This window comes from Prorops nasuta, unplaced genomic scaffold, assembly GCF_024137725.1.
Source record: "Prorops nasuta isolate Cenicafe-Biocafe unplaced genomic scaffold, Cenicafe_Pnas_1.2 PNAS00042, whole genome shotgun sequence".
Lineage (NCBI taxonomy): Eukaryota > Metazoa > Arthropoda > Insecta > Hymenoptera > Bethylidae > Prorops > Prorops nasuta.
Window position 1 is genome coordinate 738,578 of NW_027116839.1, and position 72,089 is coordinate 810,666.

The window sequence follows — 72,089 nt, forward strand, 5'->3', positions numbered from 1 at the left end:
TACTTATATGGGACGAGGGTAACTGACACTGGATTAGGGAGTACTTATATGGGACGAGGGTAACTCACTTGGGGTCAGGGAGTACTTATATGGGACGAGGGTAACTCACACGGGGTCAGGGAGTACTTATATGGGACCAGGGTAACTCACTTGGGGATCATTGAGTACTTATATGGGACGAGGGTAACACACTTGGGGTCGGGGAGTACTTATATGGGACGAGGGTAACTCACTTGGGGTCAGTGAGTACTTATATGGGACGAGGGTAACTGACTTGGGGTCAGGGAGTACTTATATGGGACGAGTGTAACTCACTTGGGGGTCAGGGAGTACTTATATGGGACGAGGGTAACTCACTTGGGGATCAGTGAGTACTTATATGGGACTTGGGTAACTCACTCGGACTCAGGGAGTACTTATATGGGACGAGGGTAACACACTTGGAGTCGGGGAGTACTTATATGGGACGAGGGTAACTCACACGGACTCAGGGAGTAATTATATGGGACGAGGATAACACACTTAGAGTCGGGGAGTACTTATATGGGACGAGGGTAACTCACACGGGGTCAGGGAGTACTTATATGGGACATGGGTAACTCACACGGGGTCAGGGAGTACTTATATGGGAAGAGGGTAACTGACTTGGGGTCAGGGAGTACTTATTTGGGACGAGGTAACTCACTTGGTGTCAGGGAGTACTTATATGGGACTAGTGTAACTCACTTGGGGATCAGTGAGTACTTATATGGGACGAGGGTATCTCAATTAGGGTCAGGGAGTACTTATTTCGGACTAGGGTAATTCACACGGGGACAGGGAGTACTTATATGGGACGAGGGTAACTCACTTGGGGACCAGTGAATACTTATATGGGACGAGGGTAACTCACTTGGGGGTCAGGGAGCACTTATATGGGACGAGGGTAACTCACTTGGGGACAGGCAGTACTTACATGGGACGAGGGTAACTCACTTGGGGATCAGTGAGTACTTATATGGGACGAGGGTAACTCACTTGGGGTCAGGGAGTACTTATATGGGACGAGGGTAAATCACTTGGGGTCAGGGAGTACTTATATGGGACGAGGTAACTCACTTGGTGTCAGGGAGTACTTATATGGGACTAGTGTAACTCACTTGGGGATCAGTGAGTACTTATATGGGACGAGGGTATCTCAATTAGGGTCAGGGAGTACTTATTTCGGACTAGGGTAATTCACACGGGGACAGGGAGTACTTATATGGGACGAGGGTAACTCACTTGGGGATCAGTGAGTACTTATATGGGACGAGGGTAACTCACTTGGCGTCAGGGAGTACTTATATGGGACGAGGGTAACTCACTTGGGGATCAGTGAGTACTTATATGGGACGAGGGTAAATCACTTGGGGTCAGGGAGTACTTATATGGGACGAGGGTAACTGACTTGGAGTCGGGGAGTACTTATATGGGACGAGGGTAACTCACTCGGACTCAGGGAGTAATTATATGGGACGAGGATAACACACTTAGAGTCGGGGAGTACTTATATGGGTCGAGGGTAACTCACACGGGGTCAGGGTGTACTTATATGGGACGAGGGTAACTCACTTGGGGATCAGTGAATACTTATATGGGACGAGGGTAACTCACTTGGGGACAGGGAGTACTTATTTGGGACGAGGGTAACTCACTTGGGGTCAGGGAGTACTTATATGGGACAAGGGTAACTCACACGGGGTCAGAGAGTACTTATATGGGAAGAGGGTAACTGACTTGGGGTCAGGGAGTACTTATATGGGACGAGGTAACTCACTTGGTGTCAGGGAGTACTTATATGGGACTAGTGTAACTCACTTGGGGATCAGTGAGTACTTATATGGGACGAGGGTATCTCAATTAGGGTCAGGGAGTACTTATTTCGGACTAGGGTAATTCACACGGGGACAGGGAGTACTTATATGGGACGAGGGTAACTCACTTGGGGACCAGTGAATACTTATATGGGACGAGGGTAACTCACTTGGGGGTCAGGGAGCACTTATATGGGACGAGGGTAACTCACTTGGGGACAGGCAGTACTTATATGGGACGAGGGTATCTCACTTGGGGATCAGTGAGAACTTATATGGGACGAGGGTAACTCACTTGGGGTCAGTGAGTACTTATATGGGACGAGGGTAACTCACTTGGGGTCAGGGAGTACTTATATGGGACGAGGGTAACTGACACTGGGTCAGGGAGTACTTATATGGGACGAGGGTAAATGACTTGGGGTCAGGGAGTACTTATATGGGACGAGGTAACTCACTTGGTGTCAGGGAGTACTTATATGGGTCGAGGGTAACTCACGCGGGGTCAGGCAGTATTTATTAGGGACGAGGGTAAATCACTTGGGGATCAGTGAGTACTTATATGGGACGAGGGTAACTCACTTGAGGGTCAGGGAGTACTTATATGGGACGATGGTAACTCACTTGGGGTCAGGGAATACTTATATGGGACGAGGGTAACTCACTTAGGGTCAGGGATTACTTATATGGGACGAGGGTAACTCACACGGGGTCAGGGAATACTTATATGGGACGAGGGTAACTGACTTGGGGTCAGGGAGTACTTATATGGGACGAGGTTAACTGACTTGGGGTCAGGGAGTACTTATATGGGACGAGGGTAACTCACTTGGGGATCAGTGAGGACTTATATGGGGCGAGGGTAAATCACTTGGGGTCAGGGAGTACTTATATGGGACGAGGGTAACTCACTTGGTGATCAGTGAGTACTTATATGGGACGAGGGTAAATCACTTGGGGTCAGGGAGTACTTATATGTGTCGAGGGTAACTGACACTGGGTCAGGGAGTACTTATATGGGACGAGGGTAACTCACTTGGGGATCAGTGAGTACTTATATGGGACGAGGGTAAATCACTTGGGGTCAGGGAGTACTTATATGGGACGAGGGTAACTGACACTGGGTTAGGGAGTACTTATATGGGACGAGGGTAACTCACTTGGGGTCAGGGAGTACTTATATGGGACGAGGGTAACTCACACGGGGTCAGGGAGTACTTATATGGGACGAGGGTAACTCACTTGGGGATCAGTGAGTACTTATATGGGACGAGGGTAACCCACTTGGGGTCGGGGAGTACTTATATGGGACGAGGGTAACTCACTTGGGAATCAGTGAGTACTTATATGGGACGAGGGTAACTGACTTGGGGTCAGGGAGTACTTATATGGGACGAGGGTAACTCACTCGGACTCAGGGAGTAATTATATGGGACGAGGATAACACACTTAGAGTCAGGGAGTACTTATATGGGAAGAGGGTAACTGACTTGGGGTCAGGGAGTACTTATATGGGACGAGGTAACTCACTTGGTGTCAGGGAGTACTTATATGGGACTAGTGTAACTCACTTGGGGATCAGTGAGTACTTATATGGGACGAGGGTAACTGACTTGGGGTCAGGGAGTACTTATATGGGACGAGGGTAACTCACTCGGACTCAGGGAGTACTTATATGGGACGAGGGTAACTCACTTGGGGATCAGTGAGTACTTATATGGGACGAGGGTAACTCACTTGGCGTCAGGGAGTACTTATATGGGACGAGGGTAACTCACTTGGGGATCAGTGAGTACTTATATGGGACGAGGGTAACTCACTTGGGGACAGGCAGTACTTACATGGGACGAGGGTAACTCACTTGGGGATCAGTGAGTACTTATATGGGACAAGGGTAACTCACTTGGTGATCAGTGAGTACTTATATGGGACGAGGGTAAATCACTTGGGGTCAAGGAGTACTTATATGGGACGAGGGTAACTGACACTGGGTCAGGGAGTACTTATATGGGACGAGGGTAACTCACTTGGGGATCAGTGAGTACTTATATGGGACGAGGGTAAATCACTTGGGGTCAGGGAGTACTTATATGGGACGAGGGTAACTGACACTGGATTAGGGAGTACTTATATGGGACGAGGGTAACTCACTTGGGGTCAGGGAGTACTTATATGGGACGAGGGTAACTCACACGGGGTCAGGGAGTACTTATATGGGACCAGGGTAACTCACTTGGGGATCATTGAGTACTTATATGGGACGAGGGTAACACACTTGGGGTCGGGGAGTACTTATATGGGACGAGGGTAACTCACTTGGGGTCAGTGAGTACTTATATGGGACGAGGGTAACTGACTTGGGGTCAGGGAGTACTTATATGGGACGAGTGTAACTCACTTGGGGGTCAGGGAGTACTTATATGGGACGAGGGTAACTCACTTGGGGATCAGTGAGTACTTATATGGGACTTGGGTAACTCACTCGGACTCAGGGAGTACTTATATGGGACGAGGGTAACACACTTGGAGTCGGGGAGTACTTATATGGGACGAGGGTAACTCACACGGACTCAGGGAGTAATTATATGGGACGAGGATAACACACTTAGAGTCGGGGAGTACTTATATGGGACGAGGGTAACTCACACGGGGTCAGGGAGTACTTATATGGGACATGGGTAACTCACACGGGGTCAGGGAGTACTTATATGGGAAGAGGGTAACTGACTTGGGGTCAGGGAGTACTTATTTGGGACGAGGTAACTCACTTGGTGTCAGGGAGTACTTATATGGGACTAGTGTAACTCACTTGGGGATCAGTGAGTACTTATATGGGACGAGGGTATCTCAATTAGGGTCAGGGAGTACTTATTTCGGACTAGGGTAATTCACACGGGGACAGGGAGTACTTATATGGGACGAGGGTAACTCACTTGGGGACCAGTGAATACTTATATGGGACGAGGGTAACTCACTTGGGGGTCAGGGAGCACTTATATGGGACGAGGGTAACTCACTTGGGGACAGGCAGTACTTACATGGGACGAGGGTAACTCACTTGGGGATCAGTGAGTACTTATATGGGACGAGGGTAACTCACTTGGGGTCAGGGAGTACTTATATGGGACGAGGGTAAATCACTTGGGGTCAGGGAGTACTTATATGGGACGAGGTAACTCACTTGGTGTCAGGGAGTACTTATATGGGACTAGTGTAACTCACTTGGGGATCAGTGAGTACTTATATGGGACGAGGGTATCTCAATTAGGGTCAGGGAGTACTTATTTCGGACTAGGGTAATTCACACGGGGACAGGGAGTACTTATATGGGACGAGGGTAACTCACTTGGGGATCAGTGAGTACTTATATGGGACGAGGGTAACTCACTTGGCGTCAGGGAGTACTTATATGGGACGAGGGTAACTCACTTGGGGATCAGTGAGTACTTATATGGGACGAGGGTAAATCACTTGGGGTCAGGGAGTACTTATATGGGACGAGGGTAACTGACTTGGAGTCGGGGAGTACTTATATGGGACGAGGGTAACTCACTCGGACTCAGGGAGTAATTATATGGGACGAGGATAACACACTTAGAGTCGGGGAGTACTTATATGGGTCGAGGGTAACTCACACGGGGTCAGGGTGTACTTATATGGGACGAGGGTAACTCACTTGGGGATCAGTGAATACTTATATGGGACGAGGGTAACTCACTTGGGGACAGGGAGTACTTATTTGGGACGAGGGTAACTCACTTGGGGTCAGGGAGTACTTATATGGGACAAGGGTAACTCACACGGGGTCAGAGAGTACTTATATGGGAAGAGGGTAACTGACTTGGGGTCAGGGAGTACTTATATGGGACGAGGTAACTCACTTGGTGTCAGGGAGTACTTATATGGGACTAGTGTAACTCACTTGGGGATCAGTGAGTACTTATATGGGACGAGGGTATCTCAATTAGGGTCAGGGAGTACTTATTTCGGACTAGGGTAATTCACACGGGGACAGGGAGTACTTATATGGGACGAGGGTAACTCACTTGGGGACCAGTGAATACTTATATGGGACGAGGGTAACTCACTTGGGGGTCAGGGAGCACTTATATGGGACGAGGGTAACTCACTTGGGGACAGGCAGTACTTATATGGGACGAGGGTATCTCACTTGGGGATCAGTGAGAACTTATATGGGACGAGGGTAACTCACTTGGGGTCAGTGAGTACTTATATGGGACGAGGGTAACTCACTTGGGGTCAGGGAGTACTTATATGGGACGAGGGTAACTGACACTGGGTCAGGGAGTACTTATATGGGACGAGGGTAAATGACTTGGGGTCAGGGAGTACTTATATGGGACGAGGTAACTCACTTGGTGTCAGGGAGTACTTATATGGGACGAGGGTAACTCACGCGGGGTCAGGCAGTATTTATTAGGGACGAGGGTAAATCACTTGGGGATCAGTGAGTACTTATATGGGACGAGGGTAACTCACTTGAGGGTCAGGGAGTACTTATATGGGACGATGGTAACTCACTTGGGGTCAGGGAATACTTATATGGGACGAGGGTAACTCACTTAGGGTCAGGGATTACTTATATGGGACGAGGGTAACTCACACGGGGTCAGGGAATACTTATATGGGACGAGGGTAACTGACTTGGGGTCAGGGAGTACTTATATGGGACGAGGTTAACTGACTTGGGGTCAGGGAGTACTTATATGGGACGAGGGTAACTCACTTGGGGATCAGTGAGGACTTATATGGGGCGAGGGTAAATCACTTGGGGTCAGGGAGTACTTATATGGGACGAGGGTAACTCACTTGGTGATCAGTGAGTACTTATATGGGACGAGGGTAAATCACTTGGGGTCAGGGAGTACTTATATGTGTCGAGGGTAACTGACACTGGGTCAGGGAGTACTTATATGGGACGAGGGTAACTCACTTGGGGATCAGTGAGTACTTATATGGGACGAGGGTAAATCACTTGGGGTCAGGGAGTACTTATATGGGACGAGGGTAACTGACACTGGGTTAGGGAGTACTTATATGGGACGAGGGTAACTCACTTGGGGTCAGGGGGTACTTATATGGGACGAGGGTAACTCACACGGGGTCAGGGAGTACTTATATGGGACGAGGGTAACTCACTTGGGGATCAGTGAGTACTTATATGGGACGAGGGTAACCCACTTGGGGTCGGGGAGTACTTATATGGGACGAGGGTAACTCACTTGGGAATCAGTGAGTACTTATATGGGACGAGGGTAACTGACTTGGGGTCAGGGAGTACTTATATGGGACGAGGGTAACTCACTCGGACTCAGGGAGTAATTATATGGGACGAGGATAACACACTTAGAGTCAGGGAGTACTTATATGGGAAGAGGGTAACTGACTTGGGGTCAGGGAGTACTTATATGGGACGAGGTAACTCACTTGGTGTCAGGGAGTACTTATATGGGACTAGTGTAACTCACTTGGGGATCAGTGAGTACTTATATGGGACGAGGGTATCTCAATTAGGGTCAGGGAGTACTTATTTCGGACTAGGGTAATTCACACGGGGACAGGGAGTACTTATATGGGACGAGGGTAACTCACTTGGGGACCAGTGAATACTTATATGGGACGAGGGTAACTCACTTGGGGGTCAGGGAGCACTTATATGGGACGAGGGTAACTCACTTGGGGACAGGCAGTACTTACATGGGACGAGGCTAACTCACTTGGGTATCAGTGAGTACTTATATGGGAGGAGGGTAACTCACTTGGGGTCAGGGAGTACTTATATGGGACGAGGGTAACTCACTTGGGGATCAGTGAGTACTTATATGGGACGAGGGTAAATCACTTGGGGTCAGGGAGTACTTATATGGGACGAGGTAACTCACTTGGTGTCAGGGAGTACTTATATGGGACTAGTGTATTTCACTTGGGGATCAGTGAGTACTTATATGGGACGAGGGTATCTCAATTAGGGTCAGGGAGTACTTATTTCGGACTAGGGTAATTCACACGGGGACAGGGAGTACTTATATGGGACGAGGGTAACTCACTTGGGGACCAGTGAATACTTATATGGGACGAGGGTAACTCACTTGGGGGTCAGGGAGCACTTATATGGGACGAGGGTAACTCACTTGGGGACAGGCAGTACTTATATGGGACGAGGGTATCTCACTTGGGGATCAGTGAGAACTTATATGGGACGAGGGTAACTCACTTGGGGTCAGTGAGTACTTATATGGGACGAGGGTAACTCACTTGGGGTCAGGGAGTACTTATATGGGACGAGGGTAACTGACACTGGGTCAGGGAGTACTTATATGGGACGAGGGTAAATGACTTGGGGTCAGGGAGTACTTATATGGGACGAGGTAACTCACTTGGTGTCAGGGAGTACTTATATGGGACGAGGGTAACTCACGCGGGGTCAGGCAGTATTTATTAGGGACGAGGGTAAATCACTTGGGGATCAGTGAGTACTTATATGGGACGAGGGTAACTCACTTGAGGGTCAGGGAGTACTTATATGGGACGATGGTAACTCACTTGGGGTCAGGGAATACTTATATGGGACGAGGGTAACTCACTTAGGGTCAGGGATTACTTATATGGGACGAGGGTAACTCACACGGGGTCAGGGAATACTTATATGGGACGAGGGTAACTGACTTGGGGTCAGGGAGTACTTATATGGGACGAGGTTAACTGACTTGGGGTCAGGGAGTACTTATATGGGACGAGGGTAACTCACTTGGGGATCAGTGAGGACTTATATGGGGCGAGGGTAAATCACTTGGGGTCAGGGAGTACTTATATGGGACGAGGGTAACTCACTTGGTGATCAGTGAGTACTTATATGGGACGAGGGTAAATCACTTGGGGTCAGGGAGTACTTATATGTGTCGAGGGTAACTGACACTGGGTCAGGGAGTACTTATATGGGACGAGGGTAACTCACTTGGGGATCAGTGAGTACTTATATGGGACGAGGGTAAATCACTTGGGGTCAGGGAGTACTTATATGGGACGAGGGTAACTGACACTGGGTTAGGGAGTACTTATATGGGACGAGGGTAACTCACTTGGGGTCAGGGAGTACTTATATGGGACGAGGGTAACTCACACGGGGTCAGGGAGTACTTATATGGGACGAGGGTAACTCACTTGGGGATCAGTGAGTACTTATATGGGACGAGGGTAACCCACTTGGGGTCGGGGAGTACTTATATGGGACGAGGGTAACTCACTTGGGAATCAGTGAGTACTTATATGGGACGAGGGTAACTGACTTGGGGTCAGGGAGTACTTATATGGGACGAGGGTAACTCACTCGGACTCAGGGAGTAATTATATGGGACGAGGATAACACACTTAGAATCAGGGAGTACTTATATGGGAAGAGGGTAACTGACTTGGGGTCAGGGAGTACTTATATGGGACGAGGTAACTCACTTGGTGTCAGGGAGTACTTATATGGGACTAGTGTAACTCACTTGGGGATCAGTGAGTACTTATATGGGACGAGGGTATCTCAATTAGGGTCAGGGAGTACTTATTTCGGACTAGGGTAATTCACACGGGGACAGGGAGTACTTATATGGGACGAGGGTAACTCACTTGGGGACCAGTGAATACTTATATGGGACGAGGGTAACTCACTTGGGGATCAGTGAGTACTTATATGGGACGAGGGTAAATCACTTGGGGTCAGGGAGTACTTATATGGGACGAGGTAACTCACTTGGTGTCAGGGAGTACTTATATGGGACTAGTGTATTTCACTTGGGGATCAGTGAGTACTTATATGGGACGAGGGTATCTCAATTAGGGTCAGGGAGTACTTATTTCGGACTAGGGTAATTCACACGGGGACAGGGAGTACTTATATGGGACGAGGGTAACTCACTTGGGGACCAGTGAATACTTATATGGGACGAGGGTAACTCACTTGGGGGTCAGGGAGCACTTATTTGGGACGAGGGTAACTCACTTGGGGACAGGCAGTACTTACATGGGACGAGGGTAACTCACTTGGGGATCAGTGAGTACTTATATGGGACAAGGGTAACTCACTTGGTGATCAGTGAGTACTTATATGGGACGAGGGTAAATCACTTGGGGTCAAGGAGTACTTATATGGGACGAGGGTAACTGACACTGGGTCAGGGAGTACTTATATGGGACGAGGGTAACTCACTTGGGGATCAGTGAGTACTTATATGGGACGAGGGTAAATCACTTGGGGTCAGGGAGTACTTATATGGGACGAGGGTAACTGAAACTGGATTAGGGAGTACTTATATGGGACGAGGGTAACTCACTTGGGGTCAGGGAGTACTTATATGGGACGAGAGTAACTCACACGGGGTCAGGGAGTACTTATATGGGACGAGGGTAACTCACTTGGGGATCATTGAGTACTTATATGGGACGAGGGTAACACACTTGGGGTCGGGGAGTACTTATATGGGACGAGGGTAACTCACTTGGGGTCAGTGAGTACTTATATGGGACGAGGGTAACTGACTTGGGGTCAGGGAGTACTTATATGGGACGAGTGTAACTCACTTGGGGGTCAGGGAGTACTTATATGGGACGAGGGTAACTCACTTGGGGATCAGTGAGTACTTATATGGGACTTGGGTAACTCACTCGGACTCAGGGAGTACTTATATGGGACGAGGGTAACACACTTGGAGTCGGGGAGTACTTATATGGGACGAGGGTAACTCACTCGGACTCAGGGAGTAATTATATGGGACGAGGATAACACACTTAGAGTCGGGGAGTACTTATATGGGACGAGGGTAACTCACACGGGGTCAGGGAGTACTTATATGGGACATGGGTAACTCACACGGGGTCAGGGAGTACTTATATGGGAAGAGGGTAACTGACTTGGGGTCAGGGAGTACTTATTTGGGACGAGGTAACTCACTTGGTGTCAGGGAGTACTTATATGGGACTAGTGTAACTCACTTGGGGATCAGTGAGTACTTTTATGGGACGAGGGTATCTCAATTAGGGTCAGGGAGTACTTATTTCGGACTAGGGTAATTCACACGGGGACAGGGAGTACTTATATGGGACGAGGGTAACTCACTTGGGGACCAGTGAATACTTATATGGGACGAGGGTAACACACTTGGGGTCGGGGAGTACTTATATGGGACGAGGGTAACTCACTTGGGGGTCAGGGAGCACTTATATGGGACGAGGGTAACTCACTTGGGGACAGGCAGTACTTACATGGGACGAGGGTAACTCACTTGGGGATCAGTGAGTACTTATAAGGGACGAGGGTAACTCACTTGGGGTCAGGGAGTACTTATATGGGACGAGGGTAACTCACTTGGGGATCAGTGTGTACTTATATGGGACGAGGGTAAATCACTTGGGGTCAGGGAGTACTTATATGGGACGAGGTAACTCACTTGGTGTCAGGGAGTACTTATATGGGACTAGTGTAACTCACTTGGGGATCAGTGAGTACTTATATGGGACGAGGGTATCTCAATTAGGGTCAGGGAGTACTTATTTCGGACTAGGGTAATTCACACGGGGACAGGGAGTACTTATATGGGACGAGGGTAACTCACTTGGGGATCAGTGAGTACTTATATGGGACGAGGGTAACTCACTTGGCGTCAGGGAGTACTTATATGGGACGAGGGTAACTCACTTGGGGATCAGTGAGTACTTATATGGGACGAGGGTAACTCACTTGGGGGTCAGGGAGCACTTATATGGGACGAGGGTAACTCACTTGGGGACAGGCAGTACTTACATGGGACGAGGGTAACTCACTTGGGGATCAGTGAGTACTTATATGGGACGAGGGTAACTCACTTGGCGTCAGGGAGTACTTATATGGGACGAGGGTAACTCACTTGGGGATCAGTGAGTACTTATATGGGACGAGGGTAACTCACTTGGGGACAGGCAGTACTTACATGGGACGAGGGTAACTCACTTGGGGATCAGTGAGTACTTATATGGGACAAGGGTAACTCACTTGGTGATCAGTGAGTACTTATATGGGACGAGGGTAAATCACTTGGGGTCAAGGAGTACTTATATGGGACGAGGGTAGCTGACACTGGGTCAGGGAGTACTTATATGGGACGAGGGTAACTCACTTGGGGATCAGTGAGTACTTATATGGGACGAGGGTAAATCACTTGGGGTCAGGGAGTACTTATATGGGACGAGGGTAACTGACACTGGATTAGGGAGTACTTATATGGGACGAGGGTAACTCACTTGGGGTCAGGGAGTACTTATATGGGACGAGGGTAACTCACACGGGGTCAGGGAGTACTTATATGGGACGAGGGTAACTCACTTGGGGATCATTGAGTACTTATATGGGACGAGGGTAACACACTTGGGGTCGGGGAGTACTTATATGGGACGAGGGTAACTCACTTGGGGTCAGTGAGTACTTATATGGGACGAGGGTAACTGACTTGGGGTCAGGGAGTACTTATATGGGACGAGTGTAACTCACTTGGGGGTCAGGGAGTACTTATATGGGACGAGGGTAACTCACTTGGGGATCAGTGAGTACTTATATGGGACTTGGGTAACTCACTCGGACTCAGGGAGTACTTATATGGGACGAGGGTAACACACTTGGAGTCGGGGAGTACTTATATGGGACGAGGGTAACTCACACGGACTCAGGGAGTAATTATATGGGACGAGGATAACACACTTAGAGTCGGGGAGTACTTATATGGGACGAGGGTAACTCACACGGGGTCAGGGAGTACTTATATGGGACATGGGTAACTCACACGGGGTCAGGGAGTACTTATATGGGAAGAGGGTAACTGACTTGGGGTCAGGGAGTACTTATTTGGGACGAGGTAACTCACTTGGTGTCAGGGAGTACTTATATGGGACTAGTGTAACTCACTTGGGGATCAGTGAGTACTTATATGGGACGAGGGTATCTCAATTAGGGTCAGGGAGTACTTATTTCGGACTAGGGTAATTCACACGGGGACAGGGAGTACTTATATGGGACGAGGGTAACTCACTTGGGGATCAGTGAGTACTTATATGGGACGAGGGTAACTCACTTGGCGTCAGGGAGTACTTATATGGGACGAGGGTAACTCACTTGGGGATCAGTGAGTACTTATATGGGACGAGGGTAAATCACTTGGGGTCAGGGAGTACTTATATGGGACGAGGGTAACTGACACTGGGTCAGGGAGTACTTATATGGGACGAGGGTAACTCACTTGGGAATCAGTGAGTACTTATATGGGACGAGGGTAAATCACTTGGGGTCAGGGAGTACTTATATGGGACGAGGGTAACTGACACTGGGTTAGGGAGTACTTATATGGGACGAGGGTAACTCACTTGGGGTCAGGGAGTACTTATATGAGACGAGGGTAACTCACACGTGGTCAGGGAGTACTTATATGGGACGAGGGTAACTCACTTGGGGACCAGTGAATACTTATATGGGACGAGGGTAACTCACTTGGGGGTCAGGGAGCACTTATATGGGACGAGGGTAACTCACTTGGGGACAGGCAGTACTTACATGGGACGAGGGTAACTCACTTGGGGATCAGTGAGTACTTATATGGGACGAGGGTAACTCACTTGGGGTCAGGGAGTACTTATATGGGACGAGGGTAACTCACTTGGGGATCAGTGTGTACTTATATGGGACGAGGGTAAATCACTTGGGGTCAGGGAGTACTTATATGGGACGAGGTAACTCACTTGGTGTCAGGGAGTACTTATATGGGACTAGTGTAACTCACTTGGGGATCAGTGAGTACTTATATGGGACGAGGGTATCTCAATTAGGGTCAGGGAGTACTTATTTCGGACTAGGGTAATTCACACGGGGACAGGGAGTACTTATATGGGACGAGGGTAACTCACTTGGGGATCAGTGAGTACTTATATGGGACGAGGGTAACTCACTTGGCGTCAGGGAGTACTTATATGGGACGAGGGTAACTCACTTGGGGATCAGTGAGTACTTATATGGGACGAGGGTAAATCACTTGGGGTCAGGGAGTACTTATATGGGACGAGGGTAACTGACACTGGGTCAGGGAGTACTTATTTGGGACGAGGGTAACTCACTTGGGAATCAGTGAGTACTTATATGGGACGAGGGTAAATCACTTGGGGTCAGGGAGTACTTATATGGGACGAGGGTAACTGACACTGGGTTAGGGAGTACTTATATGGGACGAGGGTAACTCACTTGGGGTCAGGGAGTACTTATATGAGACGAGGGTAACTCACACGTGGTCAGGGAGTACTTATATGGGACGAGGGTAACTCACTTGGGGACCAGTGAATACTTATATGGGACGAGGGTAACTCACTTGGGGGTCAGGGAGCACTTATATGGGACGAGGGTAACTCACTTGGGGACAGGCAGTACTTACATGGGACGAGGGTAACTCACTTGGGGATCAGTGAGTACTTATATGGGACGAGGGTAACTCACTTGGGGATCAGTGAGTACTTATATGGGACGAGGGTAACACACTTGGGGTCGGGGAGTACTTATATGGGACGAGGGTAACTCACTTGGGAATCAGTGAGTACTTATATGGGACTTGGGTAACTCACTCGGACTCAGGGAGTACTTATATGGGACGAGGGTAACACACTTGGAGTCGGGGAGTACTTATATGGGACGAGGGTAACTCACTCGGACTCAGGGAGTAATTATATGGGACGAGTATAACACACTTAGAGTCGGGGAGTACTTATATGGGTCGAGGGTAACTCACTTGGGGTCAGGGAGTACTTATATGAGACGAGGGTAACTCACACGTGGTCAGGGAGTACTTATATGGGACGAGGGTAACTCACTTGGGGACCAGTGAATACTTATATGGGACGAGGGTAACTCACTTGGGGGTCAGGGAGCACTTATATGGGACGAGGGTAACTCACTTGGGGACAGGCAGTACTTACATGGGACGAGGGTAACTCACTTGGGGATCAGTGAGTACTTATATGGGACGAGGGTAACTCACTTGGGGATCAGTGAGTACTTATATGGGACGAGGGTAACACACTTGGGGTCGGGGAGTACTTATATGGGACGAGGGTAACTCACTTGGGAATCAGTGAGTACTTATATGGGACTTGGGTAACTCACTCGGACTCAGGGAGTACTTATATGGGACGAGGGTAACACACTTGGAGTCGGGGAGTACTTATATGGGACGAGGGTAACTCACTCGGACTCAGGGAGTAATTATATGGGACGAGTATAACACACTTAGAGTCGGGGAGTACTTATATGGGTCGAGGGTAACTCACACGGGGTCAGGGAGTACTTATATGGGACGAGGGTAACTCACTTGGGGATCAGTGAGTACTTATATGGGACGAGGGTAACTCACTTGGGGACAGGGAGTACTTATTTGGGACGAGGGTAACTCACTTGGGGTCAGGGAGTACTTATATAGGACAAGGGTAACTCACACGGGGTCAGGGAGTACTTATATGGGAAGAGGGTAACTGACTTGGGGTCAGGGAGTACTTATATGGGACGAGGTAACTCACTTGGTGTCAGGGAGTACTTATATGGGACTAGTGTAACTCACTTGGGGATCAGTGAGTACTTATATGGGACGAGGGTATCTCAATTAGGGTCAGGGAGTACTTATTTCGGACTAGGGTAATTCACACGGGGACAGGGAGTACTTATATGGGACGAGGGTGACTCACTTGGGGACCAGTGAATACTTATATGGGACGAGGGTAACTCACTTGGGGTCAGGGAGTACTTATATGGGACGAGGGTAACTCACTTGGGGATCAGTGAGTACTTATATGGGACGAGGGTAAATCACTTGGGGTCAGGGAGTACTTATATGGGACGAGGGTAACTGACACTGGGTCAGGGAGTACTTATATGGGACGAGGGTAACTCACTTGGGGGTCAGGGAGCACTTATATGGGACGAGGGTAACTCACTTGGGGACAGGCAGTACTTACATGGGACGAGGGTAACTCACTTGGGGATCAGTGAGTACTTATATGGGACGAGGGTAACTCACTTGGGGTCAGGGAGTACTTATATGGGACGAGGGTAACTCACTTGGGGATCAGTGAGTACTTATATGGGACGAGGGTAAATCACTTGGAGTCAGGGAGTACTTATATGGGACGAGGGTAACTGACACTGGGTCAGGGAGTACTTATATGGGACGAGGGTAACTCACTTGGGGATCAGTGAGTACTTATATGGGACGAGGGTAAATCACTTGGGGTCAGGGAGTACTTATATGGGACGAGCGTAACTCACTTGGGGATCAGTGAGTACTTATATGGGACGAGGGTAAATCACTTGGGGTCAGGGAGTACTTATATGGGACGAGGTAACTCACTTGGTGTCAGGGAGTACTTATATGGGACTAGTGTAACTCACTTGGGGATCAGTGAGTACTTATATGGGACGAGGGTATCTCAATTAGGGTCAGGGAGTACTTATTTCGGACTAGGGTCATTCACACGGGGACAGGGAGTACTTATATGGGACGAGGGTAACTCACTTGGGGACCAGTGAATACTTATATGGGACGAGGGTAACTCACTTGGGGTCAGGGAGTACTTATATGGGACGAGGGTAACTCACTTGGGGATCAGTGAGTACTTATATGGGACGAGGGTAAATCACTTGGGGTCAGGGAGTACTTATATGGGACGAGGGTAACTGACACTGGGTCAGGGAGTACTTATATGGGACGAGGGTAACTCACTTGGGGATCAGTGAGTACTTATATGGGACGAGGGTAAATCACTTGGGGTCAGGGAGTACTTATATGGGACGAGGGTAACTCACTTGGGGATCAGTGAGTACTTATATGGGACGAGGGTAAATCACTTGGGGTCAGGGAGTACTTATATGGGACGAGGGTAACTGACACTGGGTTAGGGAGTACTTATATGGGACGAGGGTAACTCACTTGGGGTCAGGGAGTACTTATATGGGACGAGGGTAACTCACACGGGGTCAGGGAGTACTTATATGGGACGAGGGTAACTCACTTGGGGATCAGTGAGTACTTATATGGGACGAGGGTAAATCACTTGGGGTCAGGGAGTACTTATATGGGACGAGGGAAACTGACACTGGGTCAGGGAGTACTTATATGGGACGAGGGTAACTCACTTGGGGATCAGTGAGTACTTATATGGGACGAGGGTAAATCACTTGGGGTCAGGGAGTACTTATATGGGACGAGGGTAACTGACACTGGGTTAGGGAGTACTTATATGGGACGAGGGTAACTCACTTGGGGTCAGGGAGTACTTATATGGGACGAGGGTAACTCACACGGGGTCAGGGAGTACTTATATGGGACGAGGGTAACTCACTTGGGGATCAGTGAGTACTTATATGGGACGAGGGTAACACACTTGGGGTCGGGGAGTACTTATATGGGACGAGGGTAACTCACTTGGGAATCAGTGAGTACTTATATGGGACTTGGGTAACTCACTCGGACTCAGGGAGTACTTATATGGGACGAGGGTAACACACTTGGAGTCGGGGAGTACTTATATGGGACGAGGGTAACTCACTCGGACTCAGGGAGTAATTATATGGGACGAGGATAACACACTTAGAGTCGGGGAGTACTTATATGGGACGAGGGTAACTCACACGGGGTCAGGGAGTACTTATATGGGACAAGGGTAACTCACACGGGGTCAGGGAGTACTTATATGGGAAGAGGGTAACTGACTTGGGGTCAGGGAGTACTTATATGGGACGAGGTATCTCACTTGGTGTCAGGGAGTACTTATATGGGACTAGTGTAACTCACTTGGGGATCAGTGAGTACTTATATGGGACGAGGGTATCTCAATTAGGGTCAGGGAGTACTTATTTCGGACTAGGGTAATTCACACGCGGACAGGGAGTACTTATATGGGACGAGGGTAACTCACTTGGGGACCAGTGAATACTTATATGGGACGAGGGTAACTCACTTGGGGGTCAGGGAGCACTTATATGGGACGAGGGTAACTCACTTGGGGACAGGCAGTACTTACATGGGACGAGGGTAACTAACTTGGGGATCAGTGAGTACTTATATGGGACGAGGGTAAATCACTTGGGGTCAGGGAGTACTTATATGGGACGAGGTAACTCACTTGGTGTCAGGGAGTACTTATATGGGACTAGTGTAACTCACTTGGGGATCAGTGAGTACTTATATGGGACGAGGGTATCTCAATTAGGGTCAGGGAGTACTTATTTCGGACTAGGGTAATTCACACGGGGACAGGGAGTACTTATATGGGACGAGGGTAACTCACTTGGGGACCAATGAATACTTATATGGGACGAGGGTAACTCACTTGGGGGTCAGGGAGCCCTTATATGGGACGAGGGTAACTCACTTGGGGACAGGCAGTACTTACATGGGACGAGGGTAACTCACTTGGGTATCAGTGAGTACTTATATGGGACGAGGGTAACTCACTTGGGGTCAGGGAGTACTTATATAAGACGAGGGTAACTCACTTGGGGATCAGTGAGTACTTATATGGGACGAGGGTAAATCACTTGGGGTCAGGGAGTACTTATATGGGACGAGGGTAACTGACACTGGGTCAGGGAGTACTTATATGGGACGAGGGTAACTCACTTGGGGATCAGTGTGTACTTATATGGGACGATGGTAAATCACTTGGGGTCAGGGAGTATTTATATGGGACGAGGGTAACTGACACTGGGTTAGGGAGTACTTATATGGGACGAGGGTAACTCACTTGGGGTCAGGGAGTACTTATATGAGACGAGGGTAACTCACACGGGGTCAGGGAGTACTTATATGGGACGAGGGTAACTCACTTGGGGACCAGTGAATACTTATATGGGACGAGGGTAACTCACTTGGGAATCAGTGAGTACTTATATGGGACGAGGGTAACTGACTTGGGGTCAGGGAGTACTTATATGGGACGAGGTAACTCACTTGGGGATCAGTGAGTACTTATATGGGACGAGGGTATCTCAATTAGGGTCAGGGAGTACTTATTTCGGACTAGGGTAATTCACACGGGGACAGGGAGTACTTATATGGGACGAGGGTAACTCACATGGGGACCAGTGAATACTTATATGGGACGAGGGTAACTCACTTGGGGGTCAGGGAGCACTTATATGGGACGAGGGTAACTCACTTGGGGACAGGCAGTACTTACATGGGACGAGGGTAACTCACTTGGGGATCAGTGAGTACTTATATGGGACGAGGGTAACTCACTTGGGGTCAGGGAGTACTTATATGGGACGAGGGTAACTCACTTGGGGATCAGTGAGTACTTATATGGGACGAGGGTAAATCACTTGGGGTCAGGGAGTACTTATATGGGACGAGGTAACTCACTTGGTGTCAGGGAGTACTTATATGGGACGAGGGTAACTCACTTGGGGGTCAGGGAGCACTTATATGGGACGAGGGTAACTCACTTGGGGACAGGCAGTACTTACATGGGACGAGGGTAACTCACTTGGGGATCAGTGAGTACTTATATGGGACGAGGGTAACTCACTTGGGGTCAGGGAGTACTTATATGGGACGAGGGTAACTCACTTGGGGATCAGTGAGTACTTATATGGGACGAGGGTAAATCACTTGAGGTCAGGGAGTACTTATATGGGACGAGGGTAACTGACACTGGGTCAGGGAGTACTTATATGGGACGAGGGTAACTCACTTGGGGGTCAGGGAGCACTTATATGGGACGAGGGTAACTCACTTGGGGACAGGCAGTACTTACATGGGACGAGGGTAACTCACTTGGGGATCAGTGAGTACTTATATGGGACGAGGGTAACTCACTTGGGGTCAGGGAGTACTTATATGGGACGAGGGTAACTCACTTGGGGATCAGTGAGTACTTATATGGGACGAGGGTAAATCACTTGGAGTCAGGGAGTACTTATATGGGACGAGGGTAACTGACACTGGGTCAGGGAGTACTTATATGGGACGAGGGTAACTCACTTGGGGATCAGTGAGTACTTATATGGGACGAGGGTAAATCACTTGGGGTCAGGGAGTACTTATATGGGACGAGGGTAACTGACACTGGGTTAGGGAGTACTTATATGGGACGAGGGTAACTCACTTGGGGTCAGGGAGTACTTATATGGGACGAGGGTAACTCACACGGGGTCAGGGAGTACTTATATGGGACGAGGGTAACTCACTTGGGGATCAGTGAGTACTTATATGGGACGAGGGTAACACACTTGGGGTCGGGGAGTACTAATATGGGACGAGGGTAACTCACTTGGGAATCAGTGAGTACTTATATGGGACGAGGGTAACTGACTTGGGGTCAGGGAGTACTTATATGGGACGAGTGTAACTCACTTGGGGGTCAGGGAGTACTTATATGGGACGAGAGTAACTCACTTGGGGATCAGTGAGTACTTATATTGGACTTGGGTAACTCACTCGGACTCAGGGAGTACTTATATGGGACGAGGGTAACACACTTGGAGTCGGGGAGTACTTATATGGGACGAGGGTAACTAACTCGGACTCAGGGAGTAATTATATGGGACGAGGATAACACACTTAGAGTCGGGGAGTACTTATATGGGACGAGGGTAACTCACACGGGGTCAGGGAGTACTTATATGGGACAAGGGTAACTCACACGGGGTCAGGGAGTACTTATATGGGAAGAGGGTAACTGACTTTTGGTCAGGGAGTACTTATATGGGACGAGGTAACTCACTTGGTGTCAGGGAGTACTTATATGGGACTAGTGTAACTCACTTGGGGATCAGTGAGTACTTATATGGGACGAGGGTATCTCAATTAGGCTCAGGGAGTACTTATTTCGGACTAGGGTAATTCACACGGGGACAGGGAGTACTTATATGGGACGAGGGTAACTCACATGGGGACCAGTGAATACTTATATGGGACGAGGGTAACTCACTTGGGGGTCAGGGAGCACTTATATGGGACGAGGGTAACTCACTTGGGGACAGGCAGTACTTACATGGGACGAGGGTAACTCACTTGGGGATCAGTGAGTACTTATATGGGACGAGGGTAACTCACTTGGGGTCAGGGAGTACTTATATGGGACGAGGGTAACTCACTTGGGGATCAGTGAGTACTTATATGGGACGAGGGTAAATCACTTGGGGTCAGGGAGTACTTATATGGGACTAGTGTAACTCACTTGGGGATCAGTGAGTACTTATATGGGACGAGGGTATCTCAATTAGGGTCAGGGAGTACTTATTTCGGACTAGGGTAATTCACACGGGGACAGGGAGTACTTATATGGGACGAGGGTAACTCACTTGGGGACAAGTGAATACTTATATGGGACGAGGGTAACTCACTTGGGGACAGGCAGTACTTACATGGGACGAGGGTAACTCACTTGGGGATCAGTGAGTACTTATATGGGACGAGGGTAACTCACTTGGGGTCAGGGAGTACTTATATGGGACGAGGGTAACTCACTTGGGGATCAGTGAGTACTTATATGGGACGAGGGTAAATCACTTGAGGTCAGGGAGTACTTATATGGGACGAGGGTAACTGACACTGGGTCAGGGAGTACTTATATGGGACGAGGGTAACTCACTTGGGGGTCAGGGAGCACTTATATGGGACGAGGGTAACTCACTTGGGGACAGGCAGTACTTACATGGGACGAGGGTGACTCACTTGGGGATCAGTGAGTACTTATATGGAACGAGGGTAAATCACTTGGGGTCAGGGAGTACTTATATGGGACGAGGGTAACTGACACTGGGTTAGGGAGTACTTATATGGGACGAGGGTAACTCACTTGGGAATCAGTGAGTACTTATATGGGACGAGGGTAACTGACTTGGGGTCAGGGAGTACTTATATGGGACGAGTGTAACTCACTTGGGGGTCAGGGAGTACTTATATGGGACGAGAGTAACTCACTTGGGGGTCAGGGAGTACTTATATGGGACGAGAGTAACTCACTTGGGGATCAGTGAGTACTTATATGGGACTTGGGTAACTCACTCGGACTCAGGGAGTACTTATATGGGACGAGGGTAACACACTTGGAGTCGGGGAGTACTTATATGGGACGAGGGTAACTAACTCGGACTCAGGGAGTACTTATATGGGACGAGGGTAACTCACTTGGGGACAGGCAGTACTTACATGGGACGAGGGTAACTCACTTGGGGATCAGTGAGTACTTATATGGGACGAGGGTAACTCACTTGGGGTCAGGGAGTACTTATATGGGACGAGGGTAACTCACTTGGGGATCAGTGAGTACTTATATGGGACGAGGGTAAATCACTTGGGGTCAGGGAGTACTTATATAGGACGAGGTAACTCACTTGGTGTCAGGGAGTACTTATATGGGACTAGTGTAACTCACTTGGGGATCAGTGAGTACTTATATGGGACGAGGGTAACTCACTTGGGGGTCAGGGAGCACTTATATGGGACGAGGGTAACTCACTTGGGGACAGGCAGTACTTACATGGGACGAGGGTGACTCACTTGGGGATCAGTGAGTACTTATATGGAACGAGGGTAACTCACTTGGGGTCAGGGAGTACTTATATGGGACGAGGGTAACTCACTTGGGGATCAGTGAGTACTTATATGGGACGAGGGTAAATCACTTGGAGTCAGGGAGTACTTATATGGGACGAGGGTAACTGACACTGGGTCAGGGAGTACTTATATGGGACGAGGGTAACTCACTTGGGGATCAGTGAGTACTTATATTGGACGAGGGTAAATCACTTGGGGTCAGGGAGTACTTATATGGGACGAGGGTAACTGACACTGGGTTAGGGAGTACTTATATGGGACGAGGGTAACTCACTTGGGGTCAGGGAGTACTTATATGGGACGAGGGTACTCACACGGGGTCAGGGAGTACTTATATGGGAGGAGGGTAACTCACTTGGGGATCAGTGAGTACTTATATGGGACGAGGGTAACACACTTGGGGTCGGGGAGTACTAATATGGGACGAGGGTAACTCACTTGGGAATCAGTGAGTACTTATATGGGACGAGGGTAACTGACTTGGGGTCAGGGAGTACTTATATGGGACGAGTGTAACTCACTTGGGGGTCAGGGAGTACTTATATGGGACGAGAGTAACTCACTTGGGGATCAGTGAGTACTTATATTGGACTTGGGTAACTCACTCGGACTCAGGGAGTACTTATATGGGACGAGGGTAACACACTTGGAGTCGGGGAATACTTATATGGGACGAGGGTAACTAACTCGGACTCAGGGAGTAATTATATGGGACGAGGATAACACACTTAGAGTCGGGGAGTACTTATATGGGACGAGGGTAACTGACACTGGGTCAGGGAGTACTTATATGGGACGAGGGTAACTCACTTGGGGATCAGTGAGTACTTATATGGGACGAGGGTAACTCACTTGGGGGTCAGGGAGCACTTATATGGGACGAGGGTAACTCACTTGGGGACAGGCAGTACTTACATGGGACGAGGGTAACTCACTTGGGGATCAGTGAGTACTTATATGGGACGAGGGTAACTCACTTGGGGTCAGGGAGTACTTATATGGGACGAGGGTAACTCACTTGGGGATCAGTGAGTACTTATATGGGACGAGGGTAAATCACTTGAGGTCAGGGAGTACTTATATGGGACGAGGGTAACTGACACTGGGTCAGGGAGTACTTATATGGGACGAGGGTAACTCACTTGGGGGTCAGGGAGCACTTATATGGGACGAGGGTAACTCACATGGGGACAGGCAGTACTTACATGGGACGAGGGTGACTCACTTGGGGATCAGTGAGTACTTATATGGGACGAGGGTAACTCACTTGGGGTCAGGGAGTACTTATATGGGACGAGGGTAACTCACTTGGGGATCAGTGAGTACTTATATGGGACGAGGGTAAATCACTTGGAGTCAGGGAGTACTTATATGGGACGAGGGTAACTGACACTGGGTCAGGGAGTACTTATATGGGACGAGGGTAACTCACTTGGGGATCAGTGAGTACTTATATGGGACGAGGGTAAATCACTTGGGGTCAGGGAGTACTTATATGGGACGAGGGTAACTGACACTGGGTTAGGGAGTACTTATATGGGACGAGGGTAACTCACTTGGGGTCAGGGAGTACTTATATGGGACGAGGGTAACTCACACGGTGTCAGGGAGTACTTATATGGGACGAGGGTAACTCACTTGGGGATCAGTGAGTACTTATATGGGACGAGGGTAACACACTTGGGGTCGGGGAGTACTTATATGGGACGAGGGTAACTCACTTGGGAATCAGTGAGTACTTATATGGGACGAGGGTAACTGACTTGGGGTCAGGGAGTACTTATATGGGACGAGTGTAACTCACTTGGGGGTCAGGGAGTACTTATATGGGACGAGAGTAACTCACTTGGGGATCAGTGAGTACTTATATGGGACTTGGGTAACTCACTCGGACTCAGGGAGTACTTATATGGGACGAGGGTAACACACTTGGAGTCGGGGAGTACTTATATGGGACAAGGGTAACTAACTCGGACTCAGGGAGTAATTATATGGGACGAGGATAACACACTTAGAGTCGGGGAGTACTTATATGGGACGAGGGTAACTCACACGGGGTCAGGGAGTACTTATATGGGACGAGGGTAACTCACTTGGGGATCAGTGAGTACTTATATGGGACGAGGGTAAATCACTTGGGGTCAGGGAGTACTTATATGGGACGAGGGTAACTGACACTGGGTTAGGGAGTACTTATATGGGACGAGGGTAACTCACACGGTGTCAGGGAGTACTTATATGGGACGAGGGTAACTCACTTGGGGATCAGTGAGTACTTATATGGGACGAGGGTAACACACTTGGGGTCGGGGAGTACTTATATGGGACGAGGGTAACTCACTTGGGAATCAGTGAGTACTTATATGGGACGAGGGTAACTGACTTGGGGTCAGGGAGTACTTATATGGGACGAGTGTAACTCACTTGGGGGTCAGGGAGTACTTATATGGGACGAGAGTAACTCACTTGGGGATCAGTGAGTACTTATATGGGACTTGGGTAACTCACTCGGACTCAGGGAGTACTTATATGGGACGAGGGTAACTCACACGGGGTCAGGGAGTACTTATATGGGAAGAGGGTAACTGACTTGGGGTCAGGTAGTACTTATATGGGACGAGGTAACTCACTTGGTGTCAGGGAGTACTTATATGGGACTAGTGTAACTCACTTGGGGATCAGTGAGTACTTATATGGGACGAGGGTATCTCAATTAGGCTCAGGGAGTACTTATTTCGGACTAGGGTAATTCACACGGGGACAGGGAGTACTTATATGGGACGAGGGTAACTCACATGGGGACCAGTGAATACTTATATGGGACGAGGGTAACTCACTTGGGGGTCAGGGAGCACTTATATGGGACGAGGGTAACTCACTTGGGGACAGGCAGTACTTACATGGGACTAGTGTAACTCACTTGGGGATCAGTGAGTACTTATATGGGACGAGGGTATCTCAATTAGGCTCAGGGAGTACTTATTTCGGACTAGGGTAATTCACACGGGGACAGGGAGTACTTATATGGGACGAGGGTAACTCACATGGGGACCAGTGAATACTTATATGGGACGAGGGTAACTCACTTGGGGTCAGGGAGTACTTATATGGGACGAGGGTAACTCACTTGGGGATCAGTGAGTACTTATATGGGACGAGGGTAAATCACTTGGGGTCAGGGAGTACTTATATGGGACGAGGTAACTCACTTGGTGTCAGGGAGTACTTATATGGGACTAGTGTAACTCACTTGGGGATCAGTGAGTACTTATATGGGACGAGGGTATCTCAATTAGGGTCAGGGAGTACTTATTTCGGACTAGGGTAATTCACACGGGGACAGGGAGTACTTATATGGGACGAGGGTAACTCACTTGGGGACCAGTGAATACTTATATGGGACGAGGGTAACTCACTTGGGGGTCAGGGAGCACTTATATGGGACGAGGGTAACTCACTTGGGGACAGGCAGTACTTACATGGGACGAGGGTAACTCACTTGGGGATCAGTGAGTACTTATATGGGACGAGGGTAACTCACTTGGGGTCAGGGAGTACTTATATGGGACGAGGGTAACTCACTTGGGGATCAGTGAGTACTTATATGGGACGAGGGTAAATCACTTGAGGTCAGGGAGTACTTATATGGGACGAGGGTAACTGACACTGGGTCAGGGAGTACTTATATGGGACGAGGGTAACTCACTTGGGGGTCAGGGAGCACTTATATGGGACGAGGGTAACTCACTTGGGGACAGGCAGTACTTACATGGGACGAGGGTGACTCACTTGGGGATCAGTGAGTACTTATATGGGACGAGGGTAACTCACTTGGGGTCAGGGAGTACTTATATGGGACGAGGGTAACTCACTTGGGGATCAGTGAGTACTTATATGGGACGAGGGTAAATCACTTGGAGTCAGGGAGTACTTATATGGGACGAGGGTAACTGACACTGGGTCAGGGAGTACTTATATGGGACGAGGGTAACTCACTTGGGGATCAGTGAGTACTTATATGGGACGAGGGTAAATCACTTGGGGTCAGGGAGTACTTATATGGGACGAGGGTAACTGACACTGGGTTAGGGAGTACTTATATGGGACGAGGGTAACTCACTTGGGGTCAGGGAGTACTTATATGGGACGAGGGTAACTCACACGGTGTCAGGGAGTACTTATATGGGACGAGGGTAACTCACTTGGGGATCAGTGAGTACTTATATGGGACGAGGGTAACACACTTGGGGTCGGGGAGTACTTATATGGGACGAGGGTAACTCACTTGGGAATCAGTGAGTACTTATATGGGACGAGGGTAACTGACTTGGGGTCAGGGAGTACTTATATGGGACGAGTGTAACTCACTTGGGGGTCAGGGAGTACTTATATGGGACGAGAGTAACTCACTTGGGGATCAGTGAGTACTTATATGGGACTTGGGTAACTCACTCGGACTCAGGGAGTACTTATATGGGACGAGGGTAACACACTTGGAGTCGGGGAGTACTTATATGGGACGAGGATAACACACTTAGAGTCGGGGAGTACTTATATGGGACGAGGGTAACTCACACGGGGTCAGGGAGTACTTATATGGGACAAGGGTAACTCACACGGGGTCAGGGAGTACTTATATGGGAAGAGGGTAACTGACTTGGGGTCAGGGAGTACTTATATGGGACGAGGTAACTCACTTGGTGTCAGGGAGTACTTATATGGGACTAGTGTAACTCACTTGGGGATCAGTGAGTACTTATATGGGACGAGGGTATCTCAATTAGGCTCAGGGAGTACTTATTTCGGACTAGGGTAATTCACACGGGGACAGGGAGTACTTATATGGGACGAGGGTAACTCACATGGGGACCAGTGAATACTTATATGGGACGAGGGTAACTCACTTGGGGGTCAGGGAGCACTTATATGGGACGAGGGTAACTCACTTGGGGACAGGGAGTACTTATATGGGACGAGGGTAACTCACTTGGGGATCAGTGAGTACTTATATGGGACGAGGGTAAATCACTTGGGGTCAGGGAGTACTTATATGGGACGAGGTAACTCACTTGGTGTCAGGGAGTACTTATATGGGACTAGTGTAACTCACTTGGGGATCAGTGAGTACTTATATGGGACGAGGGTATCTCAATTAGGGTCAGGGAGTACTTATTTCGGACTAGGGTAATTCACACGGGGACAGGGAGTACTTATATGGGACGAGGGTAACTCACTTGGGGAACAGTGAATACTTATATGGGACGAGGGTAACTCACTTGGGGGTCAGGGAGCCCTTATATGGGACGAGGGTAACTCACTTGGGGACAGGCAGTACTTACATGGGACGAGGGTAACTCACTTGGGTATCAGTGAGTACTTATATGGGACGAGGGTAACTCACTTGGGGTCAGGGAGTACTTATATAAGACGAGGGTAACTCACTTGGGGATCAGTGAGTACTTATATGGGACGAGGGTAAATCACTTGGGGTCAGGGAGTACTTATATGGGACGAGGGTAACTGACACTGGGTCAGGGAGTACTTATATGGGACGAGGGTAACTCACTTGGGGATCAGTGTGTACTTATATGGGACGATGGTAAATCACTTGGGGTCAGGGAGTATTTATATGGGACGAGGGTAACTGACACTGGGTTAGGGAGTACTTATATGGGACGAGGGTAACTCACTTGGGGTCAGGGAGTACTTATTTGGGACGAGGGTAACTCACTTGGGGTCAGGGAGTACTTATATAGGACAAGGGTAACTCACACGGGGTCAGGGAGTACTTATATAGGACAAGGGTAACTCACACGGGGTCAGGGAGTACTTATATGGGAAGAGGGTAACTCACTTGGGGGTCAGGGAGTACTTATATGGGACGAGGGTAACTGACACTGGGTCAGGGAGTACTTATATGGGACGAGGGTAACTCACTTGGGGGTCAGGGAGCACTTATATGGGACGAGGGTAACTCACTTGGGGACAGGCAGTACTTACATGGGACGAGGGTAACTCACTTGGGGATCAGTGAGTACTTATATGGGACGAGGGTAACTCACTTGGGGTCAGGGAGTACTTATATAGGACAAGGGTAACTCACACGGGGTCAGGGAGTACTTATATGGGACTAGTGTAACTCACTTGGGGATCAGTGAGTACTTATATGGGACGAGGGTATCTCAATTAGGGTCAGGGAGTACTTATTTCGGACTAGGGTAATTCACACGGGGACAGGGAGTACTTATATGGGACGAGGGTGACTCACTTGGGGACCAGTGAATACTTATATGGGACGAGGGTGACTCACTTGGGGACCAGTGAATACTTATATGGGACGAGGGTAACTCACTTGGGGTCAGGGAGTACTTATATGGGACGAGGGTAACTCACTTGGGGATCAGTGAGTACTTATATGGGACGAGGGTAAATCACTTGGGGTCAGGGAGTACTTATATGGGACGAGGGTAACTGACACTGGGTCAGGGAGTACTTATATGGGACGAGGGTAACTGACACTGGGTCAGGGAGTACTTATATGGGACAAGGGTAACTCACACGGGGTCAGGGAGTACTTATATGGGAAGAGGGTAACTGACTTGGGGTCAGGGAGTACTTATATGGGACGAGGTAACTCACTTGGTGTCAGGGAGTACTTATATGGGACTAGTGTAACTCACTTGGGGATCAGTGAGTACTTATATGGGACGAGGGTATCTCAATTAGGGTCAGGGAGTACTTATTTCGGACTAGGGTAATTCACACGGGGACAGGGAGTACTTATATGGGACGAGGGTGACTCACTTGGGGACCAGTGAATACTTATATGGGACGAGGGTAACTCACTTGGGGTCAGGGAGTACTTATATGGGACGAGGGTAACTCACTTGGGGATCAGTGAGTACTTATATGGGACGAGGGTAAATCACTTGGGGTCAGGGAGTACTTATATGGGACGAGGGTAACTGACACTGGGTCAGGGAGTACTTATATGGGACGAGGGTAACTCACTTGGGGGTCAGGGAGCACTTATATGGGACGAGGGTAACTCACTTGGGGACAGGCAGTACTTACATGGGACGAGGGTAACTCACTTGGGGATCAGTGAGTACTTATATGGGACGAGGGTAACTCACTTGGGGTCAGGGAGTACTTATATGGGACGAGGGTAACTCACTTGGGGATCAGTGAGTACTTATATGGGACGAGGGTAAATCACTTGGAGTCAGGGAGTACTTATATGGGACGAGGGTAACTGACACTGGGTCAGGGAGTACTTATATGGGACGAGGGTAACTCACTTGGGGATCAGTGAGTACTTATATGGGACGAGGGTAAATCACTTGGGGTCAGGGAGTACTTATATGGGACGAGCGTAACTCACTTGGGGATCAGTGAGTACTTATATGGGACGAGGGTAAATCACTTGGGGTCAGGGAGTACTTATATGGGACGAGGTAACTCACTTGGTGTCAGGGAGTACTTATATGGGACTAGTGTAACTCACTTGGGGATCAGTGAGTACTTATATGGGACGAGGGTATCTCAATTAGGGTCAGGGAGTACTTATTTCGGACTAGGGTCATTCACACGGGGACAGGGAGTACTTATATGGGACGAGGGTAACTCACTTGGGGACCAGTGAATACTTATATGGGACGAGGGTAACTCACTTGGGGTCAGGGAGTACTTATATGGGACGAGGGTAACTCACTTGGGGATCAGTGAGTACTTATATGGGACGAGGGTAAATCACTTGGGGTCAGGGAGTACTTATATGGGACGAGGGTAACTGACACTGGGTCAGGGAGTACTTATATGGGACGAGGGTAACTCACTTGGGGATCAGTGAGTACTTATATGGGACGAGGGTAAATCACTTGGGGTCAGGGAGTACTTATATGGGACGAGGGTAACTCACTTGGGGATCAGTGAGTACTTATATGGGACGAGGGTAAATCACTTGGGGTCAGGGAGTACTTATATGGGACGAGGGTAACTGACACTGGGTTAGGGAGTACTTATATGGGACGAGGGTAACTCACTTGGGGTCAGGGAGTACTTATATGGGACGAGGGTAACTCACACGGGGTCAGGGAGTACTTATATGGGACGAGGGTAACTCACTTGGGGATCAGTGAGTACTTATATGGGACGAGGGTAAATCACTTGGGGTCAGGGAGTACTTATATGGGACGAGGGAAACTGACACTGGGTCAGGGAGTACTTATATGGGACGAGGGTAACTCACTTGGGGATCAGTGAGTACTTATATGGGACGAGGGTAAATCACTTGGGGTCAGGGAGTACTTATATGGGACGAGGGTAACTGACACTGGGTTAGGGAGTACTTATATGGGACGAGGGTAACTCACTTGGGGTCAGGGAGTACTTATATGGGACGAGGGTAACTCACACGGGGTCAGGGAGTACTTATATGGGACGAGGGTAACTCACTTGGGGATCAGTGAGTACTTATATGGGACGAGGGTAACACACTTGGGGTCGGGGAGTACTTATATGGGACGAGGGTAACTCACTTGGGAATCAGTGAGTACTTATATGGGACTTGGGTAACTCACTCGGACTCAGGGAGTACTTATATGGGACGAGGGTAACACACTTGGAGTCGGGGAGTACTTATATGGGACGAGGGTAACTCACTCGGACTCAGGGAGTAATTATATGGGACGAGGATAACACACTTAGAGTCGGGGAGTACTTATATGGGACGAGGGTAACTCACACGGGGTCAGGGAGTACTTATATGGGACAAGGGTAACTCACACGGGGTCAGGGAGTACTTATATGGGAAGAGGGTAACTGACTTGGGGTCAGGGAGTACTTATATGGGACGAGGTATCTCACTTGGTGTCAGGGAGTACTTATATGGGACTAGTGTAACTCACTTGGGGATCAGTGAGTACTTATATGGGACGAGGGTATCTCAATTAGGGTCAGGGAGTACTTATTTCGGACTAGGGTAATTCACACGCGGACAGGGAGTACTTATATGGGACGAGGGTAACTCACTTGGGGACCAGTGAATACTTATATGGGACGAGGGTAACTCACTTGGGGGTCAGGGAGCACTTATATGGGACGAGGGTAACTCACTTGGGGACAGGCAGTACTTACATGGGACGAGGGTAACTAACTTGGGGATCAGTGAGTACTTATATGGGACGAGGGTAAATCACTTGGGGTCAGGGAGTACTTATATGGGACGAGGTAACTCACTTGGTGTCAGGGAGTACTTATATGGGACTAGTGTAACTCACTTGGGGATCAGTGAGTACTTATATGGGACGAGGGTATCTCAATTAGGGTCAGGGAGTACTTATTTCGGACTAGGGTAATTCACACGGGGACAGGGAGTACTTATATGGGACGAGGGTAACTCACTTGGGGACCAATGAATACTTATATGGGACGAGGGTAACTCACTTGGGGGTCAGGGAGCCCTTATATGGGACGAGGGTAACTCACTTGGGGACAGGCAGTACTTACATGGGACGAGGGTAACTCACTTGGGTATCAGTGAGTACTTATATGGGACGAGGGTAACTCACTTGGGGTCAGGGAGTACTTATATAAGACGAGGGTAACTCACTTGGGGATCAGTGAGTACTTATATGGGACGAGGGTAAATCACTTGGGGTCAGGGAGTACTTATATGGGACGAGGGTAACTGACACTGGGTCAGGGAGTACTTATATGGGACGAGGGTAACTCACTTGGGGATCAGTGTGTACTTATATGGGACGATGGTAAATCACTTGGGGTCAGGGAGTATTTATATGGGACGAGGGTAACTGACACTGGGTTAGGGAGTACTTATATGGGACGAGGGTAACTCACTTGGGGTCAGGGAGTACTTATATGAGACGAGGGTAACTCACACGGGGTCAGGGAGTACTTATATGGGACGAGGGTAACTCACTTGGGGACCAGTGAATACTTATATGGGACGAGGGTAACTCACTTGGGAATCAGTGAGTACTTATATGGGACGAGGGTAACTGACTTGGGGTCAGGGAGTACTTATATGGGACGAGGTAACTCACTTGGGGATCAGTGAGTACTTATATGGGACGAGGGTATCTCAATTAGGGTCAGGGAGTACTTATTTCGGACTAGGGTAATTCACACGGGGACAGGGAGTACTTATATGGGACGAGGGTAACTCACATGGGGACCAGTGAATACTTATATGGGACGAGGGTAACTCACTTGGGGGTCAGGGAGCACTTATATGGGACGAGGGTAACTCACTTGGGGACAGGCAGTACTTACATGGGACGAGGGTAACTCACTTGGGGATCAGTGAGTACTTATATGGGACGAGGGTAACTCACTTGGGGTCAGGGAGTACTTATATGGGACGAGGGTAACTCACTTGGGGATCAGTGAGTACTTATATGGGACGAGGGTAAATCACTTGGGGTCAGGGAGTACTTATATGGGACGAGGTAACTCACTTGGTGTCAGGGAGTACTTATATGGGACGAGGGTAACTCACTTGGGGGTCAGGGAGCACTTATATGGGACGAGGGTAACTCACTTGGGGACAGGCAGTACTTACATGGGACGAGGGTAACTCACTTGGGGATCAGTGAGTACTTATATGGGACGAGGGTAACTCACTTGGGGTCAGGGAGTACTTATATGGGACGAGGGTAACTCACTTGGGGATCAGTGAGTACTTATATGGGACGAGGGTAAATCACTTGAGGTCAGGGAGTACTTATATGGGACGAGGGTAACTGACACTGGGTCAGGGAGTACTTATATGGGACGAGGGTAACTCACTTGGGGGTCAGGGAGCACTTATATGGGACGAGGGTAACTCACTTGGGGACAGGCAGTACTTACATGGGACGAGGGTAACTCACTTGGGGATCAGTGAGTACTTATATGGGACGAGGGTAACTCACTTGGGGTCAGGGAGTACTTATATGGGACGAGGGTAACTCACTTGGGGATCAGTGAGTACTTATATGGGACGAGGGTAAATCACTTGGAGTCAGGGAGTACTTATATGGGACGAGGGTAACTGACACTGGGTCAGGGAGTACTTATATGGGACGAGGGTAACTCACTTGGGGATCAGTGAGTACTTATATGGGACGAGGGTAAATCACTTGGGGTCAGGGAGTACTTATATGGGACGAGGGTAACTGACACTGGGTTAGGGAGTACTTATATGGGACGAGGGTAACTCACTTGGGGTCAGGGAGTACTTATATGGGACGAGGGTAACTCACACGGGGTCAGGGAGTACTTATATGGGACGAGGGTAACTCACTTGGGGATCAGTGAGTACTTATATGGGACGAGGGTAACACACTTGGGGTCGGGGAGTACTAATATGGGACGAGGGTAACTCACTTGGGAATCAGTGAGTACTTATATGGGACGAGGGTAACTGACTTGGGGTCAGGGAGTACTTATATGGGACGAGTGTAACTCACTTGGGGGTCAGGGAGTACTTATATGGGACGAGAGTAACTCACTTGGGGATCAGTGAGTACTTATATTGGACTTGGGTAACTCACTCGGACTCAGGGAGTACTTATATGGGACGAGGGTAACACACTTGGAGTCGGGGAGTACTTATATGGGACGAGGGTAACTAACTCGGACTCAGGGAGTAATTATATGGGACGAGGATAACACACTTAGAGTCGGGGAGTACTTATATGGGACGAGGGTAACTCACACGGGGTCAGGGAGTACTTATATGGGACAAGGGTAACTCACACGGGGTCAGGGAGTACTTATATGGGAAGAGGGTAACTGACTTTTGGTCAGGGAGTACTTATATGGGACGAGGTAACTCACTTGGTGTCAGGGAGTACTTATATGGGACTAGTGTAACTCACTTGGGGATCAGTGAGTACTTATATGGGACGAGGGTATCTCAATTAGGCTCAGGGAGTACTTATTTCGGACTAGGGTAATTCACACGGGGACAGGGAGTACTTATATGGGACGAGGGTAACTCACATGGGGACCAGTGAATACTTATATGGGACGAGGGTAACTCACTTGGGGGTCAGGGAGCACTTATATGGGACGAGGGTAACTCACTTGGGGACAGGCAGTACTTACATGGGACGAGGGTAACTCACTTGGGGATCAGTGAGTACTTATATGGGACGAGGGTAACTCACTTGGGGTCAGGGAGTACTTATATGGGACGAGGGTAACTCACTTGGGGATCAGTGAGTACTTATATGGGACGAGGGTAAATCACTTGGGGTCAGGGAGTACTTATATGGGACTAGTGTAACTCACTTGGGGATCAGTGAGTACTTATATGGGACGAGGGTATCTCAATTAGGGTCAGGGAGTACTTATTTCGGACTAGGGTAATTCACACGGGGACAGGGAGTACTTATATGGGACGAGGGTAACTCACTTGGGGACAAGTGAATACTTATATGGGACGAGGGTAACTCACTTGGGGACAGGCAGTACTTACATGGGACGAGGGTAACTCACTTGGGGATCAGTGAGTACTTATATGGGACGAGGGTAACTCACTTGGGGTCAGGGAGTACTTATATGGGACGAGGGTAACTCACTTGGGGATCAGTGAGTACTTATATGGGACGAGGGTAAATCACTTGAGGTCAGGGAGTACTTATATGGGACGAGGGTAACTGACACTGGGTCAGGGAGTACTTATATGGGACGAGGGTAACTCACTTGGGGGTCAGGGAGCACTTATATGGGACGAGGGTAACTCACTTGGGGACAGGCAGTACTTACATGGGACGAGGGTGACTCACTTGGGGATCAGTGAGTACTTATATGGAACGAGGGTAAATCACTTGGGGTCAGGGAGTACTTATATGGGACGAGGGTAACTGACACTGGGTTAGGGAGTACTTATATGGGACGAGGGTAACTCACTTGGGAATCAGTGAGTACTTATATGGGACGAGGGTAACTGACTTGGGGTCAGGGAGTACTTATATGGGACGAGTGTAACTCACTTGGGGGTCAGGGAGTACTTATATGGGACGAGAGTAACTCACTTGGGGGTCAGGGAGTACTTATATGGGACGAGAGTAACTCACTTGGGGATCAGTGAGTACTTATATGGGACTTGGGTAACTCACTCGGACTCAGGGAGTACTTATATGGGACGAGGGTAACACACTTGGAGTCGGGGAGTACTTATATGGGACGAGGGTAACTAACTCGGACTCAGGGAGTACTTATATGGGACGAGGGTAACTCACTTGGGGACAGGCAGTACTTACATGGGACGAGGGTAACTCACTTGGGGATCAGTGAGTACTTATATGGGACGAGGGTAACTCACTTGGGGTCAGGGAGTACTTATATGGGACGAGGGTAACTCACTTGGGGATCAGTGAGTACTTATATGGGACGAGGGTAAATCACTTGGGGTCAGGGAGTACTTATATAGGACGAGGTAACTCACTTGGTGTCAGGGAGTACTTATATGGGACTAGTGTAACTCACTTGGGGATCAGTGAGTACTTATATGGGACGAGGGTAACTCACTTGGGGGTCAGGGAGCACTTATATGGGACGAGGGTAACTCACTTGGGGACAGGCAGTACTTACATGGGACGAGGGTGACTCACTTGGGGATCAGTGAGTACTTATATGGAACGAGGGTAACTCACTTGGGGTCAGGGAGTACTTATATGGGACGAGGGTAACTCACTTGGGGATCAGTGAGTACTTATATGGGACGAGGGTAAATCACTTGGAGTCAGGGAGTACTTATATGGGACGAGGGTAACTGACACTGGGTCAGGGAGTACTTATATGGGACGAGGGTAACTCACTTGGGGATCAGTGAGTACTTATATTGGACGAGGGTAAATCACTTGGGGTCAGGGAGTACTTATATGGGACGAGGGTAACTGACACTGGGTTAGGGAGTACTTATATGGGACGAGGGTAACTCACTTGGGGTCAGGGAGTACTTATATGGGACGAGGGTACTCACACGGGGTCAGGGAGTACTTATATGGGAGGAGGGTAACTCACTTGGGGATCAGTGAGTACTTATATGGGACGAGGGTAACACACTTGGGGTCGGGGAGTACTAATATGGGACGAGGGTAACTCACTTGGGAATCAGTGAGTACTTATATGGGACGAGGGTAACTGACTTGGGGTCAGGGAGTACTTATATGGGACGAGTGTAACTCACTTGGGGGTCAGGGAGTACTTATATGGGACGAGAGTAACTCACTTGGGGATCAGTGAGTACTTATATTGGACTTGGGTAACTCACTCGGACTCAGGGAGTACTTATATGGGACGAGGGTAACACACTTGGAGTCGGGGAATACTTATATGGGACGAGGGTAACTAACTCGGACTCAGGGAGTAATTATATGGGACGAGGATAACACACTTAGAGTCGGGGAGTACTTATATGGGACGAGGGTAACTGACACTGGGTCAGGGAGTACTTATATGGGACGAGGGTAACTCACTTGGGGATCAGTGAGTACTTATATGGGACGAGGGTAACTCACTTGGGGGTCAGGGAGCACTTATATGGGACGAGGGTAACTCACTTGGGGACAGGCAGTACTTACATGGGACGAGGGTAACTCACTTGGGGATCAGTGAGTACTTATATGGGACGAGGGTAACTCACTTGGGGTCAGGGAGTACTTATATGGGACGAGGGTAACTCACTTGGGGATCAGTGAGTACTTATATGGGACGAGGGTAAATCACTTGAGGTCAGGGAGTACTTATATGGGACGAGGGTAACTGACACTGGGTCAGGGAGTACTTATATGGGACGAGGGTAACTCACTTGGGGGTCAGGGAGCACTTATATGGGACGAGGGTAACTCACATGGGGACAGGCAGTACTTACATGGGACGAGGGTGACTCACTTGGGGATCAGTGAGTACTTATATGGGACGAGGGTAACTCACTTGGGGTCAGGGAGTACTTATATGGGACGAGGGTAACTCACTTGGGGATCAGTGAGTACTTATATGGGACGAGGGTAAATCACTTGGAGTCAGGGAGTACTTATATGGGACGAGGGTAACTGACACTGGGTCAGGGAGTACTTATATGGGACGAGGGTAACTCACTTGGGGATCAGTGAGTACTTATATGGGACGAGGGTAAATCACTTGGGGTCAGGGAGTACTTATATGGGACGAGGGTAACTGACACTGGGTTAGGGAGTACTTATATGGGACGAGGGTAACTCACTTGGGGTCAGGGAGTACTTATATGGGACGAGGGTAACTCACACGGTGTCAGGGAGTACTTATATGGGACGAGGGTAACTCACTTGGGGATCAGTGAGTACTTATATGGGACGAGGGTAACACACTTGGGGTCGGGGAGTACTTATATGGGACGAGGGTAACTCACTTGGGAATCAGTGAGTACTTATATGGGACGAGGGTAACTGACTTGGGGTCAGGGAGTACTTATATGGGACGAGTGTAACTCACTTGGGGGTCAGGGAGTACTTATATGGGACGAGAGTAACTCACTTGGGGATCAGTGAGTACTTATATGGGACTTGGGTAACTCACTCGGACTCAGGGAGTACTTATATGGGACGAGGGTAACACACTTGGAGTCGGGGAGTACTTATATGGGACAAGGGTAACTAACTCGGACTCAGGGAGTAATTATATGGGACGAGGATAACACACTTAGAGTCGGGGAGTACTTATATGGGACGAGGGTAACTCACACGGGGTCAGGGAGTACTTATATGGGACGAGGGTAACTCACTTGGGGATCAGTGAGTACTTATATGGGACGAGGGTAAATCACTTGGGGTCAGGGAGTACTTATATGGGACGAGGGTAACTGACACTGGGTTAGGGAGTACTTATATGGGACGAGGGTAACTCACACGGTGTCAGGGAGTACTTATATGGGACGAGGGTAACTCACTTGGGGATCAGTGAGTACTTATATGGGACGAGGGTAACACACTTGGGGTCGGGGAGTACTTATATGGGACGAGGGTAACTCACTTGGGAATCAGTGAGTACTTATATGGGACGAGGGTAACTGACTTGGGGTCAGGGAGTACTTATATGGGACGAGTGTAACTCACTTGGGGGTCAGGGAGTACTTATATGGGACGAGAGTAACTCACTTGGGGATCAGTGAGTACTTATATGGGACTTGGGTAACTCACTCGGACTCAGGGAGTACTTATATGGGACGAGGGTAACTCACACGGGGTCAGGGAGTACTTATATGGGAAGAGGGTAACTGACTTGGGGTCAGGTAGTACTTATATGGGACGAGGTAACTCACTTGGTGTCAGGGAGTACTTATATGGGACTAGTGTAACTCACTTGGGGATCAGTGAGTACTTATATGGGACGAGGGTATCTCAATTAGGCTCAGGGAGTACTTATTTCGGACTAGGGTAATTCACACGGGGACAGGGAGTACTTATATGGGACGAGGGTAACTCACATGGGGACCAGTGAATACTTATATGGGACGAGGGTAACTCACTTGGGGGTCAGGGAGCACTTATATGGGACGAGGGTAACTCACTTGGGGACAGGCAGTACTTACATGGGACTAGTGTAACTCACTTGGGGATCAGTGAGTACTTATATGGGACGAGGGTATCTCAATTAGGCTCAGGGAGTACTTATTTCGGACTAGGGTAATTCACACGGGGACAGGGAGTACTTATATGGGACGAGGGTAACTCACATGGGGACCAGTGAATACTTATATGGGACGAGGGTAACTCACTTGGGGTCAGGGAGTACTTATATGGGACGAGGGTAACTCACTTGGGGATCAGTGAGTACTTATATGGGACGAGGGTAAATCACTTGGGGTCAGGGAGTACTTATATGGGACGAGGTAACTCACTTGGTGTCAGGGAGTACTTATATGGGACTAGTGTAACTCACTTGGGGATCAGTGAGTACTTATATGGGACGAGGGTATCTCAATTAGGGTCAGGGAGTACTTATTTCGGACTAGGGTAATTCACACGGGGACAGGGAGTACTTATATGGGACGAGGGTAACTCACTTGGGGACCAGTGAATACTTATATGGGACGAGGGTAACTCACTTGGGGGTCAGGGAGCACTTATATGGGACGAGGGTAACTCACTTGGGGACAGGCAGTACTTACATGGGACGAGGGTAACTCACTTGGGGATCAGTGAGTACTTATATGGGACGAGGGTAACTCACTTGGGGTCAGGGAGTACTTATATGGGACGAGGGTAACTCACTTGGGGATCAGTGAGTACTTATATGGGACGAGGGTAAATCACTTGAGGTCAGGGAGTACTTATATGGGACGAGGGTAACTGACACTGGGTCAGGGAGTACTTATATGGGACGAGGGTAACTCACTTGGGGGTCAGGGAGCACTTATATGGGACGAGGGTAACTCACTTGGGGACAGGCAGTACTTACATGGGACGAGGGTGACTCACTTGGGGATCAGTGAGTACTTATATGGGACGAGGGTAACTCACTTGGGGTCAGGGAGTACTTATATGGGACGAGGGTAACTCACTTGGGGATCAGTGAGTACTTATATGGGACGAGGGTAAATCACTTGGAGTCAGGGAGTACTTATATGGGACGAGGGTAACTGACACTGGGTCAGGGAGTACTTATATGGGACGAGGGTAACTCACTTGGGGATCAGTGAGTACTTATATGGGACGAGGGTAAATCACTTGGGGTCAGGGAGTACTTATATGGGACGAGGGTAACTGACACTGGGTTAGGGAGTACTTATATGGGACGAGGGTAACTCACTTGGGGTCAGGGAGTACTTATATGGGACGAGGGTAACTCACACGGTGTCAGGGAGTACTTATATGGGACGAGGGTAACTCACTTGGGGATCAGTGAGTACTTATATGGGACGAGGGTAACACACTTGGGGTCGGGGAGTACTTATATGGGACGAGGGTAACTCACTTGGGAATCAGTGAGTACTTATATGGGACGAGGGTAACTGACTTGGGGTCAGGGAGTACTTATATGGGACGAGTGTAACTCACTTGGGGGTCAGGGAGTACTTATATGGGACGAGAGTAACTCACTTGGGGATCAGTGAGTACTTATATGGGACTTGGGTAACTCACTCGGACTCAGGGAGTACTTATATGGGACGAGGGTAACACACTTGGAGTCGGGGAGTACTTATATGGGACGAGGATAACACACTTAGAGTCGGGGAGTACTTATATGGGACGAGGGTAACTCACACGGGGTCAGGGAGTACTTATATGGGACAAGGGTAACTCACACGGGGTCAGGGAGTACTTATATGGGAAGAGGGTAACTGACTTGGGGTCAGGGAGTACTTATATGGGACGAGGTAACTCACTTGGTGTCAGGGAGTACTTATATGGGACTAGTGTAACTCACTTGGGGATCAGTGAGTACTTATATGGGACGAGGGTATCTCAATTAGGCTCAGGGAGTACTTATTTCGGACTAGGGTAATTCACACGGGGACAGGGAGTACTTATATGGGACGAGGGTAACTCACATGGGGACCAGTGAATACTTATATGGGACGAGGGTAACTCACTTGGGGGTCAGGGAGCACTTATATGGGACGAGGGTAACTCACTTGGGGACAGGGAGTACTTATATGGGACGAGGGTAACTCACTTGGGGATCAGTGAGTACTTATATGGGACGAGGGTAAATCACTTGGGGTCAGGGAGTACTTATATGGGACGAGGTAACTCACTTGGTGTCAGGGAGTACTTATATGGGACTAGTGTAACTCACTTGGGGATCAGTGAGTACTTATATGGGACGAGGGTATCTCAATTAGGGTCAGGGAGTACTTATTTCGGACTAGGGTAATTCACACGGGGACAGGGAGTACTTATATGGGACGAGGGTAACTCACTTGGGGAACAGTGAATACTTATATGGGACGAGGGTAACTCACTTGGGGGTCAGGGAGCACTTATATGGGACGAGGGTAACTCACTTGGGGACAGGCAGTACTTACATGGGACGAGGGTAACTCACTTGGGGATCAGTGAGTACTTATATGGGACGAGGGTAACTCACTTGGGGTCAGGGAGTACTTATATGGGACGAGGGTAACTCACTTGGGGATCAGTGAGTACTTATATGGGACGAGGGTAAATCACTTGAGGTCAGGGAGTACTTATATGGGACGAGGGTAACTGACACTGGGTCAGGGAGTACTTATATGGGACGAGGGTAACTCACTTGGGGGTCAGGGAGCACTTATATGGGACGAGGGTAACTCACATGGGGACAGGCAGTACTTACATGGGACGAGGGTGACTCACTTGGGGATCAGTGAGTACTTATATGGGACGAGGGTAACTCACTTGGGGTCAGGGAGTACTTATATGGGACGAGGGTAACTCACTTGGGGATCAGTGAGTACTTATATGGGACGAGGGTAAATCACTTGGAGTCAGGGAGTACTTATATGGGACGAGGGTAACTGACACTGGGTCAGGGAGTACTTATATGGGACGAGGGTAACTCACTTGGGGATCAGTGAGTACTTATATGGGACGAGGGTAAATCACTTGGGGTCAGGGAGTACTTATATGGGACGAGGGTAACTGACACTGGGTTAGGGAGTACTTATATGGGACGAGGGTAACTCACTTGGGGTCAGGGAGTACTTATATGGGACGAGGGTAACTCACACGGTGTCAGGGAGTACTTATATGGGACGAGGGTAACTCACTTGGGGATCAGTGAGTACTTATATGGGACGAGGGTAACACACTTGGGGTCGGGGAGTACTTATATGGGACGAGGGTAACTCACTTGGGAATCAGTGAGTACTTATATGGGACGAGGGTAACTGACTTGGGGTCAGGGAGTACTTATATGGGACGAGTGTAACTCACTTGGGGGTCAGGGAGTACTTATATGGGACGAGAGTAACTCACTTGGGGATCAGTGAGTACTTATATGGGACTTGGGTAACTCACTCGGACTCAGGGAGTACTTATATGGGACGAGGGTAACACACTTGGAGTCGGGGAGTACTTATATGGGACAAGGGTAACTAACTCGGACTCAGGGAGTAATTATATGGGACGAGGATAACACACTTAGAGTCGGGGAGTACTTATATGGGACGAGGGTAACTCACACGGGGTCAGGGAGTACTTATATGGGACGAGGGTAACTCACTTGGGGATCAGTGAGTACTTATATGGGACGAGGGTAAATCACTTGGGGTCAGGGAGTACTTATATGGGACGAGGGTAACTGACACTGGGTTAGGGAGTACTTATATGGGACGAGGGTAACTCACACGGTGTCAGGGAGTACTTATATGGGACGAGGGTAACTCACTTGGGGATCAGTGAGTACTTATATGGGACGAGGGTAACACACTTGGGGTCGGGGAGTACTTATATGGGACGAGGGTAACTCACTTGGGAATCAGTGAGTACTTATATGGGACGAGGGTAACTGACTTGGGGTCAGGGAGTACTTATATGGGACGAGTGTAACTCACTTGGGGGTCAGGGAGTACTTATATGGGACGAGAGTAACTCACTTGGGGATCAGTGAGTACTTATATGGGACTTGGGTAACTCACTCGGACTCAGGGAGTACTTATATGGGACGAGGGTAACTCACACGGGGTCAGGGAGTACTTATATGGGAAGAGGGTAACTGACTTGGGGTCAGGTAGTACTTATATGGGACGAGGTAACTCACTTGGTGTCAGGGAGTACTTATATGGGACTAGTGTAACTCACTTGGGGATCAGTGAGTACTTATATGGGACGAGGGTATCTCAATTAGGCTCAGGGAGTACTTATTTCGGACTAGGGTAATTCACACGGGGACAGGGAGTACTTATATGGGACGAGGGTAACTCACATGGGGACCAGTGAATACTTATATGGGACGAGGGTAACTCACTTGGGGGTCAGGGAGCACTTATATGGGACGAGGGTAACTCACTTGGGGACAGGCAGTACTTACATGGGACTAGTGTAACTCACTTGGGGATCAGTGAGTACTTATATGGGACGAGGGTATCTCAATTAGGCTCAGGGAGTACTTATTTCGGACTAGGGTAATTCACACGGGGACAGGGAGTACTTATATGGGACGAGGGTAACTCACATGGGGACCAGTGAATACTTATATGGGACGAGGGTAACTCACTTGGGGTCAGGGAGTACTTATATGGGACGAGGGTAACTCACTTGGGGATCAGTGAGTACTTATATGGGACGAGGGTAAATCACTTGGGGTCAGGGAGTACTTATATGGGACGAGGTAACTCACTTGGTGTCAGGAAGTACTTATATGGGACTAGTGTAACTCACTTGGGGATCAGTGAGTACTTATATGGGACGAGGGTATCTCAATTAGGGTCAGGGAGTACTTATTTCGGACTAGGGTAATTCACACGGGGACAGGGAGTACTTATATGGGACGAGGGTAACTCACTTGGGGACCAGTGAATACTTATATGGGACGAGGGTAACTCACTTGGGGGTCAGGGAGCACTTATATGGGACGAGGGTAACTCACTTGGGGACAGGCAGTACTTACATGGGACGAGGGTAACTCACTTGGGGATCAGTGAGTACTTATATGGGACGAGGGTAACTCACTTGGGGTCAGGGAGTACTTATATGGGACGAGGGTAACTCACTTGGGGATCAGTGAGTACTTATATGGGACGAGGGTAAATCACTTGAGGTCAGGGAGTACTTATATGGGACGAGGGTAACTGACACTGGGTCAGGGAGTACTTATATGGGACGAGGGTAACTCACTTGGGGGTCAGGGAGCACTTATATGGGACGAGGGTAACTCACTTGGGGACAGGCAGTACTTACATGGGACGAGGGTGACTCACTTGGGGATCAGTGAGTACTTATATGGGACGAGGGTAACTCACTTGGGGTCAGGGAGTACTTATATGGGACGAGGGTAACTCACTTGGGGATCAGTGAGTACTTATATGGGACGAGGGTAAATCACTTGGAGTCAGGGAGTACTTATATGGGACGAGGGTAACTGACACTGGGTCAGGGAGTACTTATATGGGACGAGGGTAACTCACTTGGGGATCAGTGAGTACTTATATGGGACGAGGGTAAATCACTTGGGGTCAGGGAGTACTTATATGGGACGAGGGTAACTGACACTGGGTTAGGGAGTACTTATATGGGACGAGGGTAACTCACTTGGGGTCAGGGAGTACTTATATGGGACGAGGGTAACTCACACGGTGTCAGGGAGTACTTATATGGGACGAGGGTAACTCACTTGGGGATCAGTGAGTACTTATATGGGACGAGGGTAACACACTTGGGGTCGGGGAGTACTTATATGGGACGAGGGTAACTCACTTGGGAATCAGTGAGTACTTATATGGGACGAGGGTAACTGACTTGGGGTCAGGGAGTACTTATATGGGACGAGTGTAACTCACTTGGGGGTCAGGGAGTACTTATATGGGACGAAAGTAACTCACTTGGGGATCAGTGAGTACTTATATGGGACTTGGGTAACTCACTCGGACTCAGGGAGTACTTATATGGGACGAGGGTAACACACTTGGAGTCGGGGAGTACTTATATGGGACGAGGATAACACACTTAGAGTCGGGGAGTACTTATATGGGACGAGGGTAACTCACACGGGGTCAGGGAGTACTTATATGGGACAAGGGTAACTCACACGGGGTCAGGGAGTACTTATATGGGAAGAGGGTAACTGACTTGGGGTCAGGGAGTACTTATATGGGACGAGGTAACTCACTTGGTGTCAGGGAGTACTTATATGGGACTAGTGTAACTCACTTGGGGATCAGTGAGTACTTATATGGGACGAGGGTATCTCAATTAGGCTCAGGGAGTACTTATTTCGGACTAGGGTAATTCACACGGGGACAGGGAGTACTTATATGGGACGAGGGTAACTCACATGGGGACCAGTGAATACTTATATGGGACGAGGGTAACTCACTTGGGGGTCAGGGAGCACTTATATGGGACGAGGGTAACTCACTTGGGGACAGGGAGTACTTATATGGGACGAGGGTAACTCACTTGGGGATCAGTGAGTACTTATATGGGACGAGGGTAAATCACTTGGGGTCAGGGAGTACTTATATGGGACGAGGTAACTCACTTGGTGTCAGGGAGTACTTATATGGGACTAGTGTAACTCACTTGGGGATCAGTGAGTACTTATATGGGACGAGGGTATCTCAATTAGGGTCAGGGAGTACTTATTTCGGACTAGGGTAATTCACACGGGGACAGGGAGTACTTATATGGGACGAGGGTAACTCACTTGGGGAACAGTGAATACTTATATGGGACGAGGGTAACTCACTTGGGGGTCAGGGAGCACTTATATGGGACGAGGGTAACTCACTTGGGGACAGGCAGTACTTACATGGGACGAGGGTAACTCACTTGGGGAACAGTGAGTACTTATATGGGACGAGGGTAACTCACTTGGGGTCAGGGAGTACTTATATGGGACGAGGGTAACTCACTTGGGGATCAGTGAGTACTTATATGGGACGAGGTTAAATCACTTGGGGTCAGGGAGTACTTATATGGGACGAGGGTAACTGACACTGGGTCAGGGAGTACTTATATGGGACGAGGGTAACTCACTTGGGGATCAGTGAGTACTTATATGGGACGAGGGTAAATCACTTGGGGTCAGGGAGTACTTATATGGGACGAGGGTAACTGACACTGGGTTAGGGAGTACTTATATGGGACGAGGGTAACTCACTTGGGGTCAGGGAGTACTTATATGAGACGAGGGTAACTCACACGGGGTCAGGGAGTACTTATATGGGACGAGGGTAAATCACTTGGGGTCAGGGAGTACTTATATGGGACGAGGGTAACTGACTTGGGGTCAGGGAGTACTTATATGGGACGAGTGTAACTCACTTGGGGGTCAGGGAGTAATTATATGGGACGAGGATAACACACTTAGAGTCGGGGAGTACTTATATGGGTCGAGGGTAACTCACATGGGGTCAGGGAGTACTTATATGGGACGAGGGTAACTCACTTGGGGATCAGTGAGTACTTATATGGGACTTGGGTAACTCACTCGGACTCAGGGAGTACTTATATGGGACGAGGGTAACACACTTGGAGTCGGGGAGTACTTATATGGGACGAGGGTAACTCACTCGGACTCAGGGAGTAATTATATGGGACGAGGATAACACACTTAGAGTCGGGGAGTACTTATATGGGTCGAGGGTAACTCACATGGGGTCAGGGAGTACTTATATGGGACGAGGGTAACTCACTTGGGGATCAGTGAGTACTTATATGGGACGAGGGTAACTCACTTGGGGACAGGGAGTACTTATTTGGGACGAGGGTATCTCAATTAGGGTCAGGGAGTACTTATTTCGGACTAGGGTAACTCACTTGGGGATCAGTGAGTACTTATATGGGAAGAGGGTAAATCACTTGGGGTCAGGGAGTACTTATATGGGACGAGGGTAACTGACACTGGGTCAGGGAGTACTTATATGGGACGAGGGTAAATGACTTGGGGTCAGGGAGTACTTATATGGGACGAGGTAACTCACTTGGTGTCAGGGAGTACTTATATGGGACGAGGGTAACTCACGCGGGGTCAGGCAGTATTTATATGGGACGAGGGTAACTCACTTGGGGACCAGTGAATACTTATATGGGACGAGGGTAACTCACTTGGGGGTCAGGGAGCACTTATATGGGACGAGGGTAACTCACTTGGGGACAGGCAGTACTTATATGGGACGAGGGTATCTCACTTGGGGATCAGTGAGAACTTATATGGGACGAGGGTAACTCACTTGGGGTCAGGGAGTACTTATATGGGACGAGGGTAACTCACTTGGGGATCAGTGAGAACTTATATGGGACGAGGGTAACTCACTTGGGGACAGGGAGTACTTATATGGGACGAGGGTAACTCACTTGGGGATCAGTGAGTACTTATATGGGACGAGGGTAAATCACTTGGGGTCAGGAAGTACTTATATGGGACGAGGTAACTCACTTGGTGTCAGGGAGTACTTATATGGGACTAGTGTAACTCACTTGGGGATCAGTGAGTACTTATATGGGACGAGGGTATCTCAATTAGGGTCAGGGAGTACTTATTTCGGACTAGGGTAATTCACACGGGGACAGGGAGTACTTATATGGGACGAGGGTAACTCACTTGGGGACCAGTGAATACTTATATGGGACGAGGGTAACTCACTTGGGGGTCAGGGAGCACTTATATGGGACGAGGGTAACTCACTTGGGGACAGGCAGTACTTACATGGGACGAGGGTAACTCACTTGGGGAACAGTGAGTACTTATATGGGACGAGGGTAACTCACTTGGGGTCAGGGAGTACTTATATGGGACGAGGGTAACTCACTTGGGGATCAGTGAGTACTTATATGGGACGAGGTTAAATCACTTGGGGTCAGGGAGTACTTATATGGGACGAGGGTAACTGACACTGGGTCAGGGAGTACTTATATGGGACGAGGGTAACTCACTTGGGGATCAGTGAGTACTTATATGGGACGAGGGTAAATCACTTGGGGTCAGGGAGTACTTATATGGGACGAGGGTAACTGACACTGGGTTAGGGAGTACTTATATGGGACGAGGGTAACTCACTTGGGGTCAGGGAGTACTTATATGAGACGAGGGTAACTCACACGGGGTCAGGGAGTACTTATATGGGACGAGGATAAATCACTTGGGGTCAGGGAGTACTTATATGGGACGAGGGTAACTGACTTGGGGTCAGGGAGTACTTATATGGGACGAGTGTAACTCACTTGGGGGTCAGGGAGTAATTATATGGGACGAGGATAACACACTTAGAGTCGGGGAGTACTTATATGGGTCGAGGGTAACTCACATGGGGTCAGGGAGTACTTATATGGGACGAGGGTAACTCACTTGGGGATCAGTGAGTACTTATATGGGACTTGGGTAACTCACTCGGACTCAGGGAGTACTTATATGGGACGAGGGTAACACACTTGGAGACGGGGAGTACTTATATGGGACGAGGGTAACTCACTCGGACTCAGGGAGTAATTATATGGGACGAGGATAACACACTTAGAGTCGGGGAGTACTTATATGGGTCGAGGGTAACTCACATGGGGTCAGGGAGTACTTATATGGGACGAGGGTAACTCACTTGGGGATCAGTGAGTACTTATATGGGACGAGGGTAACTCACTTGGGGACAGGGAGTACTTATTTGGGACGAGGGTATCTCAATTAGGGTCAGGGAGTACTTATTTCGGACTAGGGTAACTCACTTGGGGATCAGTGAGTACTTATATGGGAAGAGGGTAAATCACTTGGGGTCAGGGAGTACTTATATGGGACGAGGGTAACTGACACTGGGTCAGGGAGTACTTATATGGGACGAGGGTAAATGACTTGGGGTCAGGGAGTACTTATATGGGACGAGGTAACTCACTTGGTGTCAGGGAGTACTTATATGGGACGAGGGTAACTCACGCGGGGTCAGGCAGTATTTATATGGGACGAGGGTAACTCACTTGGGGACCAGTGAATACTTATATGGGACGAGGGTAACTCACTTGGGGGTCAGGGAGCACTTATATGGGACGAGGGTAACTCACTTGGGGACAGGCAGTACTTATATGGGACGAGGGTATCTCACTTGGGGATCAGTGAGAACTTATATGGGACGAGGGTAACTCACTTGGGGTCAGGGAGTACTTATATGGGACGAGGGTAACTCACTTGGGGATCAGTGAGTACTTATATATGACGAGGGTAAATCACTTGGGGTCAGGGAGTACTTATATGGGACGAGGGTAACTGACACTGGGTCAGGGAGTTCTTATATGGGACGAGGGTAAATGACTTGGGGTCAGGGAGTACTTATATGGGACGAGGTAACTCACTTGGTGTCAGGGAGTACTTATATGGGACGAGGGTAACTCACGCGGGGTCAGGCAGTATTTATATGGGACGAGGGTAAATCACTTGGGGATCAGTGAGTACTTATATGGGACGAGGGTAACTCACTTGAGGGTCAGGGAGTACTTATATGGGACGATGGTAACTCACTTGGGGATCAGTGAGGACTTATATGGGGCGAGGGTAAATCACTTGGGGTCAGGGAGTACTTATATGGGACGAGGGTAACTGACACTGGGTCAGGGAGTACTTATATGGGACGAGGGTAACTCACTTGGGGATCAGTGAGTACTTATATGGGACGAGGGTAACTCACTTGGGGTCAGGGAGTACTTATATGGGACGAGGGTAACTCACTTGGTGATCAGTGAGTACTTATATGGGACGAGGGTAAATCACTTGGGGTCAGGGAGTACTTATATGGGACGAGGGTAACTGACACTGGGTGAGGGAGTACTTATATGGGACGAGGGTAACTCACTTGGGGATCAGTGAGTACTTATATGGGACGAGGGTAAATCACTTGGGTCAGGGAGTACTTATATGGGACGAGGGTAACTGACACTGGGTTAGGGAGTACTTATATGGGACGAGGGTAACTCACTTGGGGTCAGGGAGTACTTATATGGGACGAGTGTAACTCACTTGGGGGTCAGGGAGTACTTACATGGGACGAGGGTAGCTCACTTGGGGATCAGTGAGTACTTATATGGGACTTGGGTAACTCACTCGGACTCAGGGAGTACTTATATGGGACGAGGGTAACACACTTGGAGTCGGGGAGTACTTATATGGGACGAGGGTAACTCACTCGGACTCAGGGAGTAATTATATGGGACGAGGATAACACACTTAGAGTCGGGGAGAACTTATATGGGTCGAGGGTAACTCACACGGGGTCAGGGAGTACTTATATGGGACGAGGGTAACTCACTTGGGGATCAGTGAGTACTTATATGGGACGAGGGTAACTCACTTGGGGACAGGGAGTACTTATTTGGGACGAGGGTAACTCACTTGGGGTCAGGGAGTACTTATATGGGACAAGGGTAACTCACACGGGGTCAGGGAGTACTTATATGGGAAGAGGGTAACTGACTTGGGGTCAGGGAGTACTTATATGGGACGAGGTAACTCACTTGGTGTCAGGGAGTACTTATATGGGACTAGTGTAACTCACTTGGGGATCAGTGAGTACTTATATGGGACGAGGGTATCTCAATTAGGGTCAGGGAGTACTTATTTCGGACTAGGGTAACTCACTTGGGGATCAGTGAGTACTTATATGGGAAGAGGGTAAATCACTTGGGGTCAGGGAGTACTTATATGGGACGAGGGTAACTGACACTGGGTCAGGGAGTACTTATATGGGACGAGGGTAAATGACTTGGGGTCAGGGAGTACTTATATGGGACGAGGTAACTCACTTGGTGTCAGGGAGTACTTATATGGGACGAGGGTAACTCACGCGGGGTCAGGCAGTATTTATATGGGACGAGGGTAACTCACTTGGGGACCAGTGAATACTTATATGGGACGAGGGTAACTCACTTGGGGGTCAGGGAGCATTTATATGGGACGAGGGTAACTCACTTGGGGACAGGCAGTACTTATATGGGACGAGGGTATATCTCACTTGGGGATCAGTGAGAACTTATATGGGACGAGGGTAACTCACTTGGGGTCAGGGAGTACTTATATGGGACGAGGGTAACTCACTTGGGGATCAGTGAGTACTTATATGGGAAGAGGGTAAATCACTTGGGGTCAGGGAGTACTTATATGGGACGAGGGTAACTGACACTGGGTCAGGGATTACTTATATGGGACGAGGGTAAATGACTTGGGGTCAGGGAGTACTTATATGGGACGAGGTAACTCACTTGGTGTCAGGGAGTACTTATATGGGACGAGGGTAACTCACGCGGGGTCAGGCAGTATTTATATGGGACGAGGGTAAATCACTTGGGGATCAGTGAGTACTTATATGGGACGAGGGTAACTCACTTGAGGGTCAGGGAGTACTTATATGGGACGATGGTAACTCACTTGGGGTCAGGGAATACTTATATGGGACGAGGGTAACTCACTTAGGGTCAGGGATTACTTATATGGGACGAGGGTAACTCACACGGGGTCAGGGAGTACTTATATGGGACGAGGGTAACTGACTTGGGGTCAGGGAGTACTTATATGGGACGAGGTTAACTGACTTGGGGTCAGGGAGTACTTATATGGGACGAGGGTAACTCACTTGGGGATCAGTGAGGACTTATATGGGGCGAGGGTAAATCACTTGGGGTCAGGGAGTACTTATATGGGACGAGGGTAACTGACACTGGGTCAGGGAGTACTTATATGGGACGAGGGTAACTGACACTGGGTTAGGGAGTACTTATATGGGACGAGGGTAACTCACTTGGGGTCAGGGAGTACTTATATGGGACGAGGGTAACTCACACGGGGTCAGGGAGTACTTATATGGGACGAGGTAACTCACTTGGTGTCAGGGAGTACTTATATGGGACGAGGGTAACTCACGCGGGGTCAGGCAGTATTTATATGGGACGAGGGTAAATCACTTGGGGATCAGTGAGTACTTAAATGGGACGAGGGTAACTCACTTGAGGGTCAGGGAGTACTTATATGGGACGATGGTAACTCACTTGGGGTCAGGGAATACTTATATGGGACGAGGGTAACTCACTTAGGTTCAGGGATTACTTATATGGGACGAGGGTAACTCACACGGGGTCAGGGAGTACTTATATGGGACGAGGGTAACTGACTTGGGGTCAGGGAGTACTTATATGGGACGAGGGTAACTGACACTGGGTCAGGGAGTACTTATATGGGACGAGGGTAACTCACTTGGGGATCAGTGAGTACTTATATGGGACGAGGGTAACTCACTTGGGGTCAGGGAGTACTTATATGGGACGAGGGTAACTCACTTGGTGATCAGTGAGTACTTATATGGGACGAGGGTAAATCACTTGGGGTCAGGGAGTACTTATATGGGACGAGGGTAACTGACACTGGGTCAGGGAGTACTTATATGGGACGAGGGTAATTCACTTGGGGATCAGTGAGTACTTATATGGGACGAGGGTAAATCACTTGGGTCAGGGAGTACTTATATGGGACGAGGGTAACTGACACTGGGTTAGGGAGTACTTATTTGGGACGAGGGTAACTCACTTGGGGTCAGGGAGTACTTATATGGGACGAGTGTAACTCACTTGGGGGTCAGGGAGTACTTACATGGTACGAGGGTAGCTCACTTGGGGATCAGTGAGTACTTATATGGGACTTGGGTAACTCACTCGGACTCAGGGAGTACTTATATGGGACGAGGGTAACACACTTGGAGTCGGGGAGTACTTATATGGGACGAGGGTAACTCACTCGGACTCAGGGAGTAATTATATGGGACGAGGATAACACACTTAGAGTCGGGGAGAACTTATATGGGTCGAGGGTAACTCACACGGGGTCAGGGAGTACTTATATGGGACGAGGGTAACTCACTTGGGGATCAGTGAGTACTTATATGGGACGAGGGTAACTCACTTGGGGACAGGGAGTACCTATTTGGGACGAGGGTAACTCACTTGGGGTCAGGGAGTACTTATATGGGACAAGGGTAACTCACACGGGGTCAGGGAGTACTTATATGAGAAAAGGGTAACTGACTTGGGGTCAGGGAGTACTTATATGGGACGAGGTAACTCACTTGGTGTCAGGGAGTACTTATATGGGACTAGTGTAACTCACTTGGGGATCAGTGAGTACTTATATGGGACGAGGGTATCTCAATTAGGGTCAGGTAGTACTTATTTCGGACTAGGGTAACTCACTTGGGGATCAGTGAGTACTTATAGGGGAAGAGGGTAAATCACTTGGGGTCAGGGAGTACTTATATGGGACGAGGGTAACTGACACTGGGTCAGGGAGTACTTATATGGGACGAGGGTAAATGACTTGGGGTCAGGGAGTACTTATATGGGACGAGGTAACTCACTTGGTGTCAGGGAGTACTTATATGGGACGAGGGTAACTCACGCGGGATCAGGCAGTATTTATATGGAACGAGGGTAACTCACTTGGGGGTCAGGGAGCACTTATATGGGACGAGGGTAACTCACTTGGAGTCGGGGAGTACTTATATGGGACGAGGGTAACTCACTCGGACTCAGGGAGTAATTATATGGGACGAGGATAACACACTTAGAGTCGGGGAGAACTTATATGGGTCGAGGGTAACTCACACGGGGTCAGGGAGTACTTATATGGGACGAGGGTAACTCACTTGGGGATCAGTGAGTACTTATATGGGACGAGGGTAACTCACTTGGGGACAGGGAGTACTTATTTGGGACGAGGGTAACTCACTTGGGGTCAGGGAGTACTTATATGGGACAAGGGTAACTCACACGGGGTCAGGGAGTACTTATATGAGAAAAGGGTAACTGACTTGGGGTCAGGGAGTACTTATATGGGACGAGGTAACTCACTTGGTGTCAGGGAGTACTTATATGGGACTAGTGTAACTCACTTGGGGATCAGTGAGTACTTATATGGGACGAGGGTATCTCAATTAGGGTCAGGGAGTACTTATTTCGGACTAGGGTAACTCACTTGGGGATCAGTGAGTACTTATAGGGGAAGAGGGTAAATCACTTGGGGTCAGGGAGTACTTATATGGGACGAGGGTAACTGACACTGGGTCAGGGAGTACTTATATGGGACGAGGGTAAATGACTTGGGGTCAGGGAGTACTTATATGGGACGAGGTAACTCACTTGGTGTCAGGGAGTACTTATATGGGACGAGGGTAACTCACGCGGGATCAGGCAGTATTTATATGGAACGAGGGTAACTCACTTGGGGGTCAGGGAGCACTTATATGGGACGAGGGTAACTCACTTGGGGACAGGCAGTACTTATATGGGACGAGGGTAACTCACTTGGGGGTCAGGGAGCACTTATATGGGACGAGGGTAACTCACTTGGGGACAGGCAGTACTTACATGGGACGAGGGTAACTCACTTGGGGAACAGTGAGTACTTATATGGGACGAGGGTAACTCACTTGGGGTCAGGGAGTACTTATATGGGACGAGGGTAACTCACTTGGGGATCAGTGAGTACTTATATGGGACGAGGTTAAATCACTTGGGGTCAGGGAGTACTTATATGGGACGAGGGTAACTGACACTGGGTCAGGGAGTACTTATATGGGACGAGGGTAACTCACTTGGGGATCAGTGAGTACTTATATGGGACGAGGGTAAATCACTTGGGGTCAGGGAGTACTTATATGGGACGAGGGTAACTGACACTGGGTTAGGGAGTACTTATATGGGACGAGGGTAACTCACTTGGGGTCAGGGAGTACTTATATGAGACGAGGGTAACTCACACGGGGTCAGGGAGTACTTATATGGGACGAGGGTAAATCACTTGGGGTCAGGGAGTACTTATATGGGACGAGGGTAACTGACTTGGGGTCAGGGAGTACTTATATGGGACGAGTGTAACTCACTTGGGGGTCAGGGAGTAATTATATGGGACGAGGATAACACACTTAGAGTCGGGGAGTACTTATATGGGTCGAGGGTAACTCACATGGGGTCAGGGAGTACTTATATGGGACGAGGGTAACTCACTTGGGGATCAGTGAGTACTTATATGGGACGAGGGTAACTCACTTGGGGACAGGGAGTACTTATTTGGGACGAGGGTATCTCAATTAGGGTCAGGGAGTACTTATTTCGGACTAGGGTAACTCACTTGGGGATCAGTGAGTACTTATATGGGAAGAGGGTAAATCACTTGGGGTCAGGGAGTACTTATATGGGACGAGGGTAACTGACACTGGGTCAGGGAGTACTTATATGGGACGAGGGTAAATGACTTGGGGTCAGGGAGTACTTATATGGGACGAGGTAACTCACTTGGTGTCAGGGAGTACTTATATGGGACGAGGGTAACTCACGCGGGGTCAGGCAGTATTTATATGGGACGAGGGTAACTCACTTGGGGACCAGTGAATACTTATATGGGACGAGGGTAACTCACTTGGGGGTCAGGGAGCACTTATATGGGACGAGGGTAACTCACTTGGGGACAGGCAGTACTTATATGGGACGAGGGTATCTCACTTGGGGATCAGTGAGAACTTATATGGGACGAGGGTAACTCACTTGGGGTCAGGGAGTACTTATATGGGACGAGGGTAACTCACTTGGGGATCAGTGAGTACTTATATATGACGAGGGTAAATCACTTGGGGTCAGGGAGTACTTATATGGGACGAGGGTAACTGACACTGGGTCAGGGAGTTCTTATATGGGACGAGGGTAAATGACTTGGGGTCAGGGAGTACTTATATGGGACGAGGTAACTCACTTGGTGTCAGGGAGTACTTATATGGGACGAGGGTAACTCACGCGGGGTCAGGCAGTATTTATATGGGACGAGGGTAAATCACTTGGGGATCAGTGAGTACTTATATGGGACGAGGGTAACTCACTTGAGGGTCAGGGAGTACTTATATGGGACGATGGTAACTCACTTGGGGATCAGTGAGGACTTATATGGGGCGAGGGTAAATCACTTGGGGTCAGGGAGTACTTATATGGGACGAGGGTAACTGACACTGGGTCAGGGAGTACTTATATGGGACGAGGGTAACTCACTTGGGGATCAGTGAGTACTTATATGGGACGAGGGTAACTCACTTGGGGTCAGGGAGTACTTATATGGGACGAGGGTAACTCACTTGGTGATCAGTGAGTACTTATATGGGACGAGGGTAAATCACTTGGGGTCAGGGAGTACTTATATGGGACGAGGGTAACTGACACTGGGTGAGGGAGTACTTATATGGGACGAGGGTAACTCACTTGGGGATCAGTGAGTACTTATATGGGACGAGGGTAAATCACTTGGGTCAGGGAGTACTTATATGGGACGAGGGTAACTGACACTGGGTTAGGGAGTACTTATATGGGACGAGGGTAACTCACTTGGGGTCAGGGAGTACTTATATGGGACGAGTGTAACTCACTTGGGGGTCAGGGAGTACTTACATGGGACGAGGGTAGCTCACTTGGGGATCAGTGAGTACTTATATGGGACTTGGGTAACTCACTCGGACTCAGGGAGTACTTATATGGGACGAGGGTAACACACTTGGAGTCGGGGAGTACTTATATGGGACGAGGGTAACTCACTCGGACTCAGGGAGTAATTATATGGGACGAGGATAACACACTTAGAGTCGGGGAGAACTTATATGGGTCGAGGGTAACTCACACGGGGTCAGGGAGTACTTATATGGGACGAGGGTAACTCACTTGGGGATCAGTGAGTACTTATATGGGACGAGGGTAACTCACTTGGGGACAGGGAGTACTTATTTGGGACGAGGGTAACTCACTTGGGGTCAGGGAGTACTTATATGGGACAAGGGTAACTCACACGGGGTCAGGGAGTACTTATATGGGACGAGGTAACTCACTTGGTGTCAGGGAGTACTTATATGGGACTAGTGTAACTCACTTGGGGATCAGTGAGTACTTATATGGGACGAGGGTATCTCAATTAGGGTCAGGGAGTACTTATTTCGGACTAGGGTAACTCACTTGGGGATCAGTGAGTACTTATATGGGAAGAGGGTAAATCACTTGGGGTCAGGGAGTACTTATATGGGACGAGGGTAACTGACACTGGGTCAGGGAGTACTTATATGGGACGAGGGTAAATGACTTGGGGTCAGGGAGTACTTATATGGGACGAGGTAACTCACTTGGTGTCAGGGAGTACTTATATGGGACGAGGGTAACTCACGCGGGGTCAGGCAGTATTTATATGGGACGAGGGTAACTCACTTGGGGACCAGTGAATACTTATATGGGACGAGGGTAACTCACTTGGGGGTCAGGGAGCATTTATATGGGACGAGGGTAACTCACTTGGGGACAGGCAGTACTTATATGGGACGAGGGTATATCTCACTTGGGGATCAGTGAGAACTTATATGGGACGAGGGTAACTCACTTGGGGTCAGGGAGTACTTATATGGGACGAGGGTAACTCACTTGGGGATCAGTGAGTACTTATATGGGAAGAGGGTAAATCACTTGGGGTCAGGGAGTACTTATATGGGACGAGGGTAACTGACACTGGGTCAGGGATTACTTATATGGGACGAGGGTAAATGACTTGGGGTCAGGGAGTACTTATATGGGACGAGGTAACTCACTTGGTGTCAGGGAGTACTTATATGGGACGAGGGTAACTCACGCGGGGTCAGGCAGTATTTATATGGGACGAGGGTAAATCACTTGGGGATCAGTGAGTACTTATATGGGACGAGGGTAACTCACTTGAGGGTCAGGGAGTACTTATATGGGACGATGGTAACTCACTTGGGGTCAGGGAATACTTATATGGGACGAGGGTAACTCACTTAGGGTCAGGGATTACTTATATGGGACGAGGGTAACTCACACGGGGTCAGGGAGTACTTATATGGGACGAGGGTAACTGACTTGGGGTCAGGGAGTACTTATATGGGACGAGGTTAACTGACTTGTGGTCAGGGAGTACTTATATGGGACGAGGGTAACTCACTTGGGGATCAGTGAGGACTTACATGGGGCGAGGGTAAATCACTTGGGGTCAGGGAGTACTTATATGGGACGAGGGTAACTGACACTGGGTCAGGGAGTACTTATATGGGACGAGGGTAACTGACACTGGGTTAGGGAGTACTTATATGGGACGAGGGTAACTCACTTGGGGTCAGGGAGTACTTATATGGGACGAGGGTAACTCACACGGGGTCAGGGAGTACTTATATGGGACGAGGTAACTCACTTGGTGTCAGGGAGTACTTATATGGGACGAGGGTAACTCACGCGGGGTCAGGCAGTATTTATATGGGACGAGGGTAAATCACTTGGGGATCAGTGAGTACTTAAATGGGACGAGGGTAACTCACTTGAGGGTCAGGGAGTACTTATATGGGACGATGGTAACTCACTTGGGGTCAGGGAATACTTATATGGGACGAGGGTAACTCACTTAGGTTCAGGGATTACTTATATGGGACGAGGGTAACTCACACGGGGTCAGGGAGTACTTATATGGGACGAGGGTAACTGACTTGGGGTCAGGGAGTACTTATATGGGACGAGGGTAACTGACACTGGGTCAGGGAGTACTTATATGGGACGAGGGTAACTCACTTGGGGATCAGTGAGTACTTATATGGGACGAGGGTAACTCACTTGGGGTCAGGGAGTACTTATATGGGACGAGGGTAACTCACTTGGTGATCAGTGAGTACTTATATGGGACGAGGGTAAATCACTTGGGGTCAGGGAGTACTTATATGGGACGAGGGTAACTGACACTGGGTCAGGGAGTACTTATATGGGACGAGGGTAATTCACTTGGGGATCAGTGAGTACTTATATGGGACGAGGGTAAATCACTTGGGTCAGGGAGTACTTATATGGGACGAGGGTAACTGACACTGGGTTAGGGAGTACTTATTTGGGACGAGGGTAACTCACTTGGGGTCAGGGAGTACTTATATGGGACGAGTGTAACTCACTTGGGGGTCAGGGAGTACTTACATGGTACGAGGGTAGCTCACTTGGGGATCAGTGAGTACTTATATGGGACTTGGGTAACTCACTCGGACTCAGGGAGTACTTATATGGGACGAGGGTAACACACTTGGAGTCGGGGAGTACTTATATGGGACGAGGGTAACTCACTCGGACTCAGGGAGTAATTATATGGGACGAGGATAACACACTTAGAGTCGGGGAGAACTTATATGGGTCGAGGGTAACTCACACGGGGTCAGGGAGTACTTATATGGGACGAGGGTAACTGACTTGGGGATCAGTGAGTACTTATATGGGACGAGGGTAACTCACTTGGGGACAGGGGGTACTTATTTGGGACGAGGGTAACTCACTTGGGGTCAGGGAGTACTTATATGGGACAAGGGTAACTCACACGGGGTCAGGGAGTACTTATATGAGAAAAGGGTAACTGACTTGGGGTCAGGGAGTACTTATATGGGACGAGGTAACTCACTTGGTGTCAGGGAGTACTTATATGGGACTAGTGTAACTCACTTGGGGATCAGTGAGTACTTATATGGGACGAGGGTATCTCAATTAGGGTCAGGGAGTACTTATTTCGGACTAGGGTAACTCACTTGGGGATCAGTGAGTACTTATAGGGGAAGAGGGTAAATCACTTGGGGTCAGGGAGTACTTATATGGGACGAGGGTAACTGACACTGGGTCAGGGAGTACTTATATGGGACGAGGGTAAATGACTTGGGGTCAGGGAGTACTTATATGGGACGAGGTAACTCACTTGGTGTCAGGGAGTACTTATATGGGACGAGGGTAACTCACGCGGGATCAGGCAGTATTTATATGGAACGAGGGTAACTCACTTGGGGGTCAGGGAGCACTTATATGGGACGAGGGTAACTCACTTGGAGTCGGGGAGTACTTATATGGGACGAGGGTAACTCACTCGGACTCAGGGAGTAATTATATGGGACGAGGATAACACACTTAGAGTCGGGGAGAACTTATATGGGTCGAGGGTAACTCACACGGGGTCAGGGAGTACTTATATGGGACGAGGGTAACTCACTTGGGGATCAGTGAGTACTTATATGGGACGAGGGTAACTCACTTGGGGACAGGGAGTACTTATTTGGGACGAGGGTAACTCACTTGGGGTCAGGGAGTACTTATATGGGACAAGGGTAACTCACACGGGGTCAGGGAGTACTTATATGAGAAAAGGGTAACTGACTTGGGGTCAGGGAGTACTTATATGGGACGAGGTAACTCACTTGGTGTCAGGGAGTACTTATATGGGACTAGTGTAACTCACTTGGGGATCAGTGAGTACTTATATGGGACGAGGGTATCTCAATTAGGGTCAGGGAGTACTTATTTCGGACTAGGGTAACTCACTTGGGGATCAGTGAGTACTTATAGGGGAAGAGGGTAAATCACTTGGGGTCAGGGAGTACTTATATGGGACGAGGGTAACTGACACTGGGTCAGGGAGTACTTATATGGGACGAGGGTAAATGACTTGGGGTCAGGGAGTACTTATATGGGACGAGGTAACTCACTTGGTGTCAGGGAGTACTTATATGGGACGAGGGTAACTCACGCGGGATCAGGCAGTATTTATATGGAACGAGGGTAACTCACTTGGGGGTCAGGGAGCACTTATATGGGACGAGGGTAACTCACTTGGGGACAGGCAGTACTTATATGGGACGAGGGTATCTCACTTGGGGATCAGTGAGAACTTATATGGGACGAGGGTAACTCACTTGGGGTCAGGGAGTACTTATATGGGACGAGGGTAACTCACTTGTGGATCAGTGAGTACTTATATGGGAAGAGGGTAAATCACTTGGGGTCAGGGAGTAATTATATGGGACGAGGGTAACTGACACTGGGTCAGGGAGTACTTATATGGGACGAGGGTAAATGACTTGGGGTCAGGGAGTACTTATATGGGACGAGGTAACTCACTTGGTGTCAGGGAGTACTTATATGGGACGAGGGTAACTCACGCGGGATCAGGCAGTATTTATATGGGACGAGGGTAAATCACTTGGGGATCATTGAGTACTTATATGGGACGAGGGTAACTCACTTGAGGGTCAGGGAGTACTTATATGGGACGATGGTAACTCACTTGGGGTCAGGGAATACTTATATGGGACGATGGTAACTCACTTAGGGTCAGGGATTACTTATATGGGACGAGGGTAACTCACACGGGGTCAGGGAGTACTTATATGGGACGAGGGTAACTGACTTGGGGTCAGGGAGTACTTATATGGGACGAGGTTAACTGACTTGGGGTCAGGGAGTACTTATATGGGACGAGGGTAACTAACTTGGGGATCAGTGAGGACTTATATGGGGCGAGGGTAAATCACTTGGGGTCAGGGAGTACTTATATGGGACGAGGGTAACTGACACTGGGTCAGGGAGTACTTATATGGGACGAGGGTAACTCACTTGGGGATCAGTGAGTACTTATATGGGACGAGGGTAAATCACTTGGGGTCAGGGAGTACTTATATGGGACGAGGGTAACTGACACTGGGGTTAGGGAGTACTTATATGGGACGAGGGTAACTCACTTGGGGTCAGGGAGTACTTATATGAGACGAGGGTAACTCACACGGGGTCAGGGAGTACTTATATGGGACGAGGGTAACTCACTTGGGGACCAGTGAATACTTATATGGGACAAGGGTAACTCACTTGGGGGTCAGGGAGCACTTATATGGGACGAGGGTTACTCACTTGGGGACAGGCAGTACTTACATGGGACGAGGGTAACTCACTTGGGGATCAGTGAGTACTTATATGGGACGAGGGTAACTCACTTGGGGATCAGTGAGTACTTATATGGGACGAGGGTAACACACTTGGGGTCGGGGAGTACTTATATGGGACGAGGGTAACTCACTTGGGAATCAGTGAGTACTTATATGGGACGAGGGTAACTGACTTGGGGTCAGGGAGTACTTATATGGGACGAGTGTAACTCACTTGGGGGTCAGGGAGTACTTATATAGGACGAGGGTAACTCACTTTGGGATCAGTGAGTACTTATATGGGACTTGGGTAACTCACTCGGACTCAGGGAGTACTTATATGGGACGAGGGTAACACACTTGGAGTCGGGGAGTACTTATATGGGACGAGGGTAACTCACTCGGACTCAGGGAGTAATTATATGGGACGAGGATACAACACTTAGAGTCGGGGAGTACTTATATGGGTCGAGGGTAACTCACACGGGGTCAGGGAGTACTTATATGGGACGAGGGTAACTCACTTGGGGATCAGTGAGTACTTATATGGGACGAGGGTAACTCACTTGGGGACAGGGAGTACTTATATGGGACGAGGGTAACTCACTTGGGGATCAGTGAGTACTTATATGGGACGAGGGTAAATCACTTGGGGTCAGGGAGTACTTATATGGGACGAGGGTAACTGACACTGGGTCAGGGAGTACTTATATGGGACGAGGGTAACTCACTTGGGGATCAGTGAGTACTTATATGGGACGAGGGTAAATCACTTGGGGTCAGGGAGTACTTATATGGGACGAGGGTAACTGACACTGGGTTAGGGAGTACTTATATGGGACGAGGGTAACTCACTTGGGGTCAGGGAGTACTTATATGGGACGAGGGTAACTCACACGGGGTCAGGGAGTACTTATATGGGACGAGGGTAACTCACTTGGGGATCAGTGAGTACTTATATGGGACGAGGGTAAATCACTTGGGGTCAGGGAGTACTTATATGGGACGAGGGTAACTGACACTGGGTCAGGGAGTACTTATATGGGACGAGGGTAACTCACTTGGGGTCAGGGAGTACTTATATGGGACGAGGGTAACTCACTTGTGGATCAGTGAGTACTTATATGGGAAGAGGGTAAATCACTTGGGGTCAGGGAGTACTTATATGGGACGAAGGTAACTGACACTGGGTCAGGGAGTACTTATATGGGACGAGGGTAAATGACTTGGGGTCAGGGAGTACTTATATGGGACGAGGTAACTCACTTGGTGTCAGGGAGTACTTATATGGGACGAGGGTAACTCACGCGGGATCAGGCAGTATTTATATGGGACGAGGGTAAATCACTTGGGGATCAGTGAGTACTTATATGGGACGAGGGTAACTCACTTGAGGGTCAGGGAGTACTTATATGGGACGATGGTAACTCACTTGGGGTCAGGGAATACTTATATGGGACGATGGTAACTCACTTAGTGTCAGGGATTTCTTATATGGGACGAGGGTAACTCACACGGGGTCAGGGAGTACTTATATGGGACGAGGGTAACTGACTTGGGGTCAGGGAGTACTTATATGGGACGAGGTTAACTGACTTGGGGTCAGGGAGTACTTATATGGGACGAGGGTAACTCACTTGGGGATCAGTGAGGACTTATATGGGGCGAGGGTAAATCACTTGGGGTCAGGGAGTACTTATATGGGACGAGGGTAACTGACACTGGGTCAGGGAGTACTTATATGGGACGAGGGTAACTGACACTGGGTTAGGGAGTACTTATATGGGACGAGGGTAACTCACTTGGGGTCAGGGGGTACTTATATGGGACGAGGGTAACTCACACGGGGTCAGGGAGTACTTATTATGGGACGAGGTAACTCACTTGGTGTCAGGGAGTACTTATATGGGACGAGGGTAACTCACGCGGGGTCAGGCAGTATTTATATGGGACGAGGGTAAATCACTTGGGGATCAGTGAGTACTTATATGGGACGAGAGTAACTCACTTGAGGGTCAGGGAGTACTTATATGGGACGATGGTAACTCACTTGGGGTCAGGGAATACTTATATGGGACGAGGGTAACTCACTTAGGGTCAGGGATTACTTATATGGGACGAGGGTAACTCACACGGGGTCAGGGAGTACTTATATGGGACGAGGGTAACTGACTTGGGGTCAGGGAGTACTTATATGGGACGAAGGTAACTGACACTGGGTCAGGGAGTACTTATATGGGACGAGGGTAACTCACTTGGGGATCAGTGAGTACTTATATGGGACGAGGGTAACTCACTTGGGGTCAGGGAGTACTTATATGGGACGAGGGTAACTCACTTGGTGATCAGTGAGTACTTATATGGGACGAGGGTAAATCACTTGGGGTCAGGGAGTACTTATATGGGACGAGGGTAACTGACACTGGGTTAGGGAATACTTATATGGGACGAGGGTAACTCACTTGGGGTCAGGGAGTACTTATATGGGACGAGGGTAACTCACACGGGGTCAGGGAGTACTTATATGGGACGAGGGTAACTCACTTGGGGATCAGTGAGTACTTATATGGGACGAGGGTAACACACTTGGGGTCGGGGAGTACTTATATGGGACGAGGGTAACTCACTTGGGAATCAGTGAGTACTTATATGGGACGAGGGTAACTGACTTGGGGTCAGGGAGTACTTATATGGGACGAGGGTAACTCACGGGGGATCAGGCAGTATTTATATGGGACGAGGGTAACTGACTTGGGGTCAGGGAGTACTTATATGGGACGAGGTTAACTGACTTGGGGTCAGGGAGTACTTATATGGGACGAGGGTAACTCACTTGGGGATCAGTGAGGACTTATATGGGGCGAGGGTAAATCACTTGGGGTCAGGGAGTACTTATATGGGACGAGGGTAACTGACACTGGGTCAGGGAGTACTTATATGGGACGAGGGTAACTGACACTGGGTTAGGGAGTACTTATATGGGACGAGGGTAACTCACTTGGGGTCAGGGGGTACTTATATGGGACGAGGGTAACTCACACGGTGTCAGGGAGTACTTATATGGGACGAGGTAACTCACTTGGTGTCAGGGAGTACTTATATGGGACGAGGGTAACTCACGCGGGGTCAGGCAGTATTTATATGGGACGAGGGTAAATCCCTTGGGGATCAGTGAGTACTTATATGGGACGAGGGTAACTCACTTGAGGGTCAGGGAGTACTTATATGGGACGATGGTAACTCACTTGGGGTCAGGGAATACTTATATGGGACGAGGGTAACTCACTTAGGGTCAGGGATTACTTATATGGGACGAGGGTAACTCACACGGGGTCAGGGAGTACTTATATGGGACGAGGGTAACTGACTTGGGGTCAGGGAGTACTTATATGGGACGAAGGTAACTGACACTGGGTCAGGGAGTACTTATATGGGACGAGGGTAACTCACTTGGGGATCAGTGAGTACTTATATGGGACGAGGGTAACTCACTTGGGGTCAGGGAGTACTTATATGGGACGAGGGTAACTCACTTGGTGATCAGTGAGTACTTATATGGGACGAGGGTAAATCACTTGGGGTCAGGGAGTACTTATATGGGACGAGGGTAACTGACACTGGGTTAGGGAGTACTTATATGGGACGAGGGTAACTCACTTGGGGTCAGGGAGTACTTATATGGGACGAGGGTAACTCACACGGGGTCAGGGAGTACTTATATGGGACGAGGGTAACTCACTTGGGGATCAGTGAGTACTTATATGGGACGAGGGTAACACACTTGGGGTCGGGGAGTACTTATATGGGACGAGGGTAACTCACTTGGGAATCAGTGAGTACTTATATGGGACGAGGGTAACTGACTTGGGGTCAGGGAGTACTTATATGGGACGAGGGTAACTCACGCGGGATCAGGCAGTATTTATATGGGACGAGGGTAACTCACTTGGGGGTCAGGGAGCACTTATATGGGACGAGGGTAACTCACTTGGGGACAGGCAGTACTTATATGGGACGAGGGTATCTCACTTGGGGATCAGTGAGAACTTATATGGGACGAGGGTAACTCACTAGGGGTCAGGGAGTACTTATATGGGACGAGGGTAACTCACTTGTGGATCAGTGAGTACTTATATGGGAAGAGGGTAAATCACTTGGGGTCAGGGAGTACTTATATGGGACGAGGGTAACTGACACTGGGTCAGGGAGTACTTATATGGGACGAGGGTAAATGACTTGGGGTCAGGGAGTACTTATATGGGACGAGGTAACTCACTTGGTGTCAGGGAGTACTTATATGGGACGAGGGTAACTCACGCGGGATCAGGCAGTATTTATATGGGACGAGGGTAAATCACTTGGGGATCAGTGAGTACTTATATGGGACGAGGGTAACTCACTTGAGGGTCAGGGAGTACTTATATGGGACGATGGTAACTCACTTGGGGTCAGGGAATACTTATATGGGACGATGGTAACTCACTTAGGGTCAGGGATTACTTATATGGGACGAGGGTAACTCACACGGGGTCAGGGAGTACTTATATGGGACGAGGGTAACTGACTTGGGGTCAGGGAGTACTTATATGGGACGAGGTTAACTGACTTGGGGTCAGGGAGTACTTATATGGGACGAGGGTAACTCACTTGGGGATCAGTGAGGACTTATATGGGGCGAGGGTAAATCACTTGGGGTCAGGGAGTACTTATATGGGACGAGGGTAACTGACACTGGGTCAGGGAGTACTTATATGGGACGAGGGTAACTGACACTGGGTTAGGGAGTACTTATATGGGACGAGGGTAACTCACACGGGGTCAGGGAGTACTTATATGGGACGAGGTAACTCACTTGGTGTCAGGGAGTACTTATATGGGACGAGGGTAACTCACGCGGGGTCAGGCAGTATTTATATGGGACGAGGGTAAATCACTTGGGGATCAGTGAGTACTTATATGGGACGAGGGTAACTCACTTGAGGGTCAGGGAGTACTTATATGGGACGATGGTAACTCACTTGGGGTCAGGGAATACTTATATGGGGCGAGGGTAAATCACTTGGGGTCAGGGAGTACTTATATGGGACGAGGGTAACTGACACTGGGTCAGGGAGTACTTATATGGGACGAGGGTAAATCACTTGGGGTCAGGGAGTACTTATATGGGACGAGGGTAACTGACACTGGGTCAGGGAGTACTTATATGGGACGAGGGTAACTGACACTGGGTTAGGGAGTACTTATATGGGACGAGGGTAACTCACTTGGGGTCAGGGAGTACTTATATGGGACGAGGGTAACTCACACGGGGTCAGGGAGTACTTATATGGGACGAGGTAACTCACTTGGTGTCAGGGAGTACTTATATGGGACGAGGGTAACTCACGCGGGGTCAGGCAGTATTTATATGGGACGAGGGTAAATCACTTGGGGATCAGTGAGTACTTAAATGGGACGAGGGTAACTCACTTGAGGGTCAGGGAGTACTTATATGGGACGATGGTAACTCACTTGGGGTCAGGGAATACTTATATGGGACGAGGGTAACTCACTTAGGTTCAGGGATTACTTATATGGGACGAGGGTAACTCACACGGGGTCAGGGAGTACTTATATGGGACGAGGGTAACTGACTTGGGGTCAGGGAGTACTTATATGGGACGAGGGTAACTGACACTGGGTCAGGGAGTACTTATATGGGACGAGGGTAACTCACTTGGGGATCAGTGAGTACTTATATGGGACGAGGGTAACTCACTTGGGGTCAGGGAGTACTTATATGGGACGAGGGTAACTCACTTGGTGATCAGTGAGTACTTATATGGGACGAGGGTAAATCACTTGGGGTCAGGGAGTACTTATATGGGACGAGGGTAACTGACACTTGGTCAGGGAGTACTTATATGGGACGAGGGTAATTCACTTGGGGATCAGTGAGTACTTATATGGGACGAGGGTAAATCACTTGGGTCAGGGAGTACTTATATGGGACGAGGGTAACTGACACTGGGTTAGGGAGTACTTATTTGGGACGAGGGTAACTCACTTGGGGTCAGGGAGTACTTATATGGGACGAGTGTAACTCACTTGGGGGTCAGGGAGTACTTACATGGTACGAGGGTAGCTCACTTGGGGATCAGTGAGTACTTATATGGGACTTGGGTAACTCACTCGGACTCAGGGAGTACTTATATGGGACGAGGGTAACACACTTGGAGTCGGGGAGTACTTATATGGGACGAGGGTAACTCACTCGGACTCAGGGAGTAATTATATGGGACGAGGATAACACACTTAGAGTCGGGGAGAACTTATATGGGTCGAGGGTAACTCACACGGGGTCAGGGAGTACTTATATGGGACGAGGGTAACTCACTTGGGGATCAGTGAGTACTTATATGGGACGAGGGTAACTCACTTGGGGACAGGGAGTACTTATTTGGGACGAGGGTAACTCACTTGGGGTCAGGGAGTACTTATATGGGACAAGGGTAACTCACACGGGGTCAGGGAGTACTTATATGAGAAAAGGGTAACTGACTTGGGGTCAGGGAGTACTTATATGGGACGAGGTAACTCACTTGGTGTCAGGGAGTACTTATATGGGACTAGTGTAACTCACTTGGGGATCAGTGAGTACTTATATGGGACGAGGGTATCTCAATTAGGGTCAGGGAGTACTTATTTCGGACTAGGGTAACTCACTTGGGGATCAGTGAGTACTTATAGGGGAAGAGGGTAAATCACTTGGGGTCAGGGAGTACTTATATGGGACGAGGGTAACTGACACTGGGTCAGGGAGTACTTATATGGGACGAGGGTAAATGACTTGGGGTCAGGGAGTACTTATATGGGACGAGGTAACTCACTTGGTGTCAGGGAGTACTTATATGGGACGAGGGTAACTCACGCGGGATCAGGCAGTATTTATATGGAACGAGGGTAACTCACTTGGGGGTCAGGGAGCACTTATATGGGACGAGGGTAACTCACTTGGAGTCGGGGAGTACTTATATGGGACGAGGGTAACTCACTCGGACTCAGGGAGTAATTATATGGGACGAGGATAACACACTTAGAGTCGGGGAGAACTTATATGGGTCGAGGGTAACTCACACGGGGTCAGGGAGTACTTATATGGGACGAGGGTAACTCACTTGGGGATCAGTGAGTACTTATATGGGACGAGGGTAACTCACTTGGGGACAGGGAGTACTTATTTGGGACGAGGGTAACTCACTTGGGGTCAGGGAGTACTTATATGGGACAAGGGTAACTCACACGGGGTCAGGGAGTACTTATATGAGAAAAGGGTAACTGACTTGGGGTCAGGGAGTACTTATATGGGACGAGGTAACTCACTTGGTGTCAGGGAGTACTTATATGGGACTAGTGTAACTCACTTGGGGATCAGTGAGTACTTATATGGGACGAGGGTATCTCAATTAGGGTCAGGGAGTACTTATTTCGGACTAGGGTAACTCACTTGGGGATCAGTGAGTACTTATAGGGGAAGAGGGTAAATCACTTGGGGTCAGGGAGTACTTATATGGGACGAGGGTAACTGACACTGGGTCAGGGAGTACTTATATGGGACGAGGGTAAATGACTTGGGGTCAGGGAGTACTTATATGGGACGAGGTAACTCACTTGGTGTCAGGGAGTACTTATATGGGACGAGGGTAACTCACGCGGGATCAGGCAGTATTTATATGGAACGAGGGTAACTCACTTGGGGGTCAGGGAGCACTTATATGGGACGAGGGTAACTCACTTGGGGACAGGCAGTACTTATATGGGACGAGGGTATCTCACTTGGGGATCAGTGAGAACTTATATGGGACGAGGGTAACTCACTTGGGGTCAGGGAGTACTTATATGGGACGAGGGTAACTCACTTGTGGATCAGTGAGTACTTATATGGGAAGAGGGTAAATCACTTGGGGTCAGGGAGTAATTATATGGGACGAGGGTAACTGACACTGGGTCAGGGAGTACTTATATGGGACAAGGGTAAATGACTTGGGGTCAGGGAGTACTTATATGGGACGAGGTAACTCACTTGGTGTCAGGGAGTACTTATATGGGACGAGGGTAACTCACGCGGGATCAGGCAGTATTTATATGGGACGAGGGTAAATCACTTGGGGATCAGTGAGTACTTATATGGGACGAGGGTAACTCACTTGAGGGTCAGGGAGTACTTATATGGGACGATGGTAACTCACTTGGGGTCAGGGAATACTTATATGGGACGATGGTAACTCACTTAGGGTCAGGGATTACTTATATGGGACGAGGGTAACTCACTTGGGGTCAGGGAGTACTTATATGAGACGAGGGTAACTCACACGGGGTCAGGGAGTACTTATATGGGACGAGGGTAACTCACTTGGGGACCAGTGAATACTTATATGGGACAAGGGTAACTCACTTGGGGGTCAGGGAGCACTTATATGGGACGAGGGTTACTCACTTGGGGACAGGCAGTACTTACATGGGACGAGGGTAACTCACTTGGGGATCAGTGAGTACTTATATGGGACGAGGGTAACTCACTTGGGGATCAGTGAGTACTTATATGGGACGAGGGTAACACACTTGGGGTCGGGGAGTACTTATATGGGACGAGGGTAACTCACTTGGGAATCAGTGAGTACTTATATGGGACGAGGGTAACTGACTTGGGGTCAGGGAGTACTTATATGGGACGAGTGTAACTCACTTGGGGGTCAGGGAGTACTTATATAGGACGAGGGTAACTCACTTTGGGATCAGTGAGTACTTATATGGGACTTGGGTAACTCACTCGGACTCAGGGAGTACTTATATGGGACGAGGGTAACACACTTGGAGTCGGGGAGTACTTATATGGGACGAGGGTAACTCACTCGGACTCAGGGAGTAATTATATGGGACGAGGATACAACACTTAGAGTCGGGGAGTACTTATATGGGTCGAGGGTAACTCACACGGGGTCAGGGAGTACTTATATGGGACGAGGGTAACTCACTTGGGGATCAGTGAGTACTTATATGGGACGAGGGTAACTCACTTGGGGACAGGGAGTACTTATATGGGACGAGGGTAACTCACTTGGGGATCAGTGAGTACTTATATGGGACGAGGGTAAATCACTTGGGGTCAGGGAGTACTTATATGGGACGAGGGTAACTGACACTGGGTCAGGGAGTACTTATATGGGACGAGGGTAACTCACTTGGGGATCAGTGAGTACTTATATGGGACGAGGGTAAATCACTTGGGGTCAGGGAGTACTTATATGGGACGAGGGTAACTGACACTGGGTTAGGGAGTACTTATATGGGACGAGGGTAACTCACTTGGGGTCAGGGAGTACTTATATGGGACGAGGGTAACTCACACGGGGTCAGGGAGTACTTATATGGGACGAGGGTAACTCACTTGGGGATCAGTGAGTACTTATATGGGACGAGGGTAAATCACTTGGGGTCAGGGAGTACTTATATGGGACGAGGGTAACTGACACTGGGTCAGGGAGTACTTATATGGGACGAGGGTAACTCACTTGGGGTCAGGGAGTACTTATATGGGACGAGGGTAACTCACTTGTGGATCAGTGAGTACTTATATGGGAAGAGGGTAAATCACTTGGGGTCAGGGAGTACTTATATGGGACGAAGGTAACTGACACTGGGTCAGGGAGTACTTATATGGGACGAGGGTAAATGACTTGGGGTCAGGGAGTACTTATATGGGACGAGGTAACTCACTTGGTGTCAGGGAGTGCTTATATGGGACGAGGGTAACTCACGCGGGATCAGGCAGTATTTATATGGGACGAGGGTAAATCACTTGGGGATCAGTGAGTACTTATATGGGACGAGGGTAACTCACTTGAGGGTCAGGGAGTACTTATATGGGACGATGGTAACTCACTTGGGGTCAGGGAATACTTATATGGGACGATGGTAACTCACTTAGTGTCAGGGATTACTTATATGGGACGAGGGTAACTCACACGGGGTCAGGGAGTACTTATATGGGACGAGGGTAACTGACTTGGGGTCAGGGAGTACTTATATGGGACGAGGTTAACTGACTTGGGGTCAGGGAGTACTTATATGGGACGAGGGTAACTCACTTGGGGATCAGTGAGGACTTATATGGGGCGAGGGTAAATCACTTGGGGTCAGGGAGTACTTATTTGGGACGAGGGTAACTGACACTGGGTCAGGGAGTACTTATAT